This window comes from Lepisma saccharinum, chromosome 2 (assembly GCF_977018435.1).
Source record: "Lepisma saccharinum chromosome 2, izLepSacc3.1, whole genome shotgun sequence".
NCBI classification, from domain to species: domain Eukaryota; kingdom Metazoa; phylum Arthropoda; class Insecta; order Zygentoma; family Lepismatidae; genus Lepisma; species Lepisma saccharinum.
This window is the reverse complement of record NC_139230.1, coordinates 164,930,503-165,002,591: the sequence shown is the minus strand read 5'-3', so window position 1 is coordinate 165,002,591 and position 72,089 is coordinate 164,930,503. Positions and strand designations below refer to the sequence as shown.

At 37.8% G+C, this 72,089-nt stretch overlaps 1 protein-coding gene across 2 annotated transcripts; it reads left to right on the top strand.

Moving 5' to 3' along the window:
• The first annotated feature begins 19,750 nt into the window (after positions 1–19,750).
• Rap1 (RAS oncogene family member Rap1) lies at positions 19,751–71,889 on the top strand. 2 transcript variants are annotated; one of them, XM_083117655.1, is made up of 5 exons: positions 19,751–20,039; positions 37,697–37,909; positions 54,732–54,860; positions 56,963–57,115; positions 70,175–71,889. In XM_083117655.1, the coding sequence occupies exons 2-5, from the start codon at positions 37,727–37,729 to the stop codon at positions 70,262–70,264; spliced, it is 555 nt and encodes a 184-aa protein (XP_082973781.1). In that variant the 5' UTR covers positions 19,751–20,039; positions 37,697–37,726; the 3' UTR covers positions 70,265–71,889. The 2 variants fall into 2 exon arrangements, with proteins under 2 accessions (XP_082973781.1, XP_082973783.1); XM_083117657.1 differs by lacking the exon at positions 19,751–20,039 and adding an exon at positions 20,046–20,355.
• Positions 71,890–72,089: the final 200 nt, after the last annotated feature.

The following is a 72,089-nucleotide window of genomic DNA, read 5'->3' as shown; positions in this document are numbered from 1 at the left end:
ACACACTCTAAACATGCACTTTCTTTAGCCATTTATTCGGGTAAATCAGGAAGTAGTCTTGTTTGCAATAGATACATTAAAAAAATATATAAACATATCTAAGAGAGAATTGTTATTCTTCTTCATCGGACAGTTCTTGTAATTGATCAATTCACTCGAATGCATAGATGGGCAAAGGACATCCTGGGCGTTTGTTACCATTTGTACATATACAAGAGACTCGCTTCCAAAAGACTGCTTCTGGAACGATTCGTTTCGTGCAATGCATAAAATCAAGGATGGTAAATATGTTTGATTGATTCATTTGATGTTTTACGTCCACTTTATGCACAATAAGACTAATCGGGACTGGACCTACAGTTTTAAGTGGGATCCGAATCACTATGTGCCTCCACCGGGTATCGAACCTGGGACCCCTCGATTACAAGGCGACGACAGGTAAACATGTTAATGACGACGATGAACAGATGTTAACATACGCTTTAAATCAGTGGTTCCCAAAGTGTGTGCCGCTGCACCCTGGGGCACCGGTTGACTTACAGCGGCGCTGCGAAATGTTCCAATATTTTCACTGAATTGTTAGTCAGTGTTATGAATGTTTCAAATGTATGCTTATTTAGCAGGGACGTCGTTAGGGGGGGCACGCGGGGGCACTGGCCCCGGCAAACGTCCGCGTGGCCCCGGGAAACTGTTCTGTATTACTGGAAATTTTACTTTGATGACAAATATTGCAAAATAATTCTTTAGTAAATTTTGCTTGCAGTTTGAAACACTTCTTCAATTTTCAGTAGCACGAACCCAAGCAAGGCATTTCTTTCTTATTTCCCTGTTTCTTGCTTGTTGAACAAAAACAGATGTATTGGAAGGGGATGCAGTTAATTGTTTTGTGGTCCGCCCCGGTCAGGGAAGTCTGAGACCTATTGAAAATGCACTTTTCCTCCCTGCTGCACACCAGACCCAGGATCCTCCCAAAACCCGCACTTTCTCTTCATCTGGCCCTGCATTGGCTCCATGGCCGCCGAAAGGACGACACAAACAGGAAGATTTAGCTATGGGTGGCTAGAACTTTCTGGGTTAATTATTTTATGGTTCAGAAAAGATATCCCCATGCGTTTCAAATTCCAAGAACAGAATTCTATTGCTTGTCCCTTTTTCGGCGCGGGAATGAATGACATAGCGGTTCTTCTCACATGCACTCAACCCTCCTGCTAATGACCTGCCCTGCAAGGAGGGAAAGGCCACTTTCTGAAAATTCAGAGAAACATCGAAGCGGTCGGTTCATCTGTTGATTTGGTGGACAGTTGATATCTGTCAGTTTGTAGTAGGATTTGTTGTGTTGTCCGAGCGGTGGTAAACTTCTGTAAATGCGAGAAGATAGCATCACGAAGTGTTCGTAATCTCGTTTTCCTACATCGCAGGTAAAATGTCGAATGAGAAGCTGCCAGATTATCTTCCTCTGGAAACAATGGGTCAGGATCGACTGATCGACCAAATATCCAACATATTGGCATTCTGTAAGAGAGGCTGACTACCACACAAGATGCTGGGTTCGATTCCCAGGGTGGTTGATCTCATGTATAATGAAGAATAAACCACGTTTCAATTCAGGAAGGAAACTAGGTATGTAGCAATTGTTTTTACAGCCGTCTGCATGCTCTATAAGTATTATGTTAAAAATTTGTATATATTTCTGACTTTCTGTGATTTTTCTTCATTTAGCCTCCACCTGCAAATGCGGAAGCTGCTGCTGCTTAGGTGTCTAGGTTGGCTAGACATACAAATATAAATAATCCTTAGTCATACAGCGAATAATACTTATAATATAATCATGAGTTATGGAGAAGCAAGTAACTTATCAAGCATTTTATGTTTCCATTTGTTGTGCAGTGGTTAACAAGGTGCATTACGATGCCAGGAGTCCTGGGTTCGAATCCCGGACTGGGCGTGTGTGTTCTTTATGATGGTCCTCTCATCAATTTTACATCACTCATTATCATCTTCATCTTCATGATTAGCCAAAAATGTCAGAAAAGCGAAGTAATGTAAACCAAATCAATCATTCATATATTTCTATATTACGCCGCTTTTCTACCTCTTGGGTTAAATGTGACGATGAGGATGAATGATGAGCCGAAGGAATGGCGATGGGACAGACATGATACAACCATACCTGTCCAATGTCCGAACCTTGGACCTCTGGTTTCGTAGCGTGTTATACTCAATGGAATGCAGAGTAAGGCTAATCGGGGATCCGAACCACTATGTGCCTCCACCAGGTATCGAACCCGGGACCCCTTGATTACAAGGCGGTGACGCTACCACTGCGTCATCGAGGAGGCCAAGAAAAACTTACAATTAGACAGTAAAATTAATATTGAGGGACAAGGCCTGCGAAGTGTTCTTTCATTCGGTTTCGCGTGGTCATCACATCGAGTCCCATAGTTTCGAGAGCAGAATTTTCTTCCATATCGCTTTCAAGTACTTCCCAAATTGTCCTCACGATGTTGGAACAGTACAGAAATTCTTTAACTAATACAAGTAGCCACGTACCCAGGGAAGGGGCTCGGGGCTGCAGTCCTTTCCCGAAATCCTACAAATATTTGATTTTAATAATATGTAGTAGTAATTAAATTTACTTCATTAACAGGATTAAACATCTTTTATAGCTATGGTAAGTTGCAATATACCAAGAAATTCATCTTCAGCGCATTTACTCCTCCCGATAAGGGATAAGACCCTCCGAAATCAAATTCTGGCTACAGACCTGACCACCAGCGACCGAACCTTGAACCTTTCAATTGATTGATTCATTGAACTGGTGCTTTAAGTCCACTTTATGCACAGTAAGGCTAATCGGGAGTGGACCTACAGTTTAAAGTGAGATCCGAACAACTATGTGCCTCCATCGGGAATCGAACCCGGGCAGGTTGTTGAACCTGCCGATCCAAAGACGAGAGCGTAATCATTTGAGCGTGTGGGAACTTTGTTTTATCCAGTGCCATCATATATTCAGTTTTCCACACACAAATAAGATTAATTTTAAGAAATTAGACGTGTGCATATAATTTCTTATCGTCATCATTTCCCAAGTGAACAATCAGATGCCATAGAAGACTCGGGCCCGCCCTTGAACTAAGAGATACCGGATTCGATTCCGGTATAAACGTATACATGAGATGCCTAGCTTGAACTCATTACCCACACATTTCATATTTTCACTGTTGAAAATACTTGTAAACCTGGTTCCAGCACTTTATATCTAAAACCACGGAAAAGGGTTTTATCTACTACTCAATTTTCTTCCAGCAAATTTACAAACCTAAAGACTAAGAACATTGTTCTTGGTGTATCAGCCATTAAGCTAATGAGTTCATTCTGCATTTAGATTCCCGAATAATGGCTGTGGAAAAGCAAGAGTATATCCGTAGATTGTTGCGGGCTACAGAAGAAAATGATGTTCCTTTCCAATTTTTTGATTGATTGAGTTGGTGTTCTAAGTCCACTTTATACACAGTAAGGCTAATCGGGACTGGTTCTACAGTGTAAAGTGGGATCCGAACCACTATGAGCATCCACCGGGTATCGAACCCGGAACCCCCCTTGATTACAAGGCGACGATGCTACCATGTGCCACCGAGGAGGCCCTTGATCCTTTTCTTTCCAAGACTATATATATATACACACACATACATATGTAATGTATGTATACAGCATAAGCCTATATGGTGTATAAATAGTTTGTTAATTTATAATAGTTTGATAGAAAAAATCTTACGTTTGGGCCTCCCCAAACTGATCAACCTAGCTACGTCCCTGTTATTTAGTACATTTTTACATATGAAATGTTTCTGAATTTGAAATAGTGTTTAATTAATTTTTAACTTAAGGCATGGAATCTTACAAGTAACTGAGCGTTGCAAGTGTTAGAGAGGACTACATTCTGGGCGCTGCGGAAAAATCAGGAAGCACTAAGGGCGCCGTGAAGCAAAGAAGTTTGGGAACCCTTGCTATATATGGTCGAAAATCAATCTCTCTGAACCGTGGCAAAATTATTCTAGGAGGAAAAGTACGAAACAGGAGGGAAGAAGGAATATGAGCAATGCTGCATTGACTGATACTTCAATCATAAGCCAATAAATTTATCAAACGATCATCGGATCAGTGGTGAACCGAATGAGACATTCTCTTCTTTACCCGGCTCTAATTTAAAATAAGCCCCAATTAATTGACCGAAAGATCTCTTTTACTCTTCTAGTTCATTTTGCATTGTCCAGGAGAGTGAGTCAAAAATCTGGAATTACACACATATTTTCTGTAGATATTGTTGGACACGAAGGTAACAATATGCAATGAGACCAAGTCCTGCAACACACTCAGTCCGCCATATTGGATTCAACTTAAATTTTTCAAATGGGACAGGGGTTGACACATCAAAATCATGTGAAATTTTCTGCCAAATCGAATATAACTAATAGAACGTAAATTTTGCCTATTGTTTGTAGCAATAATCAAAGCAACAAACACCAAGTAGGGGAACGGCGGTCTGTATGGCCCTCTTAAGGAAAATGTCATATAAAATCTATAATAAACTAAGAGAATCATGTAAAATTGTGCAATACAATTTTTTGAAGTTTTACATACATACTAGAATATTTTTTATGTGTGAAATAAAAGATTAGTGACAATTTTAGTTTATATCTCTATTTATGATAAACTTCTCAGTGTCGGGTGCTATGGCCCACTATTTAAAAGGAGGAATTCAGTGAAACGAAACATGTTGTTGAGCACAAAGTTGTTTCTTTTGATCACTTAATGGTTTACATAGTTGGTAATACAGTGTTTTAACATTTAATTATTATTTATTAAAGCATACTGCTCGAATTAGACTAGTGGACTCAGGTTTTCTATAGGCTAGTTCAGGATGCCTCTTCATGAACGCTAAATATAAATGTTTGCCTGCCGTTTTCTTTTCTTTATTGAATTAATGTGGCAGTTTCAAACTTTCTGCTAAATCAAAGGAGAGTTTTAAGAATTCATATCTCGACAATGGCATTAACCGAGCATCCAAGTTTTTCATATGCGTGACCAGCTTGTTTCTTGTACATTTCATTGAAAGTTGGTTTAAAACCACACGGTTGAGGTTTCATTTCTACCTGTGGCTTTGTTTTAACACTATGAAGTTTTCTGCGTAAAGTAGTTCTTGGTACGTAAATTATGCCGTTCTGCCGAGGTCCGGACCGACATTTTGTTCTCTAATTTCATGTCATCTGCAGACCATTCTCACACGACCTCCTCTCCTGCAGGCTTCTTAAAGTTTGGCATCGGCCCCTGAAAGAAAATCATGTCATTATTTGGCCCATACCGCTCGACTTCAGTACGGGGCATACCGCCCGACCGAGATCGTTAAGGAAGGAAATGGCCAAACGAAAAAACGTCACTGTTTTAAACTCATATGACATATTCTAGACATAGTAGACAGTAATAATAGTTTACCTCCAGTGACGTCGCGTGCGGATCACATACAGGTGTTCACAATATATTTTTTTTATACTTAATGGAGATATACTCCTCTCCCTTGTAACTTCATCTTCAATTGAAAAAATAAGAATAACAGTTCAACTTATTTTCAACAATTTCCCCCCAAAATCACGCTATACTTGAAGTAATACAAGATTTTTTATTCAATTAACTCCCTTTTAATTACGTAATTTACAATTAGTAATGGCTAGTGCAAACTAATTAGTAGGGTATAACATGCAATCTCAGGTATGTACAACGCAAGAATACCATACTTCCCAATCTACTTTCTATTACAACGACATTCATTCAGCATTCAAAGCACGTGCAGCGTTAGCGGGACAGAGGGGAGGATGCGTCAAGTCCAGAAAAAATGTATTTTGTGTATTAAGATATTTGGGTATTATACAGAATGCCCCCCGTCAACAATAACTCGGTTGCGATGCTCCTAAATTTTGATAAGTAGGTACTGATCAGGTGCGCAAGTAATATCTTGCTAGTAGTGTATGATATTCAACTGTTATCCTGAAGATAATATTTATCAAGCATTGGTCGTACCGAGGCTTAGACGCTAAAAGAAACATAGGGGACATCACAATATCACAAAGACACACTTTATAAAACATTTATTATAGAAAGATATGTTTAACAATAGTAAGAACAAGAATTTCTTTCCTATGTGTAATTAGCTAAGTATCGCAGTTATGAACAGTTTTGTGTGTGCGAGTGTCTTTGTACTATTACACGTTTAAAAGGAAACTTTCTTGTTGATTCCCAGCGGTAAGTTTAGAATTTAAAGAAAATACATTTTCATAGCGCACAGAAGTTCGATACAAATAAAAAGTCCAAAGGAAAACATTCCAAAACTTCAAAGAATTATAGCAGTAATGCTGGGCGTGTAAGGGGGCGACCTTCTGGTAAGGCACTCAAAAGTCAACATCACTTCCCACAGTACACCCAACGAAACAGGCGCCTGGATCCACGGCTAGGATAAACATATGTGGGGTTGTGTTGTTTTTGATTAATTTGGTTTATTTCACTTCGCTCTTCTGCCACTTTTGGCTAATCACGGAGATGAAGATGAGCGATGATATGATGAAATTGAAGAAGGGACACTGACAAAGAATACCCATGTTCAGGCCAGGATTCGACCCCGGGACCCCTGGTGTAGGCGTAGGGGTTGTGTTGTCTTGTGTTTGTCCTTCTATGCTGAGTGTCCCTTTAAAGTCTTAGCTTTTAACCTAGGTAAGGAGATTTTAGTTTTAGTTCCTGTTAAGTAATGAATGAAGATTTTTTTTTAATTCGAATTAAATGTTTTTGGGTGCATCAGCACTGAGGCTATTTTGCACCCGTCACACTATACGGGGTCAAGCCCCTTATCATAACAAAAATAAAAGCGTGTCTGAAAACTAAAATTTCCTTATCTTGGTTAAAAGCTGAGGCTGAAAAGGGGCGCTCAGCACAAATAAGGACAAAACACAGGACGACACAGAATTATACTGGCCATGGGGCCAGTCGCCAGAGCCTCGTTAGTCTGCAGTCCAGGGTGTACTACGTGGAAATGAGGTTGACTGTTGGGTGCACTACGTGGAAGGAGCACCCCTTACACCCAGAATGAAGGAATTAGTTTTGAAAATTGATTAGAGGAAGTTTTTAAGACATATTTAATTTTCTTGTTGGGGCCTTGTCCTTAATTTTGTTTTAGTTAAGGGGCGTATCCCCGTATTGTGTAACGTGCAAAACTAGCCTTTTTGTTGATGAGCCCATAATATAACAATCAATCAAGCAAGCAATTCTGAAAGAGAGCACGCACTTATGGTGCTTGCAGATGGAACTGACACACGACAGGCGACAAGCGACACATAACCAACCTTCAGAAATTAATGCAACATTTTGAACCGAAGAGGCGCGACAAGCTGCTTGTGTATATGTCGCTTGCGTGTTGCTTGGTTTGTTGTTCGCGCATACACTGTGAATGCTATCTTATAGATTGAATGAGCCTGTGTCGCTTGTTACTTCAGTGTAAGGGAGATTTCAGACCGAAGCAACAAACGACACGCGACACATGTCGCTTTGTAACTAGCCAATCAGCAACATCGTTTCACACAGTAGCGACATCATAAACCGCACAAGCCAGAGTTTGATTGCTAAAATCCTCAAGCGAGACGTGTCGCCTGTCGCTTCGGTGTGAATCTACCTAAAGGAGCTTTCAGATCGAAGCGACAAGCTAAAAGTGACGCGGAGTATTCACATCGAAGTGACAAGCTGCAAGCGGCACGAGCCCCTTTAGTCCATAAGCAAGCATTCACCGCGAATGCGTGAACAATAGGTCAGTGCGACACAGGGGTGCCCATTCCCCCCAAGGCCCATGACGCAACCCCCCCAAAAAAGGTAGAACATTTGTCCCCGCCCATTTATGCCGAATTAATTACTCAAATTACTTTTGTCAGACAAAATTTGCGGAAAAATGTAATACCAGAGGTGCAACCACGAATTTTTGTCTGGGGGGGGGCAAGTACCAGGATAAACGTCCCAATAATAATAATAATAATAATAATAATAATAATAATAATAATAATAATGTCTTTATTATTACTACTACTACTACTACTACCAGTAGTAGTATCAAAGACGTTATTATCCTCATAAATTACGCAAAAAGGAGGTAGAAGTCTGTGCTAATGCATTTGTTTGTAACAAACGATTTGAAATATTCTTTCAACAAGGTCAATTTCACATTAGCTAATAATGGAAATCAAGCCACAAACTGTATTTTTGAATGGCAGAAAATGAGCGATAAGTGCATTCCGAAGATATATGTGTAAGACATAAAATAAGAAAATACATATGCAACAAGCTACACTAAATTGTGTACATATTCAAAGCTTATTCAATACAAATATACAACACATATTATTGAAATACGTACATTACATTACAGAAAAGAAGTATAATGCGAGCGAAGCGAGCAAGAAAATTTTTAGATCCAATTTTTGCAATTGAAAACAATATTGATTTAATAGGGCGCAAATAATTTCACTGGACGCCATGGCATTCTCTCTTTTACAACTTTTCTTTTCATTTAGATCATTCGGAGCCCATAGCCGACTCCCTCCGCCCCTAGCTATAGCTCTGAACATGATGAAAACGAGAAAAGCAGATTATGTGTGCGAAGCAAGCAAGAACATTTTACAAAACGAATTTTTATTTGCCTAAAATTCGAAATCGAAGGGGTAATTCCTCCTCTGTGCCCCCTGCAGGTGCCCTTGACCGTCAATGTTTGTCTCCCCTAGAATTGGCTTCCGTCGAAGGCTGGGAGAAGCAATGACCCCCCTGTGGTTGCGTCACTGTATAATACAGACATATTTAAGCAATATATGTTTACTTTAGATACCTTAGGCTCACTGCTATTGTTAGTGTCAACCTTATTCTGCACAGCTTGTCTGCTCGACTAACCTTGTATTAATGCGAAAACCAGCTCCCCCCTTCCATCTAAACCGATTCTAAAGGCATAAGAGGTGGTGTTTCATTTCAATCCTATCGCCGCGATAACCCACAGGTAGGTAGAATAACTAAACGTAAACATAATAATCAAAACTAAAAATCAATAACGATACGATCCCCCATTTTTGTGTGAAGTATACAATTGGTATACAATTTTGTCCCCCCAAAAGTTCTCATGACGCAGGTGCGTCATGACCCCCCCCCCCCCCGTGGGCACCCCTGGTGCGACACTATCCACAGTATTGAGAAAACGACCCAGTCCGGGCGATAAGCAACACGTGTCGCTCGGGAACGAGTCAGAGGCGCAACCACGAATTTTTGTCTGGGAGGGCAAGTACCAGGATAAACGTACCAATAATAATAATTATAATAATAATGACATTATTATTATTATTATTATTATTACTAGTGATCGTTTCAAAGACGTGATTATCCTCATAAATTACGTAAAAAGGGAGTAGAAGTCTGTGCTAAAGCTTTTGTTTGGAACAAACAATTTGAAATATTTTATCAACACGTTCAATTTCACATTAGCTAATAATGGAAAACAAGCACAAAAATTGTATTTATGGATGGCAGAAAATGAATGATAAATGCATTCCGAAGATAATTCTTTTTATACATAATATGTATAACTTTCATGTAGAAGATATGTTTTACACCTATGCAACATGGAACAACATAAAATAAGAAAACACATATGCAACATGCTAGCACAAAATTGTGTAGGTATTAAAAGTTTATTCAATACATATAGGCCTATACAACACATAGTATTTAAATACTACATTACAGAAAACAAAGATATTGCAAGCGAAACGAGCAAGAAAATTTTAGATCCAATTTTTGCAACTGAAAACAATTTTGATTTAATAGGGCGCAAATAATTTCACGTGGTGCCATGGCATTCTCTCTTTTACAATTTTTTTCATTTAGATCGCTCGGAGTCCATGGCTGACTCCTGCCGCCACGGGTCTGAACTAGGGATGGCCAAACGGATCCGGATCCGAAAAATCCGGATCCGGATCCGGGTCTGAAAGTTTCGGATCTGGATCCGAATCCGAAAATTTCGGATCCGGATCCGGGTCCGACAGTTTCGTATCTCAATCCCATTATAATATTACCACACCTTAAAAAGGTATTATGATCTTTGATTACAAAGAAATTTTTCGTTAGTCCTACAAGATCCTTTTTCAAGTGTTGTTCCTAAAATACTTTGTTACGCATCGGCTAACGCACTCGTGCACAAATATAATCTTACTTGTTTAACATAAAATGTCAGAGGTGATTTTGTAAATGCCACTGAAACGAATATGTATTCATTCGAATGTATTGGAAATGAAAACACACATAAATGTGAGACATTCCATTCGAGGATGAAACCTTTAACACATATAACAAGATAGAAATGTTATACAAAAATTATACAATTTTTCTACAGTTACACTTTTACAAATTAAAATAAAACATTATAATATATGCAGTGTTATATAATTACAAAGTGTAAGACTAACAAGGGAGGTTATCTAAGTGTCCCCCCTCCGATTTCCATGAAACTTGGCAGGCGTGTAGTGGGGCCCAAAGGAAGAATTCCGTATTTTTTTGTTTCAGCTAAGAAACGGTTTTAGGGGACAAAACCCCCTCAAATGTCAAGATGAGGACAAATTGAAGTGAGGATCTGACCCCTGTGTCCCCCTCCGATTTCCATGATACTTGGCAGGTGTGTGTATAAAGGGGCCCAAATGAAGAAATACGTGTTTTTTTTTGTTTCGGCTAAAATACTGTTTTAGGGAGCAACCCCCCTCAAATGTCAAGATGAGGACAAATTGAAGTGAGGATCTGACCCCTGTGTCCCCCTCCGATTTCCATGATACTTGGCAGGTCTGTGTATAAACGGGCCCAAAGGAAGAAATACGTGTTTTTTTGTTTCAGCTCAAAAACGGTTTTAGGGGACAAAACCCCCTCAAATGTCAAGATGAGGACAAATTGAAGTGAGGTTCTGACCCCTATGTCCCCCTCCGATTTCCATGATACTTGGCAGGTGTGTGTATAAACGGGCCCAAATGAAGAAATACGTATTTTTTTTGTTTCGGCTAAAAAACTGTTTTAGGGGGGCAACCCCCCTCAAATGTCAATATGAGGACAAATTTAAGTGGGCATTTGACCTATGTGTCCCCCTCCGATTTCCATGAAACTTGGCAGGTGTATAGCGGGGCCCAAAGGAAGAAATACGTGTTTTTTGTTTCAGCTAAAAAACTGTTTTACAGGGCAAAACCCACTCAATTGTCAAGATGAGGACTAATTGAAGTGGGGATCTGACCCCTGTGTCCTCGTCCGATTTCCATGAAACGTGGCAGGTGTGTGTATAAAAGGGCCCAAAGGAAGAAATACGTGTTTTTTTTTTTTTGTTTTGGCTAAAAATCTGTTCTAGAGGGCAAAATCCCCTCAAATGTCAAGATGAGGACAAATTGAAGTAAGGATCTGACCCCTGTGTCCCCCTCCGATTTTCATGAAACTTCGTAGGTGCATAGAGGCGCCCAAAGGAAGAAATGCGTGTTTTTTTTGTTTCAGCTAAAAAGAACTGTTTTATAGGGCAAAACCCACCTCAAATGTCAAGATGAGGACAAATTGACGTGGCGATCATCTGACCCCTGTGTCCCCCTCCGATTCCCATGATTTTTGACAGGTGTATAGAGATGCCCTATGCCCCCTGTTTCTTCCTATGCCATATTTACGTGGTTTCGGAGTCAGATCCCCGTTTCAATTTCTCCTCATCTTGATATTTGAGGGGGGGGGGGGCTCTATACACCTGCCAAGTTTCATGGAAATCGGAGGGGGAGACTTAGACCTCCCTTGTAAGTGTATTAATTAATTACAAAACGCGCACACACGCACACACACTATATATATATGTGTATGTATATTAGCAGGCAACAATATGTTATAAGCACATTCTTACTTTCCAAAGAAGCGCATGTGGGATGGCAAAACGGATCCGGATCCGAAAGTTTTGGATCTGAAAATTCCGGATCCGCGGATCCGGATCCGAAAAATTTTAGGATCCGGAACCAACCGGATCAGGATTTCGGATCCGCCTGGATCCGGATCTGGCCATCCCTAGTCTGAACTTGACATGACTGAGAAAAGCAGGCATTGCGAGCTAAGCGAGCAAGAAAATTTTACGAAATCGAGTAGCCCAATTGCTTTTCTATGCCCCCTGCAGGTGCCCTAGACCGTCAATGTTTGCCCACCCTATTTGCCCCTAATCGGATGCAAATAATATCACTGAGTGCCAAGCCATTCTCTCTTTTACAACTTCTTTTCATTTAGATCATTCGGAGCCCATGGCTGACTCCATCCGCCACCTAGCAACAGCTCTGAACTTGACGAAACTGAGAAAAACAGGCATTGCGAGCAAGGCGAGCAAGAAAATTTTATGAAATGTATTTTTATTTGCATAAAATTTTAAATCGAGGGGGCAATTGCTCCTCTGTGCCCCCTGCAGGTGCCCTTGGTCGTCAACGTTTGCCCCCCTTGCCCCCATAGAATTGACTAATGTTGATGGTTGGAGGGGCATTGCCCCCCCCCCTGTGGTTGCGCCACTGGAACGAGACAATTAAGAGTAACGTTTCACACCGTAGCTGCATGACAGGTTACACAACCCTGCTTGCGATTGAATTGAATTTTTGTTTTAAGTCCATTTTATGCACAGAAAGGCTAATCGGGACTGGACCTACAGTGGGATCAGAACCACTATGTGCCTCCACCGGGTATCGAACCCGGGGACACCTTGATTACAAGGCTGCGACGGTACTTCTGCGCCATCAGGGAGGCCCCCTGAGTTCGATTGGTGACGTCCTACAGCTATACATGTCGTCTGTCGCTTGTCGTTTCGGTGTAATGATCCCCTTGCATGAAGCCTCTTACAATAATAATATAACGATAGCTCTCTTAATTTCACATGCTGGAATCAAAATGGGCTACTATGACGGTACTAAAGAAACGATTTTAGTCTCACAAATGACACTTAATTAACATGTAGGCCTAGGTCTATGAGCAATAAAATTGCCCAAGCGTGCTGGATTTGCACCGTATTGCAGTTGTTAGTTGGTTGGATTTGTATTAACGTCCACTATACATGCACAGAGTCTAATCGGGACGAGATTTCAGCTTATAGTGGAATCCGACCCACTTAATGAACTGTGCCTCCACCGGGGATCGAACACGAGACAACTTGATTTCAATGCATTAGTCTTACAGCTAGACTAGACTTTCCTCGTCGTCGTCGTATCGAATGAGGAACTAACAAACACAAATTAAACTTGACGGTTCTTTTAGATGTTGAACGTCCTCCTACTTATAAAAAAATAATTTCTCACACCTGTAAGACCTATTCCTATAAACAGTGATTCGATTTATAGTGGTTAACAATTATATTCGTACATTTAATTTAGCTGTACACGCGTATGTATTCTTCGTTACCGTTTAAACCTCCAACAATCACCCAATGGACACACTGAATACATCCACTTTCCTTGCCGTTGCGCTTTAATATATTAATTTTTATATTCAGGAAAATGTAATTTTTGGAAACTTATGACTTGCTACATAATCTTAAAGCTTTATTAGACACATTTTTATTATCGATTTGCATGAGAAATTCTTACCTTAGTTGAAAATAACGTTTGAATAGCCATCCCATCAAGCTCCAATGCAAAGGTTAGGGCAATCAAATGACGAACGAAATTCTTTCGAGACACAAGAGTGGCGCCACCACCGAAAAAATTGGCAATGAACAGTCCCATTCCAACAGCATAAATAAATAGAAGAAAAAATATATATATTCCTGTATTAATGAAGTTTCCCATGGGAAACGCGCATGGTAATATTTGCAAAACACATTTGAAATTTGTCGACTGTCCCCCAAAATTGGGAAATCATTTCCCGAAGTCAGGATCCCGCACAGTCATGGACGTCCACAGGATTTTTTTTTTCCAGGGATGGGCAAGCATGGCAATTTTTTCCAGGGGGTGGGGGCAAAGGAGACATATTTTCCCCCATAATAGTGATGTCCAATCAGAAAAAAAACACTGCTTCAGTCTGACATTATCATGTTCCTTCAACACTCTTATAATAATTAACATAATTTACTGTGACTGAAATGAAATTATGTGTAAAATATATACTTTTAGGTGAACCTTCATTTTCCAGGTGGGCCGTACCTCCCCCCTTCCGGACATCCATGCACACCTCTAGTACAGTATTTCTTTCAAGTACCTTCATGGGGGTGCGGAGCACCCCCGGAGGGAATCTGCCGCCCCCCCCCCCGGACAAAATTGTACAACAAAACCAAAGTATAAAACTTTTCTGCTATAACTTGACAAGTTTAAAAACAAGACGCTGCAAATAACGGTTGCGCACCTCGCACCATATTTCCCCACTCCCTTCTCTGCGGCGACGTTGGTTCGCAGTGTTGCAACCTGGAGGGAGCGGAATGGTGTGAGTATTTTTAACGAAATTTGAATGTTTATGTATTTATTCTTTTGTTTATGTAACTCCTTCTGATTTCGCAAATATGTTGCAACATTGTAAACAATTTTTCTGGTCTGTCCTCTAAGTGGCTTTCCAGAGCAGATTGTGGATTTCGTTGGACCCGGCATGATTTGATTTTCGGAGACAACAGTCACATAATTCGCCTCATGCACTCACCATTGTTCTCACATGCAAACACACACACAAAACACACTACTTCAACAGCAGAGAAACGCCTCCGAAAACAATAACCTCATCCACACGAATGATGGGGTCAGACAGGGGTGAAAATACTGCAGTTTTGACGTCAGATAAATAAAGATATGGTTAAACAACGGTGAAATATTGTTCTCGTACTGATAGCGATAAGATGTAAAAGAGGAGCTTCTATTTCAAAAATATGCAGCCAAGAGTAAGGAGCAAGAACATTTCAATGCTTTAAAAAATAACACAGGCAGGCGTGTTATCAGATTGCCTTCTCGTAGTGGTTGTTGTACGATAAACAAAAGAAGCCCCACCCCACTCGGCTTTTTTTTTTTTTAAAAAAAACAGGCCACTGCTCGATGTCGCATTCAAAAATGAAGTCATTCGCCCTGTAGTTTCTCTTCGTTATAAACCTTAACGCGCGTGCGTATTACTACAGTTTACGATCCACGCACCGCACGCATTTTCAAAGCCGGATCAAATAAAATGAACCACTGACATAATATGAGCCGGCACCGTTACGCTAAACAGTGGAAATCGTTTGTCATATTTGTTTTAGCTTAATTTTGCTGAGTTGGCACCTCTAGTACTTTCAAAGCCAGACCACTGCCTGGAAGAGTGGTAGGGAGGATGACGTCATAGGAAGTGCTCCGCAGCGATCTGCGCATATTGGGACTTAACTTGTCAGGTTTCCCTCGCATCAGACCGCATTACTTTGTGTGGCGAATATTTTTGCCTTTATATTTCCCTCTGTAAATAACAACGCCCACACTTGTCCAATCTTACAGAAGAAGCAGAATAAAACTAGCAACCGCACTAGCCTTATCTCCTCTCTCCCATCTCGAATGAAAGTTTCCTTATTACTTGCAATGTGATGAATGAAATCCTCAGTGCACTTTTTATGCTCAGCAACGCTTTCCAAAAGAAGCATTTGATTCTGGCCAAAGTCATCCCTCTAATTACTTCAACCAAATTGCATTTGCAGGATATTGCAAATCAGTGTGAAAACATCAAGAGTGATCTGCAAAAAAGTATTCGGGCCGAACTGAAGAATTTCGGATCTGAAGGGCACTTGGTTGCTGATGAAGATGCTAGGAAAACTTTCTGTGGGATGAAGGAATACGCGGAAAGTGTAACTGAAGAAATGGAAAACAGGTTCAACGATCAATCTGTTGATACCATGAGATTCGCAAGTCAATTTGAAATCTTTCAGTCAGTAGTAGACAGTGGTCAGAAGTAGCGAGCTACTTGTAGCGTCGCTACTGTAGCTAGCTACAAAATTTGTAGCTGTAGCTGTAGCGACGCTACATTTTAAAAATTGTAGTTGTAGCGGTAGCGAAGCTACAAAATTCCTGTAGTTGTAGCGAAAATTTCGCTACAGCTACATTTTTCCTCAGCATTTTGAGGTGAATTTTGAATGTGGCAACAGCGTCAGAAAAAATCGGCAATAACCCTTAATTTTGCAGGAGGTTCATAAAGACAGTCTATTACATTGAGGTACAGATTATATAGATTGTAGGTTATAGATATCTGCGTAATTTATTTAATTAGTAGCTGAATAATTCAAATATCCAGATAACTAACTGACATATATGAATATATTCCTGCTAACAGCTACGTCTTTTTAGCTGCATCGCTATTTTGGGGAGAAACATGCCACGTTTGCTGCACCACTGGAAAAAAGTGCCTCGTTTGTGTCACCCCCGGAACAAATTCTGTGGATATTCATGGTGTAAGAGACACCAAAATGTCATTAATTGCTGTGTATGACACAACTTGCAGTGCAAAAACGAGTGATGGATTTTCCACTGCACTGACAAGGGAATAGTGCCGGCAATAAATGGCTCAGTACGGTAACAGCATTGATCATCGTCAGTATATAGGATCTCACCAGCAGAAAATTATTGTTACAGGAATGATAGAGTTTCTGGAATTACAATTATTTTCGCGATAGCATTTGTTCTCAAATTTTAAAATTACAATACATTTAGAACAGTCAGGTTTACACAACAGTTTCCTCAATAATTTTATATTGCAAAAAGTATGTACAAGTTATTGACTTTCCTACAGAAACGACAATTTTCTTTAGTTAATACGTATACATAGTTTTCAAATTTATGTATTTCTCCTACTTTTGCGTCACTTTTCTGTAACTTTTGCTAATCATGACATCATCATCATCATCATCCCTTGCCGTTTCCTGCCTCTGGCTGGGTCAGCACACAAGTCAAGTCTCTCCATTTTTTCGTGGTCTTTCACAACTCCTCTCTTTCCACGGTGTTCCAATCTTGTCCTCTTCTCCTAACACTCCCCATTATCTGCTCTTTCCACGGACATCTTGGTATTCCCCTTGCCCTTATTCCCACTCCTTGTGCATTATAAGCTCTTACTGATAGTCTTTCTGCATCCATCCTCTTCATGAGTCCGAACCATCTCATCTGTGCCTGATCTATCCTGTCCTGAAGCTTCACCACATCCACCACTGTCTGTCGGATCTCCTCATTCCTTATTCTATCCCTTCTAGTCTTCCCCAATATACTCCTTAAAAATTTTATCTCTACTGCTTGCATCTTTCTTTTGTCTCTCTCTGTCATTGTCCAAGTCTCTGCTCCTTACGTAATTATTGGCACATAGTATGTGTTTCATAGGTACATCCCTGTTCCATATTAATCTTCGAACGCTTTGATATAGTCCACCACCCATTTGTACTCTTCTGTTTACCTCCTCATCTATTCTTCCACTTCTCTCAATCATGACAATGAGGAAGAATGGTTTATTTAAATATTCTATTATCTATAGTCGCTTTCTACCACTTTCGGCTAATTGTGAGAACGAGGAAGAATGATGAATGATGTGCAGTGTGGAGCAGGAGGATCTCATCCTCCCAACTTGGCGTCTTTCCTAGTTTTTGTTTTGAGTCAATTTTATGCATAGATAAGCTGATCGAGACTGGATCCGAACCACTATGTGCCTCCGCTGGGAATCGAACCTGGGGCCCTTTGGTAGTCAAAGGGCGTCAGGTACTTTTCATTCAAAATGCTGTCTTCGTATCAGTCTATAAAAAATTAAATATTTATTCTCAAGAAAAATATGTTGATGTGAACATAAATACGTAATCCTGCCAAATTTGATTTGTGTAAAGTTGTAATCATTAATTTGGTTAACACCCTAATTGCAATATTCATATATCAAATTTGAATTGATATGCCACTTGCATAGGTATGGTATTCTCAAAAACTATAGCAAAAATAAGTAACTGAAGTAACACTGCTATTAAAATTATTGAATGACTGGAATCATGATAATAAATAACAGAATCTATTTACCAGTAGTAGGAGACTTTTTAATACCCATATGGTTGTTTTTATTTTTTATGCAGAAGTAGCGGAAAAGTAGCGAAGTAGCGAGTAGCGAATAGGAGTAGCGTAGCGAGCTACTTTTAGGTAAATGTAGTTGTAGCTGTAGCGAAGCTACATTTTTGGATGAGTAGCTGTAGCTGTAGCGAAGCTACTTTTAAAATGTAGCGTTCTGATCACTGGTAGTAGACTTGCAAGACACCGAAGTCAAAAGGTTTTGTGCTAATTGTCCCATGATTAAGGTGCAAGGCGTTCTTGCTGACCTCAAGTCCTACACATTTTTTGTCAAGTCGATGCTTGATAATGGAATATATACAGAAGCTGACAATCCATTGTTGAAAATCTTAGAAGCTGACGTGGGATATTGCGAGTTGAAAAAAAACTATGTGAAGTCTTTCAAACCATTCCCGTAACGACAGCCGGCGTAGAAAGGTCTTTCAGTGCTATGAATCATACTAACTAGGACAAGAAGTAGAATGCTACTAGGAACTTTAATCCATTGCATGATAATAAGCATCGAGGGACCTAAGATCCCAACTGATGATTTTCTGGACAAAACAGTAGATTTATATGCGACGAAGAAAGTTCGTAGAATAAGATTCCTGTAAATTCTTCATGCAATCTTAAGCTTTGCATGATGTGTTCTATTGAGTTTAATAATTGTAATATTTTTCCTGGTTCACCATTGTGGAATTTTGTTCTGGATAATTAAATGTAAAAGTAGGTGATATATTTGTTATTTACTATTGTAATGCTAATTGACAATATAATATTTGTAACTCTTAGACAACAGACTATTAAAAAGAAACAGAGACAAATAAAAAGAAAAATCTATGTCTTTCCACATTGAATTACTAAGTATACTTAGGTCACCACATCCTACTTTATTTTTGTTACTGTACGTCATTTCCCACATGTAACGCTAAGTGTCAAATTCATTGACGACCCTGCCCGACCCTGTGGCCGAGTGGTGTCGACCTCCGTTGAGCAGTCGGGAAATACCGAATGGTCATTTTAAAAAGTTGTTAATTCTAGACGTTTTCTGCATTGCAAGTGTATGGAATTTATAGGAAATTGTTTGTTTGTATTCAAGAAATGCAAAACCAATCACTTAAGTTGAAAATGACGTGTAGAATTCGAGATTTTCAGAGCGTCGGTAAATTTCGAACATTTCACGACAAAGTTGGGAAATGGCGAATTTTTCCCGTCCCGTATGTCGGGATCAAAAATATTTCCCGTCCCGACCAAAAAAATTCTGTCCCGCACACCCCTAGCGAATAGTGCGGGGGCAAAAGTGGCGAAAAGTGGAGGGACAACTGCACACCCCTAATCGCCGCCACTGGTAAGGGACATGAGCACGCTACTACCTTGAATTCATTATTCATTAAATTGCCATTCATCAATTCTTTCAGATCATTTCCCTATTCCTAATGTATCAATTCGTTCATTCTGAAATTGTAAACTAATATGAAAATGTGATCTAAATGCCTAAACGAATAAGCAGTTATGCAGGAAATTCAGTCGCCCCTGACGCTTGACACCACTGAACACGCGTCATTCAGTTGCCAGTTCCTGACATTTTACCACGATAATACTTCGTGTCATAGTGTCAGCATCCCATTTACAGGATGGAGGACGTTTATTAACGTTGAACGTTTGTTTCTCATTCCCACTAACACCACTTGAAAAACTTATAATAGTGTACGTATTTTGAACGATGACTTCATAGAATAATGACGACATTATGTTAAACAATGAAGGCGTACCCGTGTACAAATATTAGAATAGGATAGCACAATCATTGCGCTACTCAACATTCATTTGTTGTAATTTGGAAACCGGAAAAAGTAATTTTCGTGTAGATTGTACGCATGCGTCAACGGAAGTGGAGAAGGCATCGCCCAAGATAACGGTAGTTTGTCCACGGTAAGTGTTTAATGATTTACTAAAATTAACGTAACCTGGTTCAAAGGACGTCAAATTTCTCTTGAGACTCACAGCAAGTCGCATTTACAGTATATACTTGAGTGAATCTGTCGTTGATGTGAAGATATTTTGTGAAATGCTGTATCAAGAAATGGCGGTGTAGAACTGGAAGTATATCCTAGTCATTGAAAGAATTCAGAGGAAGAGACTGCAACCGGTCCGGCCCCCAGTTCTCATAGAAAATAAAGACGTGGATGTCAATTTTCTCCTCAATCAAACACCGTATCAACCGTTGGTTTAAAGTCGTGCCATACGGGTAAGTGGTGAGCAATTTTAGGACTGCACTCTCCTTAGGCTTACTACATTGAGGCCATGTTCCCTTAATTTACGTTACAAATGGTTTAATCACCCCCATTTTACACGATATAAAGGTAAAGCAGGGCATCAGCTTGTTGCAGAAATTTGAGAGATGTTGATAAAGTATGTTGTATGCGACATGCCTGGCATAAAATCTTGTATACACGATAAAATCTGCTTACTTGTTATGCTCCAGGTAGAATTTAAATGCCCATAGTTTTCCTAGTAGTGTTTAAACTGTCATTTTAATGCTTAACTACTCAATATTTATCAAGGTAATGTTCGAATTTCAAACAAAATAGCTTATATTGTTGTTGTAAGGTGAAAAGATATCAGAGAGGAACATAATCGTAAGTTAACACAGTATGTGTGGTCAACTATTATTGATACCAGCTTTTGGTATAAATTTCAGGTCGAGTAATAAGTTTCTTCTGGTTTTGTGTAGTAGATGCATCTTCAATATTGTTAATGTTGCATGTAATGTATTCATAATGTTACATGTAATTTTTTCAATTATATGCTATGGTCACAATGTAATATTGTATGTGTGTAGCACAAGTGCTGTATGTTGCATTATCAATGAAGTTTGATACGTACCTATGCTTTACATGTTATTGGGCTCTACTGTAATTATGACATTCATAAATTGAAAGGTAATTTTGTCATGCCTGATTTTGTCTTATTTTGCAGGTGCAAATGCACAACACATGCAATTGTTGGCTATCACCAGTATTAATTCCAGTAGACCTGCTGTTGCATCATTCATTTTATTTTTTAAAAAATGTTATTGTTACATTCATTTATTTTTGTTAATTTTACAGTGTTACGTGAAAGGAGGAGGATACGCAATATGTAGTAGTTCATGTGCGTATACATGACCTACTCTTGTTTTATTGGGGTTGGGACCATCACAGCTTTGACTTGGACAATATTTGCGCACACTATGCTGCGCATAGACTTTAGAAAATAGTTCTGCAGTATTGGTGATTAAGCACAAGTAGTTCTTATTTGAGCATCAATTTGTGTACATGAAAATATTCAGTGTAATTATTTTCCTCTTTTAATATGTAGATTCCAGTTGGGAGAGGTGATCATGTCAACTTGCACACTTTGGTACCCAGTTTTTTTTAATTGTTTTGAAATTACAACTGTATGAATGCATCAAGTCTTTTTTTTTTTTTTTAAAGTTGGGGAACAACTGTTAAAATGGGATTTATCAAAAAATTACTGCCGTTTTAAATATTTCTAGAATTCTCAGAACTGAGGTACAAATATTCTGTAGACATGTTTATGTCTACCACATATCACAATTTTGTAGATGGACACCTCTGGGTTGTAACAAAGGAGTGTATGTTGCTGTACAGTCCGGAGAAAAATTGCCTTTGTTATGGAATTGTTAAAGAAAACACCCTAAAATTTCAACAGGCAGTGTTGTCTGTAAGGATTGGGTGTCAGCCAATTTGTTTACTACTATAGATATTAAATATGTCAGTGGGTTATACAGCTGCTTCATTTATTAAGTTATCACCATTGAACTTTTAACTGAACTTGAAGCTGTTTTTTTCCCTTGGAACCTTGGCGATTCTAGCATCTGTGCATATTTATCTTCTAACTGAAGAGGTGGAATTACCATAAATTTTTAACAATCTTTGTGTTTAAGATGGCATATTTAGTTCTACATAGTGTTCAGGCCACTTCTGATGTGGACTTTTAGACTCAATATTTTATGTTGTAGCAAGCTGCCATGAGAATGGTGAGAAACAGGTGAACATGTTCATAAGGGAGGCTTGATTTTTGTTACAGTACATGCATATGCGGAGCTGTGGTGGTGCAGTCAGAACGGTGTCTGACTGCCATTCGGGTGATCCAGGTTTGATTCCTGTTGTGGTTCCCAGTCTTCTCTACATAAAAGCAGCTCTGGGGTTCACCCAACCTCCAATAATTGGGTACAGGAGGAAATGGCTGGAGCATGGTGTCAATCACATCATCTCCAGAAAAATGGCCGAGATCGTGAATGTATGGGGCTTGACCTCACACAGTGTATGTGCCTTCATGGTACAGGACTATGCATTGAGGGAACTTGTGCTCATATCTGACTGTCGATGAGAATCTGGTGGATTATGAATAATGTTGGTTATGTGGTGTTAGAATAGTATTTTTTTTTTTTTTTTTTGCAAAATAGTATAACTGCAATATTGGCATTTTGTACTTTAGGCATTATTTTGTTACTTTTTACACATTTTATGGCAGATATTGTTGTTATTCCACTTCTGTTGTATGATTGTAACCTGAAATTGTTCCAATACACCATTCATGTGTAAATAGATTCTAACAATACAACTGTGCAGTGGTAGTAATCAAGGGGTCCCATGTTTGATACACGGTGGAGGCACAATTGGTTCAGATCCCACTTTAAACTGTATGTCCAGTCCCGATTAGCCTTACTGTGCATAAAGTGGACTTAAAACACCAAATCAACCAACCAACCTAACAATACAACCATTTCCAAATTTTGCAATGAGCTGCATTGGAAACCAGGCATGTTGAGTGGTTGAGTTAAGATTTTGCTATCATAGATCTGGGCATGGGTATTTCTTTTTTGAATTCTCCTTTGTAGATTTCAACTGATCATCATTGATCACTGTTGTGATTAGCCTTAAGTGATTTAAAGTGACAGAAATACAAATTTGAAAGTGCCAAAATATGAATGGATGTAGTTTACCTTGAGTTCATAGGGCTAGCTTTTACAATTTTGGACTGTGACAGAATGAAATGTCTTTTGAGATTAATGAGAGAATTTTACATTTTGTTGGTACTATTTTATTCTGTGGGTTAGAATTTACAATACTGGACCCTTCTCTAATATCCATAATACTAATTATACTCACGAAATACTCAGCCGCGGTGGTTCTTCTAAGGTTGATATGTTCCGGTCAAGTCCAGAAAGTGATCATTAACATGTAGAAGTTGTAAAAGAAGTTCTTCAATTCTCGCAATCATTCTCCATGTACAAGTATGGAAACCATATTTGTTGATATAAACAATTGATGTTTGCTATGACTTACTGTGTCTACAGCATTGGCACTGTGTTGATTTGATACTTAGAGAATGTGAATGTGCACAGATTGTTAGATAAAGTGTGGAGGAGGATGCGTCGAGGATGAAGGACTAAAGTGAAAGTGACTATCACGATGTAGAAGAGGATGTGGAATGCGAACTGATTTGATTACAGGTGAGTTTGGCAACAGTGCATGGATCGTAAGATTGCAGGATACGATAATGGCGTCTTCGGTGAGTAACGTTTGTGGTTAAAGTGCTACGAAAATAAGATTTTTTATAGGTTTCTTTGCTGCAATTGCCAGAAAACCATTGACGGAAAGCTGCACTGAACATTCTCTGTAAGGTTAGGTTAGAAAATGTGAAGAAAGAAATTCTGGAGCATGGAAAGTAATTTTTGGAGTTCTACGTGCTACGAAACTTACATTTTTTTAATATTTAAATTCCTTACCAACGTATTTATAGAGACAGGCGGGTAGCCAGAGCGAAGGGGAGGCATTGCCGCGGTTGCAGCCGGCAGGTTATTACCCCAGGGGTGGAGCCTGGAACCTGAGGGAAATTTTGACAGCAATTTTCATGACATTTCTTGGGGTGTAGCCATGAAAAACAGACTTCGACATACATCGATCTGTACAAGTGCTTCGAAGTTCGCATACTCACTAATTGAGGCCTCCCAATCACGAATTTAAAGTTCAAATTTGGCGGTCAGGTGTAGAAATTGCAAAATATGCAAAACTGAATGGTGTGTGATCAGCATGATTGCTCATAATTTACAAAATTTTCTGGTAAATAATGAGCAATCGTGCCGATCGCAGATCACTCAATTTCACTTATTTTGCAATTTTTAGACATGACCGCCAAATTTTAACTTCGAATTCGTGATTAGGAGGCCTCAATTAGTGAGTATGCGAAATATTACGAAAACCCGGGAGGGGTCCGGTATTGTAAATTCGCTTCATTCTGTGTTGTGCAATTGCATATTTATGATTTCATTTTTGGGGGATTTTTTTTTTAAGAAATTACAGCTCTGTCAGTTAGTATGTCTCCAGTGTGCACGATTCAAGAATGGTCTGCAGTTGTAGCTTAGGGCATTGACATATCAGTAGTGCTTTAAAAAAATAAGAATTTATGGTAAAACTATCATATGCTGGAAATTGCTCTAACTCGTTCATTCTCTACTTTTTTACATTCATACTTACCTATTATACATTGTGAAACATTGTTTAACAAGGGATTTCGCTTTTCTAACGAAATTAATATCTATTGTCGACATATCGAGTAATTATTGTTCGTTCTTTTCTCGCTTCCTGAGCACGCAAAATGGCGGGCAAATCTTGACTAGCGTTGTTTCAAACGGCAAAACAGTGTTTCAACCTTCTTAACAGAAAAATTCCAACATAGCCCCGAAAACCATTCACAGATAGCCCCAAAAACCATTTGGGATAGTATAACCATCCACGAATAGACCCAGAAACCATTCTGGATTGTATAACCATCCACGAATAGACCCAGAAACCATTCTGGATCGTATAACCATCCACGAATAGCCCCAAAAACCATTCACGATAGCCCCATGCACCGTCACGGTAAGGTTAGGCAATATAGTGAAAAAAACTGTGTGTTTGGAAACATTTACCGGGAATTACGTCATCAGATACTCGCAACATCCGGTTCAAGTACATGGATGGAAATGCAAGCAACAGCTTTCGTGCATTGGAGGGACATTATTATAGAAAAATATATGATTTAGGGGCCAAATACATTGAAAAATGCGAGAATACACTTCTACGACCTTCCGAAATTACACAGAAACTCAATTCCGTAAGTACTTTCTCATGTAAATTTGAAGAAATCCATTTCTCGGATATGACATTTTTACCGAATTTATGAATCAACAAGTAAAGTTATTTTTTCTTTCAAGACATTTTAGGGAGGTGGGGGTTGAAGCCTGGTAGGCCCTATTTAAGGTACACCACTGTTGATGTCGATGGAAAATATCGTATCTTGAGGCCAAATTGCAAAGGAACTCGTGAATCAGTGTAACGATGTACATTCATTTTGCTTGCAGGTTATATGAAAGATGATCTGGCACATAACGTGTTATACTCAATATTGACCGAAAATAGAACAGTACTTTCTTCTGCATATAAAAAAAATTGTGAAATTATTTTTTGTAATTTCTCAAAATACAGCATGTATGTTATCGTTTTTAGGATTTTTTCAAGTTGTACAAGATACGAGAAATTTATGTAGACAACTGGAAATTATTAAGAAGGCAAGTTTGAAGTTTGGAATAACTAAGTTGTGCAAGATGCGAGGAATTATGTCATGGAAAGTAGGCTGTAGAAGTGATCATGCCCTTAAGTTGTCTGAAAAAATCTTTTTTTCATGGAAATATTTTAATAAACGTGCTAGAAATGAAGAAAAATGCTGGAAAACCCAGGCAGTCAAACCTTGCTATAGATATGTAGGAGCATAATTACAATGCTGAGAACATCAAACCTGACCAGCTCAATTGACTCACTTAAGCATACAGATGTGGAATTAAAAAAGTACTTTTACATGAAAAACAATGTAAATATTCAGAAAAGCTGTTCATTATGTGCTTGTAGATATGCATATACTGGTGTAGAAAACATGCATACATCTTGATTATAGAATTATGCAAATGGAACTTGTGCCGAATCTGATAAAATAAAATGACTGAAGTTGTTAACAGCAATTCAGTTAGTGCATACCTTCCAAGTTTTTTTTAAGTAGATGTCATTTCGCATATCCTGGAATAACTTTGAACCACCCTGAAAGTAATAGAATGTAGGGTAGACATTTAGAGCAGAAGGGATAGAGTCAGACTCTGAAATATAGAACTTATGATGTCAAAAAAACTGTATTTTCAGTATATATTTTGATTAATTTGCTTTGCTTTATTTTACTTCGCTTCTTGTGCCACTTTTGGCTAATTTGCGAAGATGGGGATGAGTGATGATATGATGAAATTGATGAATGGACATTCTCATTCATTCTCAAACATCCATGCCCAGGCCAGGATTCTAACCTGTGATCCCTAGATTCATAGCACGATGTTCTAACTACTCCGCCACGAGGGCTGGCAGTATATATTTTCTTCTTTTCCGTAATTGTACTGTGAATTCTTTTTTACACCTGTATGCTTACATGAGTAGGTTAGGTGTTGTTGTGTAGTGGTCAACATAACATGCTACAGAGCCAGCGGTTTCAGGTTTGAACCATAGGATATTTAATTGTTTGGCCAATCATCATTTTACCTGTTCGTCATTCATCTTCATCATCACAATTAACCCAAGACATTGAAATGTGACATGAAATAACCAAGAGTAGATTAAGCAAGTTGGGGTTTCTGGTCTTATTGTAATTGATGCTCCTACATGCTACAGTGTTGCTATTGATATGCTTTTACTGAGTTGGGATTCATTACCTTCATATTTCCAATATTTCGTCCACACCTGTGCTTGTATACAACATTTGCCACATGAGAGAAAAGGATTCTGACGGTAACAAGCTGTGAATGTGGTCAGTTGTGCAAGCTTTTTTTCACACTGTTGGCTGGACTTTTTGACACACTGTGCAGTACAGTTGTATCCAGTGTCAGAGTGGTGCAAGGAAATGATGTTCAACTAGACGGAAAGTGGTTTTCAAGTTCAGAAGATTCAACAAATGCCTGTCTCCTGCTTTAAACGGTCATTTGAGTAGTTAGCATGCACCACGTGACCATACACTGGTCCAAAAGGTAGTGCAGATGTTGCAGACACCAAATACACTACTTGACTCGAAATGAACTAACTAGATGACTCTGGTGTTGCACCGTGCAATCAGCTAGATGCTTCGGTGTAAAGAGAGTCAAAGCGAGTCAAAAAGTGCAGCGAACTAGACAGGGCCAATTTCTCACAAATTACTACTCACTACAAAAGGTGAAGATTACTTCCTACAATTTTCAGACATGCTCTCAATCATTTCTAGTATTGTAAATGGCTTTGTTATCCTCCCATGCAATTTACAAAAATTATTACAGAATCTGAAAACATTCAAGTTCAGATTTGACTTCATGCTTTTCAAATTCACTTCTAGATAAACATAATGCAGTTAGGTGCCAAGGTCAATGTTCTCATTAACTGGCATGACATTTTCACCCATGTGCTATATGTATTTTTTATGGTGATAAGGGGTTTGTGTAGTATGCTATGAAGCCAGGTATCCTAGAATCAAGCCCTGGTAAAGCATGAATGGCCCATTGTTTTTGTTTCTTCATATCTTTAATTGATTTACCATTCATTTTCATCTTGATTAACATAGAAAGGTAGGAAATCAATGCAAGATAGAAAAAAGTGGCATACATGCAACTATTGTCTATTATATAAATTGCATGTGCTCACACGCAAATATGCGTATATACTGAATACATAACACATCTTGTGCTCTGAACAAATTATAATTCATACCATATAATTCTGCAGGTATGTGTGATAATTAGTGACCATTTGGTTGTTGTAGCCAAGTTCGTTTTCGATGAGTAGTGATGTCTTCTGGTTGCTTCGGAGATGGGTTATTATGATGTAGTAAGGTATTTAGTAGTTGTATCTTTAGAGTAGGTTAGGCTAGTTCAGTATGATTGCTGTCCCCGTTGTTCATTTCTTGCACATGGTTATAACATTATTGTGCAAATTTTCCACCCTTCATATTTCCACTTCAGTTTAACATGTAACATTCATAAAATTTACAGCAGTCAAACTTTTTTCACATATTGAAATGTGTTGCATAAGGGTTACGAACATATTTAAACCCAGTTGAATTGCCTTTATTGCTGGGTGAGGTTCAGGTGTTCACCATAATTCCTCACTCATAACTTAAGACCTCCACACCTCACCTTAAGTTATTTACTAAATCTCTTTGTTAAGGTAGTTTAATTTATTACACCATTATTATTATTTACGTTTTTGTTTTTGAGTAAAGGTATGGTTTAAGGCACACGTAAAACAAATGATACTTCATGATGGTAGGAACACCTGCAATGCACATGTACAATTTCAGAAATGACATGTATGTTGAAGTTCACATTTTTCAGTGGATCTTTTCAAAATGCTTGTCATCTTTTACATATATTCTGGTTATATCAGTACTGATTTTTTCACTACTCTTCCAAAGTGTTACAAATGAGCAAATTGCACTTCTGGTACAAACCTTAAAATATTTTAATCGCTGTGAATACTTTTCCACTTTTGATGCATCATTTTGGCTGAGAGAAAAATAATGTTGCAGGTTTTGTATGGGAATTTGTAGTAAGAAATCATAGTATTTTTTTAGTAATGCACAGTACTAAGGAAGGCACTTTCAGAATTTATTTTGTCTGTACTTGCGATCTCCTTTGGCTTTTTCATTACTTTTTTTTTGTAATATTGATGAATCATCAGTGGTAATTTGATGGTACCAGTAGGATTTTAGAGAATTATAACTTATCAGTGTTTTTATAACAATGACTCGACATGGTGGATAAGAATGCATAGAAGGAACTGGGAAAATAATGACAAGCCCCATTTCCTTGTTGGCCCACCATAGTATTAAAAAGATTTGTGTGAATTTGTGTTCATTTTTTCAGACTCTGTATATAGTTATTAGAGTATTGATGTCACTTTTAGTAACCTTATCTATTTCAAGGAACCAACAATATTGCATGATCTTATAAATTTGTCAATTGAATAAATAGCAGTTTAATGCCAACATTTTCTGTTGTGTTGAATATTTGACTCTCAATGTTCCCTCAAAATATTTAAGAGCCCAATCCCTAGGGAGAGCATGGATGCTTCCTGTCTTTCATCTATTCTATTCCATCAAATTACCATTTATTTCTATCATTGTAATAAATGTAAGGAGTTACAAATTCAATGTTAAAATTACAAAAGTGGAAAAGTTGTGCACCTAAGACTTGGCTGGACCTTTTGCTAACTCTAGGGCATATTTCTTCAAATTTTCCTCTCCTTTTGAAATTTTTTTGTAGTCTATTACTCCTAAAAAAAAACTTTATATCAAGACCCAAAAAAAAATATCATGCAATGAATACAAGGTAACAACCTGAAGGGTTCATCAGTAATAATATTGTAAACACCAGAAACCAAGAAATTTAAAAATTGAAATGTTTGATATATACAAATGAGGCATTTCGCCTCCAAAATCCATTGTCTATATATTGGATAGACATAAATTTAAAAAGGATTAACATTAGTGGCAGAAATTTAAGTTGAAAATTGTTAAAGTCTTTCTGCCGGCCAGAAAAAAACTGTTTCCAGATGTTACACTGCGAGTTTGTGGTTTTGACATATAGTACTGGCCAAAAATGTTGGTTGGACAGAGGGAAACAGAGAAAAGACACTTAGTGTGTGTTCTTTATGCGTGACTGAAGGATACTCCATTAGCAATCGCGATGGCGAGTGTCCATTGCTAACAGAGATCGGCGACGGGAGTTGAACACACTACCATGGGAACACACAAGAAAAGTCTGCGACGTATCCAGACGATCCTAGGGAACGGCGACTCTGGAACCTGAAGAATCCTAAGGGGGGGGGGTAGCAACTCTGGAACATGAAGAGCCATGGTGGGTCCGCTGGTGAAAGCTGGTTACAAGCCACTGTGGGAAGGTGTTGGTCACCTGGGATGGCCTGGTATGGCTGGGACGAACTGATGACACTTGGGGGGGGGGGGGTGGGTGGTTCAATTATTGAAAATTGCAATAATTAAAATCAAAATATTGATCAATATATGTGTGTGTAAATAATATTTTCCAATTACAGTAGGCACCCTCTAGTTCAGCCAACTCGGAACTGAACAAAAAAATGGCCAAATGAACCGAAGTAATGCAAAAAAGACCAATAAATCCTATAAACGATACGGCCATACATTAAAATTAGTTATATGGTATTGTAAACCATGTTTAAGTGTATCTTACTGTACAAAAAACAAACTACATCTGGCCTACTTAGGACTTACCGAGCTGTAGATAACTGATCTGTAGAGCACAATACTTGCCAGTGCTAGACAAACAAGTGGTGACTTGTAACCGGCAAGGCGGCGGGGGCGGGCCGAACCAACCAAAGCCGAAGTAGAGGGCGCCTACTGTATATGCATGAATTTACCAATAAATTTGATTTGGAATATTGAAGAATTACATCAGAATATTACAGTAGATGTTACATAATAAAAAAATAGTTTTTCTTTCATAATTTGTGCAAAATAAAAAGAATCCTTGAATTTTGCATGATTTTCAAGATAATTTGACACTGTGAAAGTGTTGCGTGGCATTTTTGCGGACCCCGCGAAAGACGAATATGTTGGAAAGTATCATCTAGTATCGGTAGATGAATTCCAACTGATACTTTCCGATACCACTGGTATAGGCGATACCGATACATCGGTATAGCCCTAATATTAACGTGTGTACGTATTCCACTCTAATTATATAAATCAGTTTACCAAGATTTTTGCTTTAAAATATTTGAGAATTACATCTGAATATTAAATTACATTTTATGTTATCACAAATTTAGTTTTTTCGCACAAAATTGGTGGAAAATGAAACAAAACTTCAAATTTTGCATAATTTCTGGGATAATTAGACTCCGTAAAAGTGTCACACGGCATTTTTCAGTACTCCGTGAAATACCAAAATGCTGGAAAATTATCAGCAGGTATTGGCAAATAAATTCCAATACCGATACATACCACTGGTATTGGTATTGGCTCAGCCCTACTAAGTATCATAACTACATCATAATAACACATCTCCATAATCTAATCCATAACAACCAGATGTGAGCACTACTCATTGAAAATTAAAACCAAGAGCAGTGCTAAGTACAAGGTAACCAAAAAAGTTCTTGCCGTTCTAGAGCAGTGATAAACAAAGAGCAATACAGTGGACAGTACGTACCATTAGGTTTTGAAGTAATCTCCATCAGCATCCAACACCTTTTGCCAACATTCCTGCAGCTGCACAATACTCTGGTGATAAAACGGAGTGACTTGGATGCAAAGAAGTCCGTGAGTGCATTCTGCAGGTCTCCTTCATTTGCGAAGGATCTCCCATGGAGGTGGTTGTCGAGAGAATGAAACAGGTGGTAATCCTGTTGGTGCAAGGTCTGGTGAATATGGTGGATGGTACAGTGTCTCCCAGTAAAGTTGCTGAATGGTCTCGCGGGTCCTCTTTGCCACATGTGGCTTGGCATTGTCATGCAGGAACAGCACACCCTTGTGATTCACCAATACCGGCTCCTTCTGCCGCAATGCACGGTGCACCCTTTGCAACTGCTGAGAGTAGAGGTCAGCAGTGATGGTCTGACCAGGTGGAAGGAGCTCGTAATTCACCACTTGCCGACAATTCCACCATAGAGAGAGCATAACATTTCGTGGGTGCAGGGGTGGTCTTGAGGTGTGAGGAACAGGGTCACGTGGCGACAACCAATGTCTGGTATGCTTGGGAGTGTGAGCAAGCAATCAAATATGGGTGTGTTCAGGTGTCGAGTGAGCAAGGACAAACAGGCTGTCACTCGTTGTTCCTTGTTGGCTGCCGACAATGTGTGGGGTACCCACTTGCTTAACTTGTATGACTTCCCTATACCATGCAGGTGCAGTCTGACTGTTTCAGCAGAAACATGGAACATTTCTGCAAGTTCTTTACACTTTAGACCACTGTCCTCCTCGGTGGCTGCTTTCAGGGCCTCGTCATCCAACACATGTGGTCGTCCACTGCGAGGTTCATCCGAAAGGCTTACATCTCCCGAACGGAATTTCTGGAACCAATGCCTGGCAGTGCGTTCGTTCACAGCATTCTCTCCAAATGCCTGGCAAATGCGGCAACTTGATGCAGCAGCTGACAGGCCTATTCTAAAGTCATACAACAAACACACGCAAACAAGCTGCTTCGATACCTCCATTTCTCTTCGACACTGGATGAGCTATGACTGCTGTGTGTGCGCCACGTGCCTGTATTACTGACAGTCGATGGCCAGACTAACTCCCGATCGCTTGGCACGCACGTGCATCATTTCATTTCCTCTCTGTGAGCGCATGATTAATGGTACGTCAAAAACGGCAAGAACTTTTTTGGTTACCTTGTAGTACCACTCTCTCAGAATCTTGACCTCTGAAAGTTGCTCCTATAGAGCGACCCTTCTTCCGCTCAACTCGGGGCGTACGGAAGCATGCTCCACTCTGCCCCTCCCCTCCATGCAGGAGTATGGTGCACAGGAGTTACGAGTCTGTGCAGGCTTTTTTGTTTGTGGGTCCACTATAAGTACCCGCACACCCCAGAGCAGCTTATACAGGCTCATTGTTAGAAAAAATTCCACTCTCCTGGGAATCGAACCTGGGCCTCTGGGTGGTAGTCAGATACCCTTCTAGAATATAAAATGTTATAATTCACAAAGATTGAAAAATATCAATAATAGATAAGGGCTTGCTTGTCATGAAATTCTTGTTCATTTTAATATGTTATATGGCCACCTGTACATGTAAAAATATGAAGATTTCTCCAACATGTTCGCCATGTTGGTAACATACCATCTGAGGTACTTTTCTATATAATGTATCAGGATGTTTGATTCAGGTTATTCCATTTAAACAAGTGTTTCCTCAGTTATGAACCACCCCCAGATCGGTTGTGGTGGTGGCTGAATTTCGACTGATCGACTTTCAATTTCTCTACAAAGTTTGTGGATACGAGCCAGCATGAGTAATGGCCTTCCAGATGGCGTATTGGTAATGTTGTTGTTGCCTTGTAATCAAGGGGTCCCGGGTTCGATACCCAGTGGAGGCACATGGCACAGTGATTCGGATCCCACTTTAAACTGTAGGTCCAGTCCCAATTAGCCTTACTGTGCATAAATTGGACTTAAAACAACAATTCAATCAATCAGTCAGCATAGGTAATATGTGTGTGTTCATAATTTCATCTAATCCTGATTCATCATCTTGATTAGTAGAGTTCAGAAGTTGAGGTATTTACTTTTATTAAAAAGACATTTCAAATACCAGAAATAGTCACAATTATAAAATTACATAGTATTTGTCGTGGTTGCACATAACTACAAGATGTTTTTTAAAGTTCTCTCAATGCTATTAGAGATATTTTCCAGAGAGAGAGAATGATTTTCACAACAGAAAGTGATTTTTCTACTTTGACCAAAGTGATTGCAGCATATGTAATATGTAGAACAGAATTTGCATCTTGTAAAAAAAAAACATCTCTTAATATTTCCAATTTTTGTAAGTCCGCATTCACACTCATCACAAGGAACAGCAAAGCCCTATCTGCTGAAACTACATCAGCTGGCACATGAATTCCGTGGGGAATTTCATGAGTGTTATAAGAGATTTATAATTGTCTAGTGACACACCAGTCTCTACAATGAGTGGTAGAATTATTTTTAAGTTTGTGACAAAGGGGGCGTTTTGAATTTTGAACCCTGAATTTTGTCGAGGTGATGAAGGTACAAAATTATTTTTTTTGTACTTTTGGAGGGTGCAGATCAGGTCTTAATTATTGATAGAATTATTTTTGATTTATGAATCCACTAAAAAAAAGTCACAATGTGCATTAAAGACCAAAATATCCACTTAAATATGAAATGACAAATGAGTAATTTTAAACAAAATCAAAACAATATTGTTGAACAATACATGCAATATGAATAATTTCTGATATGACGATTATAAGAAGAGGATGAATGCGTAATTTACTCTAAAAATGTATTAGGGAGCTCCTGCTGGCCTCATATTAATCCAAAGTGAATAGAAAAAATTAAAAATATAGCACTACTATGTAACTTACACTTGTGATAAGTATAGTTGTAAATTGTACATATTGTACCATATAAAATAATATGCAATAGCAAAAGAAGAATTTGCATATGTCAAAGCTATGTATGAATTTATCCACCACAAGAAACCACTCTTTGAGTAACAATTACTTTTTCTGTTTTGTTTTTTTTTAAAAAAAACCTACAATAAATATTAAAAAGGAAATTTTCTGCAAGAATGTTTTTAAAACTTTCGTTTATCCCTATTCGACATCTATTTATTGGATAAGAAAAACTGTTTGCAGCAGTAGGATATATACGTACATTGTGTTCTGCTTAGAGGAACACTTAAAGTGTAAATAATGGTTTATTAACACACCTTTTTACATACCTTGATGTAGAAACTCTCAGAGTTTAGGAAAATGGTCAACGCAACTCAATGTCTGTGGCCATGTTTGAATTGGCAAGCACTCCACCCTGTTCTCTCCTTTTTCTTTCATGTGCCGTCAAAATCGTCCAAATATACATGCCATCTTGCAATACAGTTGCCACTTTTCCTGCCAGGTGTCAGCTCGAATGTCACCCACAGCATTCTACGATGCAGGTGCACTGTGCGGAAGCAGAAGGCAAATGCCAACCAAACATCACAATGATATCACCTATGTACTACACACATTAAAAATGTGGCATGTGATTTCTTTTACAATTTTTCTACATAGTGTTATCGATAAAATGTCCAAGATGCATCTAATCAGTAAACACTGCCTCGTGAAAGTCGGAATATGGCTGCCAAGCACAGGGCCACAGTGAGTTGAAGCATGCATACGCTCCTTCCACCTTCCACTTCTCCCCTCCAACTCCACGTATGCTGCCAATTTGGACAATGGAGGAAGGCAGAATCCTCATGTGGAACGGTGCTCTGGGGGACATCTGCTGCAGATTTGGATATGACCTGTGCCTTGAGTAGCCCTGGAGAAATCTAAATGGTCCACATTCTTACTGTTGAGTGTCCGCTACTCTACAGAATAGTGCCAGGCTTGTTCCCACATGCACAAGCACGTGTATTCACCATTGGTGTACAAACTCTGAATGCTTGTGTGTATCTTGTAAAATGAAAATCATATCATCTTCCTCAGCTTTTAAATGGTGAACATTTATTTCTCGATCTCTTTAAGTGGAACATGATTTATATCCATGTCACACCTACAATATAGCATATTTTCCTAGTTTACTACCAGATTAATATGAGGAGGAGTGGGTAAATTCTCATTATATTAATTACCATACTCTGGAGTATGTAATACTCATCTGTTTGCTGGATTCCAGAAACTATTTGGTACAAAACATCCATATTATCATTTAGATCGGAGATGACCACTCTCCCTGAAGGGGCAGTAGAAGAGTTAAATTCTTTTTCCTACAGAGTGCAGGCTCTAATTGAAATGCTTGTTGTATAAAATTGTGGCAGAGTAGTATAACCATATGTTACCTACCTGTATGGCAACTTAATTAAAAAATAGTGGAAATCTTCAGGGGATGGACAAAAATATGGAAACACCTGGTATAAAACAAGTAGCCATTTCAAACACGATTTGCGTGTGAATGGTAGGTGGTGCTGTGGTCACTGGCACTTCCTGCGAGGTATACACCCTGGCCAACCTGACAGATGGGCCAGTTACAGTTCAGCGACTGGTCCGTGCAGGTTATCGTGAATCATGTCTGAGCTGACAGTTTCAAAGAGGGCAAATTGTGGGTGCGCGTATAGTGGGAGCTTCCGTGACGAAAGTAGCGGAAATGTTTCGTGTATCAAGAGGGACAGTCTCGAAGATCATGACTGCCTACGATACTTTCGGAAAAACCACATCAGCGAAGCACCAGTGTGGACGCAAGTGTGTGTTGCATGACAGAGACAGACGCACATTGGGTAGGATTGTGACCAAGCAGAAGATCACCACAGCTCCAAAAGTCACTACTGAGCTGAATACAATTCTTACAAAGCCTGTTAGCATCAAAACAGTCAGAAGAGAACTTTACAAGCAGGGTATTCATGGCAGATCTGCAATTCCCAAACCACTCGTGACTGGACCATGCTGCTAGACGGAGACAGTGGTGCAATGCCAATACAAACTGGAAATGGAGCAGTGGAAGACTGTAATCTGGTCGGATGAGTCATCCTTTACATTGTTTCAAACTGCTGGCCAAGTGTACGTGTGGAGAACGCCAGCACAAGCATACTATACAGACTGGGTTACCGAGAGTGAAGCATGGCGGTGGTTCAGTGATGATTTGGGCAGCCATCTCCTGGTATTCTGCCAGACCCATCATCACCCTGCAGGGACATGTCACTGCCAGGGACTACGTAACATTTTGAGTGACCAGCTGCATCCCATAGTGCAAACCTTGTTCCCATATGGTGATGCCGTGTTTGAAGATGACAGAGCCCCTGTTCATACAGCTCACATCGTCCAGGACTGGTTTGATGAGCACGAAGATGAAGTGTCACATCTGCTATGGCCTCCACAATCGCCAGACCTCAATATTATTGAGCCCCTGTGGTCGGTTCTGGAGACCATTGTCTATACAACAACTTTCAGCTGCTTTGGAGGACGAATGGTACAACATCCGTTTGACAACCATACGCGACCTGTATTTGTCCATTCCACGTCGACTGCATGCCGTTCTGCGTGCCAAAGGTGGTCCTACTCGATATTAATAAAGGTAATGTGCATTTCTGCAGGTGTTTCCATATTTTTGTCTATCCCCTGTAAGTCAACCATCCACCAGAAGGTGAGGTGAAAGAGTTAAATTCTTGATCAGTTAATTTAGTGCAGGTGGGAATTGGGCATGGGAGTGATGCTAGTGGATGTTCTGCCCTGGGTAACAAAAGGATAAAATACACCACTACTTAGGCAGATTTTAGGACCCAAAATGAAATTGTTTTTCCCCCTTCAGTAAGAATGCACACTGGAAAATGAAAGGGGAGGGGGAAATAATGTGATTAGACTGCAGTGCTAATGGGTGTAACATAAGATGAATGGAAACTCATCTTCATGGATATACAATATGTATAATCTATTTTGCATTATTACTTTGTAACAGGTGCAGAAGAGTTGTGGGTACATCAATTTCCCAACTTTATCTTAACAAATTATCTAAATGTAAGTTATGTGAATGGTGATATTAATGATTGTATCATGATGATGATGCCATGTACAGTCACAGACACTTCTGGGTTGTAACAACCTCATTGCCTTTCAATTGAATCACTACAGGCCAGAAGTGTCCTTGACTGTACATTTAGGTACGAGTTTTCCATATTTAACTGATTGTTGTTATAGGTATTAATATAGGCTGATAAATATTACAATTTTGATTACATTATGTAATCTAATTTTGTGTATTTTGCTCTTTTTTTTATTACAGAAGGAGTGGAACAGGGCAGTACTGTTCAGGATGCGTGAGTACAAGATAGTGGTGCTAGGAAGTGGCGGTGTTGGAAAATCAGCCCTAACAGTCCAGTTTGTGCAAGGGATATTTGTGGAGAAATATGATCCTACAATTGAGGACAGTTACAGAAAGCAGGTTGAAGTGGACGGACAGCAGTGTATGTTGGAGATTCTAGATACAGCGGGCACAGTAAGTTTGAATTTGTGCGTGGATGTATTTTCATCACGTATGTGGAAACAAGATGGGATGTGTATCAACAGTGTGAAATAGCTGTAAATTTATCCCAATAATCAAAATTGTTTAACCTTGCTAATAATTATGCTAGGTACTGTATAATTAGTGTCTCTGTGACATACTTACATCTGGTTACAGTTATTTAAGGAAAGTATTTTAAGGAGTAGCAGGTAAAGTCACACTGAAAGATATATACAGTGGAACCCCAATTATATGCCTCTCATTTTACATTTTCACACTTAATACAATAACCATCCAAGTCCTGGCAAAATATCATGTTAAATAAGAAACTTTTTATCTCAATCTTATGTTTGATTTAACTTTTGTTTCCCCAAGCTGTGCCATTGCACTAAAATTTTCCAAATGGCAGTTTTCTTGTCTGTGAAACTCCCCCTCCCCTTTCTTTTTTCCTGCTTGAATTGATGACAGTTTCACCCTACCAAGTGACCCATTGTAAAGGAATGAAAGTATAGGGTAGTGAAGCTTAGAAAAGTTTATGCCCCTTTTCCACTCTGAAGGCAGAGAGAAATGTTACAATCAGACACGTGCTTACTTCCATCATTAAGATGTATGGTTGGATGAGTTAAGGTGGGGAGTTGGTGCATGTTGTTTTTGCCACATTTGGGTTCGAACCATCTTTGAGCAAAGGAACTTGCAGAGCCTTCTCCATCAAGTATGACGACAGTTGACCTTGTGCCCTGTGATTGGAGAAAGTCTCTCTTACCTCTGTGTTATTCAGGTCTTCAGGATACCAAACATCGTCACTACTGCCACAGAACTGAGTAGACAATAAAGTTCTCACTTCTTGAAAGTTTACGTGGGTAGTAAGAAGTGGCATTTTCAAAATTTTGAACTGAGTCCCAGTTCGGGTTCATTCCACTGTATTAAATTTTGTGCAGGTAAGGGGGGGAGGTTTTAAGAGACAATGAGACAGGAAAAAAATGACTTATTTATGGGGGAATATCCCAACATCCTATACCTAAGAATAAATTGTTGTTTAATGTAAGAATAAATAATACCCCCCACTTTGGTATCTAACAGTGCAACACTTTTGAAAAGTTTGTTTTAAGTCCACTTTATTCTGATTGGTTTTGATTTGATTTTTGTTATTTAGTGTCACTTTTCTGCCACTTTTGACTAATAATGACAATGAGGATGAGTGATTATATGATGAAGTGACACTTGCAAAGAACATCCATGGCCAGGCTAGGATTCAAACCAGAGATCCTCGGTTGCTGTAGTGAGATGCGCTAACCACTCTGCTTATGTTAATAGGTGAATTTGATCTGGAGGTAGAGCTTGAACTCAAGACCTCTTGATTCAAGTCAATAAAATAAGTTTTCCTCCTTGGTGCCTAACATAAGCAATTACCTCTTACCCTAGATTACAAAACCTATAGAGCCACCACAAGGAAAAAACCTTGGACGAAAAGTCCCCACGCAGCTTTCCCTTCTTCAGTTCAGCTTGGGCCATAAGGAAGCATGCTCCACTCTCCCCCTCTCCTCCATGGGAGTATGGTGCACAGGAGTCGCAGGTCTGTGCAGGTCTTTTTGCTTGTGGTTCCACTATAGCAATGAATTGCCACTTAACACTTCTTTTCTGTTAGACTTTGTTTCTGTACATTATATGCCCTAAAATGTATTCATTCCTTTTTCCTGCATTGGAGTTTCATCCCTTCCCTCATGGTTTCTGGCATTTTAATTTTTTGACTGCTGAGCCACCTAAAATATGTAAATTTGGGGTTCCGCTGAATTTGTAAGGGACAGATATATTTATGTGGGAGAGTTTTATCAACTGCATTCATTTGTCCTAAGGTAACGGTGTGCAGGCTGGTGTAGGGTACTACTTTTGGTAGGGTCAGGTTGCCATTAAAGTAGCAGAAATTATCTAGTACAGTGCAAATGTGTTTATTTAAGTTTCAAATACTGTCTGAATTTTTAGGCTGTTGAGTGTACATTTAAAGGTAAGTAATTGCTGTGTGTGTATATATGTGTGTGTGTGCATCCAACAAAAGGATGCAAAGTGAATTATCTAACTTAATTGTGGCTTTTTCAATTGTGTAAGTTTCCTCAAAAATTGAACTCGAGGTAGAGAGTGAGAGCAAGTTTAAAATGGTTGAGCATACTGAGAAAAAAGATCACATAAATTAAAAAGCACTTTGTTGGTTAATGCCATAAAAAAATGTGGAATGGGGTAATTGCTTGCTTGCTTTGTGTGTGAACCATTTGTTGACTTCCATTTGGTTTGAATTTTTTTTGTATGGGGAGGGCCGTTCTTGCTGCTAGTTGTTAGCTTTAAATTGGATGTTGACAATCTACTGAGTACTGTTGAAGAATAGAAACAATGTGTGTGCGTGTGTGTGTGTGTGTGTGTGTGTTGTGTAAATATGTTGTATGTTGATCTTATGAGCTGATCATGTGTCTTAATTTATCATCATCAGTGTTAATTCTAGAATACCTGCATTAACATTTAGATATTCACTAGTCGGTGGTGTGTTAAACTAACCAGGGTGATCACTTAATATTTGAACCACTGTGCATGAATGTGTGTTGTACTTGCACTTGGGTTGTTGGCTTGCACGTTGGTCAATTTTGCAAAATTAATATGTAATAACATCTTCTGTATAATCCTATCTGTGAAAACTATCCAGAAAACTTAAAAACACACTATTTCTCAGTCGATTCCAATGCATATTACTAATTCTCACTGTTACTGGTACTTTACAATTTAATTTTTTACAATTTAAAAGTTTAAAATTATTTCAAATATTAAAAATATTAATACAACAAAATACCTTTTTTTTGTTTTAAAATATCCATAGATCCACATATGAGATAATCAGAATATTAAAATATCCTTAATTTAATCACCTGAAATCCACTTTTTCCCTGCAATATTGACATAGAATTAATGAAACTTATACAGTGTGCGTAATTCTCAGGATGTTTAGACCTCATGAAAGTTTGTGTTGATATTTTACATGACAAGACATTTCCTATATATTGCCATTTTATTTTTATTACACTACAAAATTGTGTACTTCATTTGTGTACACCGTGTATATCTCTATAACAGCAAATGCTATTCCAGAGGCAAACCTAAATCCATATTTTAATAACATACTGTTAGGGCTGATATAACTGATGTTTGTATTGGCTGATAGCAATAGTACCGAAAGTTGAGAGTAGGTGTTCGAAGGTAAACTTTTATCATTCGAGAGTCTGATATCAATGGCTACACAATGAAAATTATCCTCTTTGAAGAAGTAGATTATAATACTGGGATACTTGCATAATGAACCAAAAGAACAACTGTATAATTTTAGATATGTACATACACTACTACTTCCTATTGAGAAATAAAGGAGATAGCCTGATTCATAATATCTTTCTCAAAATAAGATAGGATAGTAAGCTTTCAATAATAATAATCATAATAAAATGTATGTAGTTTGAGAATCTTGTGTGTAAGTAATGTGCATAGTATTTTGTACATTTCAAATTAAAACTTAGTGCATATAAATATGCTATTAGCATGGTGCTTGAGAGCATTGCGTTTTTACAAACAAGATACCATTTATTGTTGATGTACATTAGGCATTGTTTGTCAAGTAATTTTTTTGTGAATTCTGTGTTGTATATTAGAAAGTGTTATATCGTTCTGTATGTTGTATTATATGGCGAGTGCATAATTTCATAGTTCATGCCGATTATGTTGTTTTGCTATTTCTTCTATATACATTGTGTGAAGCCATTGTTTTAATCATATTATGCTGTTTAGTTTTATGATTATCGACTATTGAATACCAATTACTTAGACTTTCTTTATGTTCAGGCAAGATAAAATAATTATTTGTTCTATACTCATAATTGCCAGATAATTTGTTTTAAACAGTATATTAATCTTCCGTGATGGAGTGTTTAGCATGATGCACTACAATGCCAGGTGTCCTAGATTTGAATCCTGGTTAAGGCATGTATGCTTCATTATGTTTTTTCTTCTCTATTTCATCAATTTATCATTCATCCTCATGATAAGTAGAAAAGCAGTGTAAAATAAACTAAAATTCAAATTAAACGATTTGCTAAAGATCCCTTCTGTATGTCTCTAAAAACACACAAATCTACAGTTATTTCAGGACTATCTTAAAGAGATGGACATTATGGTGAAACCAAATATTGGCTTGGAAGCTCACTTGATTAGAAATCTGGTGCAGAGTTTGATCGGTTCAATTGCTAGTGGGGACACATTTTAGTTGTTCGTGTACCAGTTTAAACTATAGGTCCAGTCTTGACAAGCTTTTAAGCATAAAAGTGAAATTAGAGGCAAGTTTCCACAGTGTGTTTTTGGAAGTTCCAGTTCTGTTTAACTTTTAGTGGATACATGGGATATATACATATATATTCCAGTCTGCAAACTTGTTGAGGGGGGGATATATCCCCTTCAATGATTGCTTCCAGGTAGCGATTATCCACCAACATCTTAGAACATGAAAGATGGGAGAGGGCTTACATATCAGCCATGAGTGCAACCACACCCCCCCAGCCTGCAAGGCCACCCAGTTATGTCCCCCATCCTTACTCCTCACCACCCTTCACCTCCCCCTACATTGCACCCCCTCCAACATCCCCACCACTCAGTTTTCAACAAGACTGTTGAAAGAACCATGCTCTTCTGGCACCATCTACAACTTCTTTCTGTATCTGGCAACCCTGCACGTCACACTCACTTTGTTTCTACACCCGAAGATGCAGATCACGGCTGCAAAAATTTGAATTTTACCTATGTCTGGTGAGTTTCCTCTTTTACTTGTTATATGTATCCTAGCACCACATGGCAGCAATTAATGTGCATTTCTTGAAAATGCGCATGATATTTCAGTTCTGTTTTTTTTTTGTTCATTAGTATACATATTAAGGTATGACCTACTTGAATTACAAAATAATATATCTATTGTTACTATTATTAAGAAGCAAAGTTTGAAAATGTACTTTGTTACCTCTCTTAAGTATTATGAGGATCTTATAAAACAGGCTTAACCACCACCTTTATCTGATATATTTCTCTTACATGTAATAATAAGAACAAAATAACACTTTAAAAACTTGCAACAATTAGGAGCCCAGGAGTCAAGGCTCAATTTTCGAAATTTTCCAAAAAATAAATTTTTCCACAAGTTGTTTCCCCCCTCCCCCAAATTTGGGAATGTGCATTACATATCCTCAAAGAGAAGTCTTTTGTCTTGCTTCCCTCCAAACTTGGTCCCATATAGTGTCCATAGTGTAGAAGCATACTTCTTGAATTTTTTTCTGTAAGCTGGCAACACTTATACATCATTTTTTTTTTTCTCAAGAAGTATCGGATTCAAAGAGTAGATGATTTCCTCCAAATTTGGTCCCATATGGTGTCCGTAGGGCCGACACTAGAAGCAAACTTGGGATTTTTTTTCTGTAAGCTGGGAACACTTACGCATCATCATTATTATTATTTTTTTTCTGAAGATGTATCAGCCTATTTTCAACAAAATTTTGCATGGTTGTATGAATGTACCATTGCTACTGTACATTTTTTCAATTACACTGCTGACCACAGGGGCATGCCAAATATTATTTTTTCTTTTTAAAAAAAATCAATTCTTCCCTCAACATTCATTATTGGGAGGCACAATGTATAAATTTCCCCTCTGCTAAAAGCCCCGTCATTCCGAAAAAGAAATGATTTCATCTCTTTATGTATGACAATTACAGGATGGCTACTCACCAGGAATTATGCATGAATTCAGCTTTAATTTTTCTCTGTAGATGTGAGAAATTGCAACTTTTATTAATCTAAATCCCATTGAATTTATACATATTTATTAATGCCCTGGGCAACGTTTTCACAGTTTAGCTTTTCTCTCAATCTGTTTGTTTCGTTAGTGTCCTTTGCAGAATAATCTATTTGACATACGGAAGATTATTGCATGATAAGATATCTTGAAGTTGATTAGTAGAGGCATGCAAATTTCGTTTTTGACAAAAACACTAAATATGAAATAACATGCTGTAATGTTCATTTTTCATGTTTCTGAAAGGTGTGAGGTGCATTTTTCTACCCTGTTTTGTCACGAAATAATTCGAAATGTACTGCAAAATGCGAAATATACTCTTAAACACAAAATTTACCGTTTATATACTGACGCAACACTTTCTGAAGTCTGAAGTATCCTGTGAGTTATGCAATTCATGGAAAATTGATTAATTCTGCTGTAAATATTTGAGAAGCAAAAATGGACCCCTTTACACAGGAATAAACTTAATACTCTGGTAACTACATAAATGTGCTATTAGAAGGGGTAAGTTTATTTTGTGTAATAAGTGCACTTTTCAAATCAAATTTTGGATTATATTCACAATTTTGAAACCAAAATGTCATTTTATATAGCACTTTTGATGTGATTATTCACCGCTATAACACCGAAATTTTATTTTATTTACTGCTTTTGAACCCGAAATCGACTGTGTTTTTGTACCGAAATTTTGCTTTTTTATTTACCAAAAATAATTTATTTACCTCTATTGATTAGGTAAATTTGAAATTCTTATACAATTAACAAGTTTTTTGTAGATTTATTATACCCCGTAACATTTGTGACTTTTCTATGTAGATATATTCCTAGTCTAAGTAGGCAAAATGGCAAATGTAAACTCTGCATTTTAAATTAAATATATACTAGACCATTCAGTTTAATTGAATTAGAATTTTTGGATTCATTGGAATCACACAGACCCTTTATATTAATATATTTGAGTGTGTGTGTGTGGTGAGAGGCCATAAAATGTGAGGTTGAAAGATGGTACTCTTGAATTTTTGGAAAGTTTGCCTTGAAAACCGGAAATTATACTTGAATTTTTCATGGTCCTAGAGTGGCCACCCTGAATTAGTTCTCAAGCTACATTTTTTTTGTAATTTGCGTCAAGTTTGAAAAGTGCACACTTGAAAATTTCCCATCTGGAGAGGATATTTTCTGCCATGCGAGATTTTTGCCTGCTAGAGGTTAAGCCAATATTTTACAATCACTATTCTTGTTGACTATGTTTTGCAGGAGCTATTTAGTACAGTTAAGGATATTAAGCAGGTGTGGCTCTTGAATGAACAAACTGTTGAAGTGACTCGTCAATAACTATAATACAAAATGTGATGGGAAATTTTGGTGTCAGTGTAGTTAATTTTTACACATCATGTGGAACATTTGCATTTTCCTACCTCAGTCTTTGTAATGACATTAATGTCATTGGTTACATCTTTATACATAATGTAAACCTTCTTAAACTATGATGCACTGTTGTAAATATTTGCCAAGTGTACTTTTCATGTGCACCTTTGTATTTTTGTGTTGTTGGGATCTCAGGTGTTGCATTTTCCTTTCATATTTTCCAGATCTTACTGATGCATGCTAGTTTGTTAGTTTACCTGGCATGAGTTGTGGATATATAAGGGAGTGGATATATAAGGGAGGAACATGTAGAAAAATGGAAGTTGTGTGATGTGTTGTTAACACTATAAATTAATTGCTTTCCTACATACGTTGACTGAATTTTTAAGCATTGAAGAATATTTTGACATAATTTGTACAGACATGTACACATTTTTTTTTTCTTCAAAATTTGACATATTTTTTTCTTAGTTTCATACCGTAGACAGTTTTCTGCCTATGTAAACTCTGCTCTGTTTTTCAGTAATATTGTGATATTTAAATGTAACAGGTAGGTGCAGATGCCACAATTTTTTACATTCTCAAGCTTAAAATTACACCGAATTAGCAAAATTAAAAAATTGAAAATTGATAAATGTTGTGGCACTTTGTGAAAGTATTTGACTTATTATATTAAAATGTTAGTAGTATCGACATTCCTATAAGAGCCATATCAAGTTCTTACTTATTATTTAATAGCTGTTACTATATATACGAGGTGTGATTGTAAAGCTATGGCTTGTAATTTCCAAATGACAGTACTTACAGGTTATTGTGATGAATCCCCTTCAAAATCGTCCCCTCCTGATTGAACACACTGAATGCAACGGTGTTTCCACTTTTGGAAGCATTCCTGGAAGTCCTCCTCCTTGAGGGTGTTAAGACACGTTGCTGTATTTGCATGTATCTCTTCAAATAACTCAAACCACTCCTCTTTTAGCAGCAATTTCAATTTTGGAAATAGGTAGAAGTCTGCTGGGGCTAGATCTGGAGAGTAGGGAGTTGGGGAAGCACAGGAATTTGGCCAGAAATTCAGTGATTGTCATGCAGAGTGCTGGTCTTTTTTTCTGCTTCTGCACTTTTTCTTGTAACCACTCAAGAACAATGTCTCCCCGATGGCGCAGTGTCATTGCCTTGTAATCAAGGGGTCCTGGGTTCGATACCCAGCAGAGGCACATAGTGGTTCGAATCCCACTTTAAACTGTAGGTCCAGTCCCAATTAGCCTTACTGTGCATAAAGTGGACTTTAAACACCAACTCAATCAATCAAAATCACTGAAGAGCACTATTGTAGAATGCCTTGTTAACTGTCTGCCCCTGAGGGGCATATTCTTGGTGCACAATACCGGTGCTATCGAAAAGAGAAGAAAGAGTAACATTCTCTTCTCATGAGACAGACTTCGCTGTGCTTTTTGTAGGCCATCTATACCAGTTAAAAACACTTGCCCTATATATGCACACAACTCCGAAAGCTATTTTCAACAGTTCGTAGGTCTCCGAAACTGATTTTCCAGTTTTAAAGCAAAATTTTACCCACACGCATTGTTCCATTTTTCATGCATTGTTCTACTCACACACACTAATCTGCCGACAACACTATGCACATCCGCAAACGGGCTGCAGCTTGCAACTAAACAAAGATAGAGCCATGACCTTTTCAGGATCGTTCAAGGACAAAAGAAGCTTTCTTTTCCTCAGGCATAACCCCTGCAAAACATAACCAGTTACAGTGGCAGTTCCTGTCTAAGAACTTTTCAATCACACCTTGTATATTATGTGTTGATGATATGATAACAGTGCCTTTCACAGTCAAATCGTCCATGGAGTGGCAGCAAGTGCACCTGGCAGCAAGAGCTCGTCTGCTGGCAAACTTGATGCAAGATTCATGTAACTGGAATGAAATAAACTCGTACAATTAGATGGATAGTTACAATTAGAATAATCATGTACGTTATTACAAGAGGCATTGGAAATGTTCTCCTCCTGCATCCACACATTTTACGGTATCTTTTTAGCAATTTTTCACTAACACTTATGCAAAATTGCTTCAATTTCTCTCCTGATATTTTATTTCAATTCTTCTAATGTATGGCTTCAGGTTTAATAGCTTGGTAGCTCGCCATGCAGATGACTTAAAAATGTAGGTTTCTTGTGCAAGGTGCAGAAGAGATTTTTCAGAAGTGTTCCAATCATACTCCATCGTTGTCTAGTGTCCCCTCAGTAAGCAGATACCGTTTCACCCTTCGCTTCTTATCACTAAAAGACCCTGTTTCCTTAAATTTGTTCACAAGTTTTTGAACACTGTCTCTGGAACATCTGTGAAATCTGCTACAAAACACCTTATAACTTACTTCCCTGCAAGAATTCATAATGACTTAAGAGTTGTACATAAAAATTTGTTGCTTTAAATTGTACGGATAGCGTGGCATTATTAGACTGCAGAAAAGTGCCAGTAATATGTAAACTAAAACAAAACAATCTAAAACATTTGTTAAGAACTAACACTTCACAACCACATGTAAACTGAACACCAGCTCTCTGGATACTCAAGCACTGATGCCAATGGTGTACCCAGGATTTTCAAAAGGGAGGGGTTACGTACACTTTTTCTGCTAGTCTGCCCTCATTTTGCCAGCTTTTCCTGCCTTTGACATTCTTGTTTTTAGGGATCGTGGGCCAAAAGGGGGGGGGGGAGATTTATGATCTCCACCAACTTACCCTTGGGCACACCACTGACTAACGCATCCAGTGCCAAGGCCAGCGTACAGCTGTGGATCTAAATGCCGGCAGATGTGCTCCCACCTGCTCGGCGAGCTGGCTGCCACCATGCAGATGACTCAATCATGAAAGGCATACTAAGTAATGGCTAATAGTATGTACTGTGACTTTTAGAATATCAGAAGTATGTGTTTGCCATTTTTTATGAAAGAATTGTTATAGCTCTTCATAAGACAAAATATTATCATAATTTGTCAATTACAAAATAATACTTTGTCATGGAGTGAGAAATTTCTCAGATTATTCAGCACACATTCATGAGACTTCTTACATTTAAAGCACGTGTGAAATTTTAAAATATTGTTCTAGTAAAAAGACTATTCTCCTCAGTATACTACATAGTAATACATTATAAATTACTCAAAATAACACAGATATACATAAATATAATCAGTGATGTCACCAGTAAAACATGAGTGGCAAGGCAGAAAGTTTGGTTTTACTTGTTTGCTGAGGTAGAGCACTGACTTACTCATGCTTTGTCAAAGTTTTAAACAAATAACAAATAATTCCTTTACTACATATTTTAAATGTGGACTTTTAACAATGGAAGTAGGAAAACATAAGTTATGAAATGATTTGGACAGCACTGGCATAATGTTTGATATTAAGCAAAATGAAAACATCTTAAAAAATGAAATATTGTTACTTCAGTTTTAAAGTTTTTTTTGTTTAAATAAAAGTGAGACATTGCTTGTTAATACTTCCAATATGTTTGTTAGCTTTTATTGTATCATTTGCTGCTTCATGCCTTGAATGGTGTTTCTTTCTTCCCTTATGGTCTGGTACCACTAGTCGACAGAATGACTTCACTTTCATGCTGCAAAGCAGTTGTTTTAGCTATGTATTCAGGTCAGTGGTGTAACCTAATGTAAGTTTGGAAGTTTTGACCAAGCACTACTTAGTAGGAAGTCATTGTGATTTTTCTAACTGCACAACTGACCTGAATTATCAGTTTCAATTTGGCTGATGGAGATTACCAATGAAGAAATGCACTAAAAATATTTAATTTTTGCTGTCATGTCAATGTATTCAGGACTTACTACCTGTAGGCCCTTGACAATTTAATAGTTCTACATTCCATATAATGGAAAAGAATGTCAGATATTTATACATGCCAATAAAACAAGATGCAAGATAAACTGCAACTGCTAATTCTTTCTAATGTACATATTTGTTTTTTGTTTATATTTGGTTATTTTTAACGTTACTTTTCTACCTCAATAGGTTTAATCATGTTGATAAGGATGAATGGAGATAAGATGAAATAGACGATAGAACAAATTCAGTTGGTTGTGTGTTATCACTTAGCATACTTGACCACCAAGGTGGCCCCACCATTGATAACTATAATATATGCAAGTTAATTGATATCAAATTAGGTAGGTGAACTTAATGTTACATACTTTTCAATGCTTTTTCATTCTTGAATGCCCAAAAATAGGAAATACTTGTTTTACGCTTCATGTTATAGAAATTCCTGTGTACTCTGCTGCCAGTTTCCACTAAATTAACATTAAACTTTTTAACAAATATACAAGAACATTTCTTTCAGAAAATATTTCATCACCTATTATTTTTGGTAATATTAAGGTTGCCATTCTTCATTAGGTTCTCTGTTTCTAATTACAAAGAATGCAGAATAGTGATTAGAAAGTCATTTAGCAAAGCAGCAGATGATATTTCATTTTACATGGAAGGAATTCATAACTGTGATATACATATATGAATGATGAGAATAAATTTCTTTCAACAATGGTATGTTCAGCTGTAATTGGACCCGCTGTAGTAATTGGGAGCTGTAGGGGACCCGCTATGTTCTCTGTGATCCTGAAATTTTATCTAATCCCAGAAATTGAGTAGTTACTGTCGCTTATTTAAAAAATGAATTTACGAAACAGAAATTTGGTTCCCAGTAACATATCATATGACAACGTGTGCGTTAATAAGCAGTGGTGTGTTGTCTCAGCCAGAGGGGCCCAGGCAACTTGACATTCTGGGTCTCCTCCGAAATTCAGTTACTTGCTCATATATGGCAATCAATAGGAGCTTCTCTCATCTCATACCTTTATAGCTATATAGCTTTCGTAAACGTAGTATAGTGTAGTGTAGTACATTTGTGTATTGAGTAGAAAGATTCAGTTGTTCAACCGGTCGATGCCGCCTTATTGTTACACAATACCTAAACAAACAAAATTCGACCTTTTTTTATTACCATTAATATTATGTGATATTTAAAATGTAACTTACCACCAAATATGTTCATGCCCCCCCCCCCCAAGCCTGAGTATCAGATTGAAATAAGACCTGAGATAAATTTCCCACATTGTCCACACCTATTACATTTTTCCTCAAAGGGGCCCAAAAACTCAGGATGTTGAGCCCAGGGGCAATTTTCCCTTTGCCCTTAGGTCCAGTAGCCCCAATTTCGCCACGCACTGTATACAACATATGCAGTGATCAAAGTGCTCCAATCCCTCCAATCGGCATTTCATTGAGTGACAAATTTTGAGTGAATAAAGTCCAGTTGCTGCTTAATTTTCTATCTCTCAAGACTTGAGTCCGCCTCTATTTCTTACCATCAGATTGCAACTTACCCTTTGATATTAGCTCACCATTGACAATCTAGAGGTCCAGTTCAACCCCCGTAACTGAAATGATAAGTTTGCTTGAGCATATAACTCGCTATTAGTATTAGAAGCGTAATGTGAGCGTCTCTTACGTTGAATCTTGGCCTGGCATAGCCAGAGGATGGCTTAGTGGGCTGAAGGTGCATCCACCTCTAAGTCCAAAAAAGGAGTGTTCACTATCCTTTAAACAATTTCCCCCAACAGTATTTTTTAAATATATGTGTATTATATGTAACCTACATAAGAAAAACGTTTCGAACAAAAAATACATAGTATCACGAACAAAATAGTTGGCTATGTGAAGCCTCCACCCTCCTTAAAAAAGAATCCTGGCTGTGCCACCGTGTTGAAGTAAGAGAAAACATTTCTCATTTCTTCATCCAGTTATTTATCAGAGATTCAGACAACCCTGATTTAGTTTTGACAAACTACTAAACTGATATATAGCCTAAGTCGATGACAAAAAATGGGAAGGAAGGGTTAAAGTTAATTCATTTTACATTTTACAACTGGGGCAACCACAATTGTGTGTCCGTTCCACTCTGGCATCATCTCTATATTTCTTCTTTCCACTGAGGGGGGGCCCCCAATAATTTACTTGCAGGGGCCCCAAAGAACTGTGCTACGCCACTGCATGACACTTTTGTAATATTGGTATCCTGGAAATTTTGTTAAATGCACAATTTATTCCATGTGGAAATACTGTGTGGCAAAAGTGGATTTCGTGATTAAATGCAAACAATTTAACATTATTTGAATCTCTTTTGTGAATCATAGAATATTTTTAATAGAGATTGGCTGATACCGATAAAGTACCAAAATAAAATTTACTGATACCGATAGAAAATTCCAAATCGTCCTTGAAGAAACTGAATGTTTCATGGACCTGCAACACAAAAGAAGCCACATATTTAGACATTTACTTTTTTAAAAAATTAGGGAATGGAGATTATCCATAAAAATTACAACAAAATGACAGAATATTGCTAAGATATTTATAGATATATCAGATCGGTAAATACACTGATATGCTTATATCGGCCAATACCGATAGAGTACCAATTATTCTGTCCCATCTCTAAATTTAATATTATATTATTTGGAATGTGATAATATTTTATCATTCAGATTCATGATTAAATCACAATAGAATATTAAAAACCTTCACATAATGTTATGAACTATTTTAGTGTAACACAATGCAAAACAATGAATACCATGATAAATACTAACATGTTAACAATCTGTCCAAGCTTTCAGCTTCATCTTTTGAGTAGTCTGATCCCTTATTGGACAGATCCTTAACATTTTATTTTTATTTTACTGTTCATTTGTTTTGTGGTACCCTAAAATGTGTTCACCAGCACATGGTGTAACGAGTTTTTTATTGCCACATTGTGAACTACTTTAAAATTGTCCCAGTGTTCAAATATTAGTGTTTGTCTTCATGATGGATGCGGGAAAGATGGTTTAAGTATTACCTAAGTGCAGTTTTGTGTTTCAGTTTTGCACAATTGGAAAGTTTTTCTAATTTATTTTGAAGGGTTCCTGCCCTCATTCACTAAGGGCATGGCATCTGGGGTAGAGATGGTATAGTGGAACCACGAGCAAAACAACTTGCGCAGACCCAAGACTCCTGTGCACCATAGGGGAGGGTGAGAGTGGACCATGCTTCCTTATGGCCAGAGGTGGAGGGAAGAAGGGAAAGCTGCATGGGGACTTTTCATCCCAAGGTTTTTTTTTTCCTTGTGGTCGATCTATAGTGCGTCACTTCCTTGTTAGTTCCCGGGTGGCTGTAGTTGCATTTTCTCCCATTTGGTGGCGCTGGTGTGATTTCTGCTTTCCATTGTCGAGGCTTTGCTGGATGGTTGTTGGGCAGTCTGCTGCATTGTGTTGCTCGGGTGGTGTAGTTCCTGTTCTTTGGCATGTATGGAGGGGGTCAAGCAGGGACACTGCATTTTTTCCCCCCCATGGTCTGGGATTATTTGAAGAATGGGATACCAGGTTGGGTGTGCCTGTCCATTGTCAAAGTTCAGCCCTGGTTTCTGTTTGATGATGGCATGTTTTTTTTTTATAGTGTTTCTGTGATAGTCTGTTTGGTGAAGTATGGATTTCTATGATGGAGTTGGTTTGGTGAAGTATGGATGTGGAGGAGAGTCAGTTTGGTGAAGTATGGATGTGGAGGCTCTGTCTTTTTTGGCATTTTTATGTGTTCGTCAATCCATTCTTGAACATATTGGATGGTTCTGTTGATGTAGCTGTCGTGGTATTGGCATGTAGACACCAGGGGATGCAAGTTTAGGTAGGTAGTATCTCTTGGAGTTGGGTAGAGCTCTTCCGATTTGGGATACAGATTTGTGTACCAGTCTGATGTTGAAGGGTTTGAGGGCCTTAGATAATTAGCCTGATGTGGGTTGCCTTTGGTTTGGGTTATCTCTGTCTCATGGGTGTCATGAGCTGGCCTTCTGCCTTTGCACACCACATGGATAGCTGGTACTTGGTGTAACCATTGCTTAGTCTAATTCAATTTCATCATGGGAGGTCATCTTCTGTGCAGCTTTGTGTGAAGGCTCTTCTGTAGAAGTTCATCCATACTCCGGCTTTCTGTTTTGGGGGGCTGGTTGGATTTTGCGTGGATGTACTTGGTGCCTGACCCTGGTTTCCTGTATATGGAGGTGATGAATTTGTTTTGGTGGCGTTGGATACTGAGATCGAGAAAGTTGAGGTGGCCATTTTGAACCGTGAATGTTATGTTGGGATGTATGTTGTTGAGGGCAGTTAGGAGGTGGTTTAGGTCTTTGTCCTGTTTCAAATTATTAGTGTCATCTGCATATCTTCTGTATCTTATGTGAGCAAACTCTGGTTGGGTGAGTATTGATTTCTCTGCCACATGTAGTACAATGTTCGACAGGTGTGCAGAAAGGGGGTTGCCCATCGCTAGTTCTCCTGTATTGTGGAAGAAACTGTCTTCCAACTGGAAATAGTTGTGGGTGACACAGGCTTGTAGGAGGTTGCAGATTTTATCGGTTACAAATGGGCTTGTGCCATTGCTGTGGAGCCACATTCTGGTAGTCAAATGCAAGGTTGATTGGAATAGAGGAGTACATATCAACCACGTCTATGCTGGCTTGCTAGACGTAATTGATGTGTACTCCTGTCCAATGTCCAACATTGTATGTCCAATTTTTCACGGTAATCCTAAGCTGACGGATATGGGCTCTAATGAGGATTGTTGAACACTTCCAACTGAATATCATGATAGTTGGCAGCTGTCCAGTCCACAGTTCATTACAATTCCAAAAGAAGATTTCTAATGATTTTCAAGACTGGTATTATGCAGGTAGTGGGATGTTTTGTGGGATCATCCTATATTTGAACATTGACCTTGGGGTGGGGGGATTGGCAAATATTTAGCATGCCGTTGGAAATATTTTCATGACAATCCTTTTTGGAATGCCAACAGTTTTGATGCCCATCTTGCACTAACTTTGCAGCAGTGTGTTGCCATGTTCAGGAGACATGATATGCGAGGTCTGACAATTAAATTTACGAATTCATCCTTGAAAAAGTGCTACATACCTCATTGCTGAATATCACTATGGTCACCTTCGAAGTACTCCCCTTGGGAAGCTATGCATTTGTCAGCACCTAGTCCACCTTTTGGAACTCTTTTTCTGGAATGCCGATCAGAGCTGTCGTTGTATTACTCTTGATGTCCTGCATGTCATCAAAATATATTCCTTTCAAGATTTCCTTTATCATCAGGTAAAGGATGGTAACACAGCTGATCACATTGTCTTGCCTCTCCAAAAGGCCTTGTCAAACTTCAACTCTCCTTTGCTTTTGTTCATCGATGAGCTTCAGGACCATTTTTCCACACATCTTTCTCATGCCAAGATTTTCCTAACTGTTTCTCTATTGATTATATTACTTGATCTGCTTTGCTTCTCATAGTCAGCTGATGATTTTCATGCACAATTCGATGCATTTTTGCAATATTTTTTCCAGCTCTGCTTGCTACTGAGTGACTTTTTTCTTTGCTACTTCAAATGTGGTGATCTTTTAGTTATTTTTGTATTGACTTATATTTAAGGTAATTTAATTTTTAAAATCCATATTTTTTTGTTATTTTCAGGAGCAATTTACAGCAATGAGGGATTTATATATGAAAAATGGACAGGGATTTGTTTTAGTGTATTCAATCACAGCACAATCAACGTTTAATGACCTTCAGGATTTAAGGGAACAAATTTTAAGAGTAAAAGTAAGTACCTTGTTTTGACAATTTTCTAGTCGATTGTAATTTTATCTTTTTGAACAAAATATATATGTTTGTATATATTAGTGTATTTTTGTCTACATTTTATTTTCGAAATGCAGAATAATTGTAGAAATACTTGCATGCTATATACTTTATGTATTGTTCGTAACTTTGAAACTGTGATTTTTAATTTTGAAATGTTGAATTTGCTATTAATTTGAAATAAGCTGTAATTGCAATGTAATGTTAATGTGTATTAAGTGGTGCAGTTGTATGAGAAGTTTTTCTTATTGTTTTCAGCGATGTAACACCAGGGACAGAGCTACTTGAAGTTAATGTACTCTGGTGCTGAAAGTGAGGGTAGAAAAGTTGTAGCTCATGAAAGACTGTAGTCTCTTTCAGTTGGCTGAAATTTCACATGCACAAAATAAAAATCTGTAATATTTATATGGAAACAGATTTTATCAGTAGCATATTTGAAAATTTGACCTTTTTTACCACAACAATTCTTATTTCTTGTGTGTGTGTATGTATTAGGGATGGGACCGATTAATCGGTACTCTATCGGTATCGGCCGATATAGGCATATCGGTTTAACCATAAAATTACCGATTATTTTACCGATCCGATATATCGATTATTATATGATAATTTAGTGCAAAATTCTGCCATTTTGTTGTAATTTTTATGGATAATATCCATGCCCTACTTTCTAAAAAAGTAAATGTCTAAGTATGCAATTTATCTTGCACTGCAGTCACCTTGAAACACACATTTATTAAAGAAGTCGGTGAACCTTTCAGGTTCTTCAAGGACCTTTTCTAATTTTATATCGGATCGGTAGAATATCGGTTATCGGTATCGGTAAATTTTATATCGGTACTTTATCGGTATCGGCCAAAATTTCATATCAACCTATCCCTAGTATATATATATATATATATATATATATATATATATATATATATATATATATATATATATATATATATATATATATATATATTTTAAGGCTACAAGGGAGAGGTTGTGTCCAGCCAGATGCGAGGACCCTAAACTGCTCCTCCCTCACTGACCCTTCCTTTCAGTGAACTGGGGAAAGAGAGGTCTGTCCGCTGGATGGTTGTAGGAGGGGGATAAAACTTAGTATTACGCTTATGGGAGTATTATTTTGCTTGTTCTCTTTGGAATGTCAAACTTCTGATGGTATAGAAAAACATATGAATGGGAAAAGAAGCAGGCAGTTGGAAAAGTCAAAACATCCATTTGATTAGACGTAACTTGAAGTTCGCTCCATAAGAAATATATGGATCCTGTAAGTACTTATATTTAGGGATGGGCCGATATAAAATTTTGGCCGATACCGATACAGTACCGATATAAAATTTACCGATACTGATATTCTACCGATCCGATATAAAATTAGAAATGGTCCTTGACGACTCTGAAATTTTCATTGATCTCATAATAAATGTGTGTTTCGAGCTGATTGCAAAGCAAAAGAAGTTGAATATTTAGACATTTACTTTTTCAGAAAGTAGAGCATGGAGATTATCCATAAAAATTACAACAAAATGGCAGAAGTTTGCACTAAATTATAAGATATTTATCGATATATCAGATCGGTAATTTTATCGATAAACCGATATGCCTATATCGGCCGATACTGATAGAGTACCGATTAATTGGTCCCATCCCTACTTATATTTTTCACAGATCTTATCTGGCTTAATAATCAACTTAAAGAACCGCTTCCACTTCCAACATGGTGAGAAATTCATGTTCTCTTTTGCCTCTTGTCGATTTTTAAATAGCAGTTCACATTTAAACGTTATTGAAATAAATGCCCACCTGGTGCAAAACTATCCCTCATAGTCTTAATTACATATAATAGAAGTAAAACACAAATGCAGGCGTTCAAGTTAAACCAAAACGGAAGTCTGATAACTTCAATTTTGCAGCAATTTCTATACATATCTATACATATCTATACATATGAAGAAAGTTGGATGCCACTGGACTGAATGAAGGTTCAATAGTAGTTCCATATTTTAATATTGTTATATGCCTACATATTCTGTACTACATTTGAAATATGCTTGCAGGATACGGATGATGTTCCAATGGTTTTGGTGGGCAACAAGTGTGATCTTGAAGATGAACGGGTAGTAGGAAAGGACCAAGGAGGCAATCTTGCTCGCCAGTTTAATTGTGCATTTATGGAAACTTCTGCCAAAGCAAAAATTAATGTAAATGATGTAAGTATAAATTAGGAGTACATTAGTGATTTTTATGATAAGTTGTTTTTTTCACATTTTGCAGAATTTCACTAGTGAAGTCTAACATAATACAATGCAGGTCTAGGGTTGAGTTATTTTGAGTATCATTGGTATTGTTGTGCATATTTATTTATGGGCTTATTTATTTACATGCCAAAATTAAAGTTAGGGCATAGTCCATATCAATTCAGGCAGGGGAAGAAGAAAAAAATCTTGCCTTCATAGTCTCAGATGTTATTGAATTAAACACATGTTATAATTCAGAACAAAGTAAGAAACACGTATTTTTTTGTTTTGTCCAAAAAAATCCCTGTCTCGAGATACAGGCTGCCAAGCATGGCACCTCGGGGTTCATTTCTCACGTGCGATTTTCGGCAAAATATTAGAATGCTCTTATCTCTGGAACGGTTCAAGATATTTTGTTGCTGTTTTTTGTATTTGAAAGATAATAATTTTCTGATTAAAATGATAACCTCAGTTTGGAAATATAAGTTCTCTAGCTGTAGCCTTCTGAATTTTTTTTTAAAAATAAAAAATGCCAATCTCAAATTATTATTTTTTTTCTGTTGATCAGTTCCATACAGTACTACATTCTGTGAAAAGGAGAACTTCCTCTTTTGAGTTTAACAGGTTTTATAAACAATTTCAAATTTTGTCATACATTAAACCAGTTTCCATTCTCACATATAATTCTCATGAAATCAAAATCTAGTCTTATTTGACATGGCATTTTAATTCTTCATAAAGATAAGTAACAAGACAGCTTTCAAAAGATCTTAAAGTTTCCAAAATATATGTGCAAGTTCCAAAACATATTACAGGTTCCTAAGCTTACCACTTCTGTGCACTCTGCTTAGAACTGAAATTAGCAATTCAATGAACTAAAAATTTGTTCAACTGCATCAGTATCTTCCTTTGATATTGATTGATGCCTTCCTGTTGAACCAATAGGAACTGGGGCACCCACAATCTTTAAAACATCGCAAATTGTAAGTGAGCACTGGTGGTGGTGTTGCTGTCTTGCAGCTGGAAATCTATATCCAGCAGCCTGTCCATGTGGTAGCATAAAGTTCATGACGATTTCATTTAACTCACAACTGATATCTATAACCTCTGCAATCCACCAGTCACAGTCATACACACAGGCCACAAACATCCCTCTTTGTAGGTTGTGAATCTGAATATTCTCCTGCCGTTTCTGAGATCTTGGTTGGACAAATTAAATTTCTTCTTTCTTGCTCTTTAAAGTTCGTGCAATATAGGTTCGCCCATCACTTCGAGTCCAGACATGTGTCTTCTGAATTCCTTTCACAGGGGTAGTTTGGTTGGACCAGTCTTCTATTTTCTGCTGGTGGAATTCTTCAACTTCCTCTTTGGGCAACCTGATGAGGGCTGTTGATGTGTATGACTTCACCACTCTTGTAAAATCCTCGGCATTCTGAATTGCAGCTGTACTTGTGCTGGAAAGATTATGTTTTGTAGCGTGGTGCTTCAGCAGGCCTCCTACACCATCGCAAATCCCCTTCCCGTGACCAGTAGCACTGTATACCCACTCTATTGGCACAAGCAACTTAGTCAATTCAAACAGTTGGTATCGATTTTTGAAGTGACTAGGGGTACCATCAGAAATCACTTCCAATTCGTGATGTTCTAAAGATTGTGGGTGCCCCAGTTCCTACTGGTTCAACAGGAAGGCATCAATCAATATCAAAGGAAGATACTGATGCAGTTGAACAAATTTTTAGTTCATTGAATTGCTAATTTCAGTTCTAAGCAGAGTGCACAGAAGTGATATGCTTTGGAGCCTGTAATATTTGGTCTAGGAATTAATTCGTGCGGTTGTTACGCACATATTGAAGCTGTAGTTCAAACACAAAATACATAAATACCTTAAGAAAAATATTGTCCATCGCGAGCCACCACTTTCGCCCATCTGTCAGGCAAGTTACGGATTCCGTGGCGAAAGAAGTCCTCATCCTTTGAAGCAATCCAGTCAGAGACCCATTTTTCGATATCTTCTGAAGAAGTGAACCGCTGTCCAATCAAATCATTATTCATGCAATCGAACAAGTTGTAGTCCAAAGGAGCAACGTCTGGTGAATACGGCGGTGGGGTAAAACTTCCCATCCGACATTTTCTAAATAGGTTTTGACCGGTTTTGCGACATGTGGGCGAGCGTTATCATGTTGAAAAACAAGTTTATCATGTTTGTTCTCCCATTCTGGTTGTTTCCTGGCCAGAGCTTGCTTCACACGCATTAATTGTCGTCGATAATGTTCTCCATTAATAGTTTCACCCAGTTACAGCAGCTCATAGTACACCACACCTTTCATATCCCACCATATGCACAGCATAACCTTTACACAGTGAATATCTCGTTTCGGTTGTGATGGACCTAGTTCACCTGGCTTCACCCAGGCCTTTTTTTTGTTTCGGGTTCTCGTAATGGATCCACTTCTCATCGCCAGTAACAATGTGATGCAAAAACACCTTTCTTTTCTGTCTTTGAAGCAGCAATTCGCAAATGGTTTTTCATCTTTCAACGTCTCTGTCTTTCAATTCATGTGGAACCCAATGTGACATCTTTTGAATCATTCCCATGGCTTTGAGGTGTTTGGAAAATGTTGTTTGATCAACGCCTAATGCTTCTGCAAGTTCTTCCTGCGTTTGACATGAATCCTGATCGAGCAATGCTCTCAATTCTTCGTCTTCAAATTTTTTTGGCTGTCCAGGTTGCTCTTGGTCTTCCAGGCCGAAATCACCACTTCTAAACCATGCAAACCACTTCTGACACGTTCGCTCAGCTAGCGCATGGTCACCATACACTTCCAGCAAAATACGATGACTTTCGGTAGCACTTTTCTGCATGTTAAAGTAATGAAGCAGAACATCCCGCAAAAACACTTTATCTGGCACGAACTGCGCCATGTTCAGTTGACTACAAAATGCTGCTGTTGATGCGTCAATCAACTGCCCTATACTACGAATGATGCACGCTGAAACGAGTTTTCAATGCATGTGTGGCTACATGGAACTGTGGGACGATATGCTCGTTACGCCATCTCTTGTCCAGGTGCACGAATTAATTCCTAGACCAAATATGTTTTGGAACTTGCACATATATTTTGAAAGCTTTATATCTTTTGAAAGCTGTGTTTGTTACTTATCTTTATGAAGAATTAAAATTCCATGTCAAATAAGACTAGGTTTTGATTTCATGAGACAAATATGTGAGAATGTGGTAATGGAAACTGGTTTAATGTATGGCAAAATTTGCAATTGTTTATAAAACCTGTTAAACTCAAAAGTGGAAGTTCTCTTTTTCAGAGAATGTAGTACTGTATGGTACTGATCAACAGTAAAAAAAACAAAATTTTTGGAATTGGCATTTTTGAAAAAAAAAATTATTTTTGATTTTTTTTAAAAAAAATCAGAAGGCTACAGCAAGAGAACTTGGACACATATTTCCAAATGGAGGTTATCATTTTAATCAGAAACTTATTCTCTTTCAAATAATAAAAAAAAAACAGCAACAAAACATCTTAAACCGTTCCAGAGATGGAGCATTTTAATATTTTGCCGAAAATCGCACGTGAGAAATGACGCCCGACGTGCCATCTTTGGCAGCCTGTATCTCGGACCAGGAATTTTTTTGGACAAAACAAAAAAAATATGTGTTTCTTACTTTGTCCTGAATTATAACATATGTTTTAATTCAATAACATCTGAGACTATGAAGGTAAACCCCCCCCCCCCCCACCTGAATTGATATGGACTATGCCTTGCAATAACTACTACTTTACCATTTATTATACGGTGGAGGCACATAGTGGTTTGGATCCCACTATAAACTGTAGGTCCAGTCCCGATTAGCCTTACTGTGCACAAAGTGGACTTAAAACACCAAATCAAACCAACACCATTTATTATATTTTTTTCTTACATATCTCTACTAATGCAAAGGAAAACAAACAGCTGCAATACACACAGATATACATGCAAGTCAAATACATAAATATTTATTCACTCTGGTGATTTCACTTTTCATTTTTACGTGCAAATTTTCTTGGTGATTGATTTTGCCATTCATCTGATGGCTTCGTCATGCATGTACTGTCTTGTTGTGGGTGGCGTGGTTCCTCCTCCTTCTTCTTCTGCTTGTGTTTGTGGCAGCACTTGTTGACGTGGGCCTTTCACTTTCTGAAGACAAAGTGAAAGTGAAAGGCCCACGTCAACAAGCGCCACCACAAACACAAGCAGAAGAAGAAGGAACCACACCACCCGCAGCAAGACAGTACATGCCTGACGAAGCTACCAGACAGGTTGTGAAATCGATCGGGAAGAAAATCTGCACGGAAAAATAAAAAGTGAACTTATCAGAGTGAATTAGTTATCTCCGCGTAACTGCCAAACAGATATCTTTAGATAGATACAATACGTATTTGTCAAAACACACTCCAGAATGTATATGTAACCATAATATTATTAATATAGTAGATATAAGCATTGGTTTGCCTTATTCCTTTTTGTGTACACTTTATCCAATTGGAAAATCAAATGTCCAGTTCTAATTATTTAGTACATGAAGTTTTAACTGTTGGCATCAGAAAGTACTGGTTAGCCACCTGTAGCAGTTTGTACTTATCTGCATGAAGTATGCAGAGTTTTCCATATAGTGTTCAGCAGTAATGGTGCAAAATTGGATTTCATTATTAAATTATTAAGTATTCTGCATATATCATGTGTAAATCGTAATGAATGTTATTAAACCAAACTGATGCCATTATGGCATGGTTGCATCACATTACTTACATCTGACGCTTCTACATGTTCTGAACAACTTTTAAGTTCTTGCAATGTTCAAGAATTGATATTGGCAGGGATCTGGAAAATATCAACATTAGTAACAGTTCAAAGTCAATCGTAGTTAAGTGTTTTTCTGTAGATGTTATATTACATACATCCATATACAACTTTTAATTTTGCAGGCACAGTTGCTATGTACTATGTAGTATTCATGTTATTAATATGTATTGTGTAAATATGCAGTTGATAAATTCAACTAAACATACTCTATGTGATCAAAAATATCCGGACACACCGCAAAACGTGTGTTTATCATAGAGGGCGACACAGTACTGCCATCTACCACGTGGAACACATAGTAAGCTAACTCAGTAGTCTGCAGACAGTGTGAGACAGCAGTATGGGATGGTCTGAGAAACTCACAGACTTTCAATGTGGTCAGTTGGTTGGGTGCCACTTGTGTAGGAAGCCTGTGTGTGAGATTTCCACCCTCCTAAACATCTCTCTGTCCACTGTTTCCGATGTTATAGTGAAGGGATGTGTACAACTCAAAAGCGTGCAGGCCAACCTCCCATGTTGATCTCCAAAGACCATTGAGTGTTGAAGAAGGTTGTACAGCATTATCATCAATCATCCATCGCCACCATCACACAGGAATTCCGAACTGCATCAGGATCTACTCCAAGCACCATTACTGTTTGGCGCAAGGTGCGGCAACTTGGTTTCCATTGCCGAGCAGCTGCTCATAAGTCAAACATCACACAGACAAATGCCAAATGCCACCTCATGTGGTGAAAGGAGCGTAGAAACTGGACCATAGAACAGTGGAAAACTGTTGTGTGGAGTGATAAATCACAATGTGGCGATCCGATGGTAGTGTGTGGGTGTAGCAAATGCCTGGTGAACGACATCTACCAGCCTGTATAGTGCCGACAGTGAAATTCTGAGGTGGCGGGGTTACAGTGTGGTCATGCTTCTCCTGAAGGGGGCTTGGCCCCCTTGTTGCTTTACATGGCAATGTCACAGCACAAGCTTACGTTGACATTTTAACAGCTTTCATGCTGCCTACCTTCAAAGACCAGTTCGGGATGACCATTGTGTCTTTCAATACGACTTCATGCTAGACCACACCGATCCACATCAATACCTCTTCTCATTTTGGCACTCTGCGAGGAATGGGCTGCCATTCCTCAGGAAACCTTTTGACACCTGATTGAAAGTATGCCTGTGATGTGAACGCTGTCATCAAGGCTAAGGGTGGGCCAACACTGTATTGACTGCCAGTTTTCCCGATGGAGGGCCCAAACTTGTACTTTATTTTCAGGTGGGTGTCCGGATACTTCTGATCACATAGAGTATATATTACTGTTCATAATTCTTCGAAGGAGTCTATTTGCAATGCACGTTGACATGTTTGTATCGTTTTGTAGGTAGGTCGCGTGTTACTCACAAATCCAGAATATAAAAAAGGAAAGTTAAAAATTGTACTGACGTATGTGAGTATAGTGTTCTTATTGTAGAACGACGTTTCAGAGATTGACTATCTCCTTCCTCAGGTTCATATAAAAAAACTAGGTACTTGGCATAGTACTGCGTCAAAAATGTAATATGAGGATTGTGGTTAAGGGTTGGTTAGGATACATTTAAAATATTAAGTTTTTGCTATTAGAAGTACGTAAAAAGCAAGTCGTTCCCTAAAAAAACTTGTACAGTAGACCTATTCACAGGTAAAAAAGTTAAAAAGTTAAAAATCTAAAAAACCTGCATGAATCACAATGCAACTTGCAGGTTTGGCCATTCCTACCCAACTGTGTATCTCAATCCACATGAAGGTCAATTCTCCACGAATGTTTCCCCTCCCCTTAATTTTCTTGTTTCCCCTTATTACGTCACAAATCCAACGTAAATTCAGGTTCTTCCCTTGCAGCTTGCATAACTTCCGGAGTGACGTGGAAACCGATATTGGGTTCAATCTTCCAGGCTTTTTCCCATTTTTTGAGGAAATTGATCCACCCTTCTTCCAAATTCCTTCGTCCCTATTAAGATTATTCTCCCCCCCCCCTACAAATATTAAGGGGAGGGGAAACATTCGTGGAGAATTGACCTTCATGTGGATTGAGATACACAGTTGGGTAGGAATGGCCAAACCTGCAAGTTGCATTGTGATTCATGCAGGTTTTTTAGATTTTTAACTTTTTAACTTTTTTACCTGTGAATAGGTCTACTGTACAAGTTTTTTTAGGGAACGACTTGCTTTTTACGTACTTCTAATAGCAAAAACTTAATATTTTAAATGTATCCTAACCAACCCTTAACCACAATCCTCATATTACATTTTTGACGCAGTACTATGCCAAGTACCTAGTTTTTTTATATGAACCTGAGGAAGGAGATAGTCAATCTCTGAAACGTCGTTCTACAATAAGAACACTATACTCACATACGTAAGTACAATTTTAACTTTCCTTTTTTATATGTTTGTATCATTCGGTAAATAGAGATATCCACACAGACATGTCATGCTGCAGCATCCATGTTGGGGTTCCCAGTAAGAATTGTGTTGCTCACTGTTCCCTTCTGATTTGTCAGGCTTGTCAGTACTTTACTGCTTCTTTGGCTGAGCATGTGGAGTGTTGGATCCATTATCTTGTCTCTGAAAGTACTAAGTATAACTCCCACCCAGAGCATCATTCATTCACTCGTTATAATAAATCTGAAGTAGTAGAAAAAACAATTGAAGTTAAATGCCAACTTCATATTCCACCTAACATCACCGAAGCTTACAATTATTTGAACATTTTATTTTTCCTAGTGTAATTTCCCATTGGAAAATACACTATTTTAATATTGTTATATGCCTATATGTTCTATACTACATTTGAATTATGTAGTAAATTCCATAAACATCATAAATTCTCTCATGGTGGAATCTGAGCCCCAGACCACATTTTTATGCATTGATCTCTACTAGTAGAACATGTATTTGGTCAAAATGTCCAGAGTGTATATATTTCCACCTTTTGGCTTTCTTTGACATTTTCAAAGCAGCATGTAAGCTACTTTTTTTTAGTTTTGACATACAACTCCTAAGATTGTCATCTGTTGCCTTACAACCTGACAATAAAAACTTTCAAAAATTATTTAGGAGGGGCAAGTGGCAGTGGGACAGATCATCAATGTTGTAAAATGAATAACTGCTGTAAATCTAGTGTGATTTAACTCAAATTTGCACTGGAATGGTATTGCATTTGAGCAAAATCTGATGGATAGTTTTAAAATAGTGGACAAAAAGGAAATAAAACTATTTTCTCTACTTTTCGCACTCTCTCCCATGGTGTAGAATTTTCTTCAAAACACTGTTTAGGATACAGTTCCTAAGCGTAGGAAACTAATCTCACAGTAATGTTGGGCCATATGTTGGAACAAATGCTTTAAAATAAAATTTAAAAAATATATTGCATAATTTAGGAGGGGAGTGAGGGCCAAATCCCAAATATTGTGGCAACGACAACTGCTTTAAATTTTCAGCAATTGAAGTAAAACATTGTCAAATGCTAGATACCATGGATTAATCATTTATTTTGTATGTTAGCAAAATTGGTTTCAAGATGTCACGCAAAATACATTTTTTCCCATCTTGTGAAAGATTCTAATTTTGCTCATATTTTTGTAGATTGCATGATGCAGATTAAGAAACTAAACTGTCAGCAATTTTAGGGCATTACTCTATGGGTTTGTAATAAAATCTCTGTAATAAATGTTTTCTTGACATAGGGTGGCTACTCACCGGGAATTCCGGGAATTATGCATGAATTATTGACAACGGGAATTATGCATGAATTCTGCTTGAATTTGTTTCTGTAGACGTGAAAACTTGCAACTTTTATTAATCCAAATCCAATTGAAATTATACTTATTTATTAGTGCCCTGAGGGAAGTTTTTCTCAGTTTAGCTTTTTTTTTATCCAGGGAGGAAAAGAAAGCTGCGTGGAAACTAAAACAGAATTATCTCAATCCCTTTGCTTTGTTAGTGTCCTTTGCAGAACAATCTATCGAACTGACTAAAATTATTGTAAACTAAGATACTTTAAGTTGATTGAGTAAATTTGAGTTTGAAATTCGTATACAATTAACTTTTTTTTCTATCCTGTGACATTGCGGCTTGTGTTTGTAGATGCATTTCGAATCTGAGTATGTGAAATGGCAAATGTAAACTCTGTACCTTAAATTCTTTATTTTAAATGTATGTGTTTGTGTCAATGAATTTTTGGAAAGTTCGCCTTAAAAACCGGTGTCATTGAATTTTTGGAAAGTTCGCCTTAAAAACCGGGAATTATACTTGCATTTTATAATGGTCCTGGAGTGACCATGCTGCTACAGCAAATGTGAGAGCTTTTAAGCAGAAATTCACATATCCACCAGATACCTTGGATGACTGATATGGTATTGCATTTGAGGAAAATCCAACAAATAGTTTCAGGACTGTGGATGAACAATTATTTTTTTTATTTTATGGGCATTGCAAGATCTCCTGATATTTTCAAGTATCTGGTCAGACTGTATTTATGGAGTATACAAAACTAAACTGAGAGTAATTTTTAGAACATGATGTGGGGTAAAACATGGTTAATGCATGTTATGATGTCATCTCATATCTTGCGCGTGTGCGAATTACTCACTTAGTAGAATATTAAGTATTTAAAAAATATTTAAAAATACCAAAATATAGTTTACTTATGGTTTGTGAGTATGTACAGTATGCCAAACTAAGTTTCGGAAGTCAACTGCTCCCTTCCTCAGGTTATCTCCTTGGCTAGCAATTATAATGTGTAGTGTGGATGGGCTGATATGAAATTTTGGTTGATACTGATAAAATACCGATGCTGGTAACTGATATTCTACCAGTCAGATATATTGGGTCCCTGGTTTGATACCCAGTGGAGGTACATGCCACAGTGGTTTGAATCCCACATTAAACTGTAGGTTCAGTCCCAATTATCCCTTCTGTGCATGAAGTGGACTTAAAAACAACAATTCAATTCAATCAAACAGATTAGATATAAAATTCCAAATGGTTCATTGACCTTAATGAATGTATGTTACCAAATGGTCCCCCACCGTGGCTGGGATCTAAGGCATCATGCTTTGAGCTCCGGCTATGGGTTGTGTGCAGGTTCGGGTCTCCTGGGGGAAGCGTAACAACTTTTCTCCAGAGATTTTGGTCTGTGTATGGGACCATTTGCCGGCCACTGTCGTGAAGAAATCTCGAAGCTATGAGTGAATAGCATTACCCAGTCACGGACACCTACTACAATGAGGGGGGGGGGGTTGTTATGCTGACCACACGTCACCCCACAACTGGTTGGATGTTCTCCCACCTCAGTAACATTTTGTGCAATGTGAAACTAGTATAATTTATGACATCCATTTTCACTTTCAACTGCCATTATTTGCATTATTTATTTATTATTAGTTTTCAATGAGCTCCCTGTAATCTCGAGATGAGGAAATTCTCTTCTCAATGCAACATAGTTGATCTCAAGTAATTTTTGATAAGTTTTAGCTTTGAAAATCTCTCAGAACTAGCTGTACTAACAGGTATTATCAGCAAAATTCTCAATGTAATGCACACGTTTGGAAAGTAGTCTGAAAGATGCTGAATGTATTGCAGGGCTTGTTCTGCTGTTTTAATTTCCTGACGTAAGAGATCACGGAACACTTTCAGTTCTGAATATAAGTCGCTGCCATCAATATCGCAACATTCACCATGGTTCAATATTCCTGCTTGGCTAATTATTCTTGAGTCATAGCCTGTAGTCATGCACCTTTATGCATTGTAAATGTAAAACAAAATTATCATCTTACAAGTATTTTTAATATTGTATTATCTGATGAGGATAAATACTTTATTTTTATTCTGTATGGGAATGGCCTGGCGCAGGGCCCCCTGATGCATTGGCCCTCGGGTGAGTGTCTGTGTTGCCACCCCCTAAGGCGGGCTCTGAGTAGAACAATATGCCTTTGCTCATTATCTGAATGGGATACAGTGGAACCTCGATGATTTTATGTTTTTGAGGGGACCAAGCTCAAAATCTTAAAATGCAGGAATATGTAAAATCTAGGAAAACTTTATCTTTTGCTATTTTGGGACCCTCAGGATTGAATGTATAATGCGGGAAAATGTAAAATCCGGGAATGGAAAATCAGGGTGCCACTGTATTTACTTAAAATTAAACTTCTCTCTCTTAACATAACTTAAATTTAATATCAAATAGTTGAAAATTAAAAACTTAAGACCAATTAATGTGTTCCTATGATGTATTGATGATATAAATTTTACTTTCATTTCCAGATATAATTTTAACTTTTTCATTTCCAGTAGAAACTTGTTAATTGCTATAGAAATCCTTTTCTTTTCATTAGAGCATTTTTCCTGATTGTAATCGCCATAATTTATTTTATGTCTTCAATGTATAAATACTGACAGTACTTTGTTAGTTTCAGAAAAATTGTTAAAGATCTATCCTTCATAATATCTAGTGCCTGAACATTTTTAAGATTAGAAGTACTAGTGGGTTGGGTAGGTTGTGGAGAATTATTTCATGGCACATAAATTAACATGTTAATAGCTATAAATTATATGAAAAATCAAATACATCTCTATGTGGGACCCGGTGGAGGCACATAGTGGTTCGGATCCCACTTTAAACTGTAGGTCCAGTCCCAATTAACCTCACTGTGCATAAAGTGGACTTAAAAAAACCCAGTCAATCAAAAAAGAAACCTATATGTGTGGAACTTGAATTTCTTGCTGCTATTTTTTTTTTCAAACATCTTTCCCCCTCCTGCCACATTCATGGTTTTGAAAATCAAACCATACTCAGCATTGAAATGAATGACGTTTTCAATCCATACAGAGTGGTCACAAAGTGAACATACCCCTCTTTATTTTCGACACACAACCAGCCTCCGTGGTGGAGTGGTTAACGTAGCATTTAAATCCTGGCCTGGGTGTTCCTTGTGAATGTTCCTTCATCAATTTCATCATATCATCACTCATGCTTTTCTATTAGCCAAAAGTGTCAGAAATGCAAAGTAAAATAAAACAAATCAATCAGTCAATCAATTTTTGATACGCTGATGGTTATGGTTGAATGCTGATATGGACACACACTTGGTTTAAAAGCTGGAACATGGAGACCGTCATTTTTGTAGCATGGCTGAATTCTCTGCCATATTCTGGCACACTTTGCGTTGCAAGTGTCATTATCTGAATACAACCTTTCCTGGGCAGTGTATTGGAAGAGGTTCTGAAGATTACCCAGCTCCCTTAGCCTGAACTCCAAGAAGTTCCGACCTCACCTCATCAGTGATAGTCAGAAATACATATACTGTATGGCACAATGCAAGAGTTACAAGCAGCTGTGGAAGATGCCTTCTTACATGTGACCCCAGATTATCTCTGCAAAACTTCTGCTAGAACATGGCACAGATTTTGACTGTGCTACAAAAATAACTGTCCCCATTCTGATGTTCTAGACTCTTAAACCATCAGGCATGTCCATATCAAGAATTCAACCATAACCATCATAGTGTTGAAAATGAAGAAGGGGTACACTCACTTTGTGATCACACTGTACTTATTCTCAATTGCTTGCTCACTACAGAACTTGAGTGATATAATTCCCAACTTAACAAAAATGTGACTGCTTGAGACTTCACTGAGACTTAAGAGAAATGGAAGATTGCTAAGAGACCATATGTTTATTCTACTCAAATCTTGATTTATATTACTTACGCAACATTCAGCAAAAATATGACATTTTGTCCTTTCATTGCAAGGTTGATGACTGTGAGAAAGGACAGCAGACTTCAACATTTAAAACTAGATTCACTAGATTTTTTGTTGAAAATCACTAACATATGGCATGATGTGAATCAGTGTCAGTTCACTGATTTGTTATCGAATCATCTAATACTCATAGCTGCAAGTTTCCAATTTCCATAGTATATTTCACTATATACACAAATACTAAAACACTAAAAATCATGTAATTAACAATAATTTTATGGCAACAATTATGTTATTGAGATTGTGAAAATTTTTTCCTTTCATATATATGTATTTTATTTATTCAGTATAAAGAGTGTTTGATCATGGAATGAGTAATATTTGGCAGTGTGAAGTGAAAGGTACTTCTGACATTAAATATGCAAAAAATACCTTTTCAGATATTTTATGATTTAGTTCGACAAATTAACAAGAAATCTCCAGAGAAGAAACCAAAACCGAAAAAGAAGTCTCCTTGTGTACTTCTATAAGACTTATTGGAATGCTATGTGAAGTCTTGTGTCACCAACCTGTACTGTACATAATGTTGTGAGTGTGGACTGGCACGAGGGTCTTCCCCAAAGGTTTATCTTAACAGTTGTTTCAGTTGTTGTTTTCTGAATCTCTGGTGAACAGAAGATTTCTTCCGGTGTTGCTGCTGAGGGAGCTGTTGTGGCGCTGCATTTCCATGCTTTTCTGTTGTTGTGGAAGAGGTGTGACTTACAAGATGTGTGAAATGGGGTGTGAAAGTATTGGTCCAGATGTTGCAGTGAATGCGTGACTCTGAGCATTTAATGTCAATGCCATACTTTCAGAATAACCTTGAAGGCCTACTGAGAAGATCCAATTGCTGTGCATTTCGTAATATTATTTGGTAATTCTTTGGGGAGTATGAAACTTCACCGATCTCAAAATCAGATGAAAAGTTGTAGTTCCACTACATTCTCTTTTCAGTGTGTGGCCTTATAACAATGTGTATTGTAGATTTTTCCTGAAGTAATAGAACAAAATCCTTTGTTAGTATGTAATGATGTTTGGATAAATGGGTATATTGTTTCTGAAATGGGTAAATTTTTAACTCCAATGTATTGTATAAATTTCAAGTATTATGATCTGCTGTGACCAAAGCCATCCCACCCCGTTCATCCATATTCTTGCACTTCTTCACTGTAACTGTCATGTTTCACTTTTCTTGGACTGCAATCCATATTCCATCCTGCAAAAAATGTTATGGTTATCCTTGTAAATTGTGCAATCATAATGAAAGTGTTTACTATTTCTGTTAAAACATAGAATACTATTCGGCAATCAATAAAATTTAACGTAGATTCCTTCCGTATTTTGTGCAAATAATGCAGAGATGAATAGATAATTTGTTTTTTCTCACTTTTGAGTGTCATATTAGTTAATTGTTATGTAAAATGTAAGTAAGTTTGATTTGTTGCTCATTGGCTGTTGCATTGAATTATTTAATTTCTTGTGCTAAAATATTTTCTTGCTTTGCCAAAATTTAATTTGAGGATTTGGTTAACGTTAGTAGTATGGAAAGGAATGAAGGTTGGGTAGAACCCATCTAGCCAACTTTAAGTGACTTGCGTGTAAGAAAGAAGTGAGAGAGAGAGAGAGAGAGAGAGAGAGAGCGAGCGTGTCAATAACTTCCATAAGCACATGTTATAGACGAGTCCATTGTAATGAAGAACATTGAATGGATGAGAATTTTTTCAAGCACATAATTTTCTATTGAAACAAATGTACTGTGAACATGGCAATTAAGAGAGAGGCATGAGTTTGAGTATCACCATGCAAAATGTTGACTAGTGATAGTGTTTGTTGGTCAGAAGTTGAAGACTTCATATTTCCAGTATTAACATAGTTTAACAGTAAGTGAAAGTTCCAAGAGAGAACAGGATGGGGGTCCAAGGTATAGCTAAGAGAATGAGGAAACGAAGGCCCATAGTGATCACTCATTCATACAGGTTTTCACCCTTTTATTGTAAATGCTTCATTGAACTGATAATAAATGATTTTTCTGTAAAATAGTATATAATTAATCATTTTTATCACTAAAATGTTTGCATTATATTTTACCTCACACGAAATATACAACTTTCTTCTAGTTGATGGTTTCCTTTCTTTTTTTTTTTAATTTTTTGCAACTCACTCATAGTATTTTAAACATAGTTTGTTTTTGTTGTTATTTTTTTGTTGAAAATATACTTGTGTTTGGATTCTTTGTAAAAAAAAACATGAGTGTAAGAGGGGATCATAATCATTATGTGATAAGTAAAATAATTATATTTTGAAAAATGTATCTCA

Bases quoted from the DNA above. Each gene is read 5' to 3' on its own strand.
- Rap1 (XM_083117655.1), top strand. From the start codon at position 37,727: ATGCGTGAGTACAAGATAGTGGTGCTAGGAAGTGGCGGTGTTGGAAAA. The intron at 37,910-54,731 runs GTAAGTTTGAAT...TGTTATTTTCAG, and splicing joins TTCTAGATACAGCGGGCACA to GAGCAATTTACAGCAATGAG. The intron at 54,861-56,962 runs GTAAGTACCTTG...ATATGCTTGCAG, and splicing joins AACAAATTTTAAGAGTAAAA to GATACGGATGATGTTCCAAT.